Raw genomic sequence first — 72,089 nt, 5'->3', positions numbered from 1 at the left:
AAATTGACAGCAACACAATAGTAGTAGAAGACTTTAATACCCCACTTAGATCAATGGATGGATAATACATGTGTTACATATATATGTTATTTGTTAGTTATATGTACATAACATTTAATCCCAAAGAAGCAGAATACACATTGTTCTCAAGTACACATAGAACATTCTTAAAGATAGACTGTATGTTGAGAAACAAAACAAATATCAATAAATTTAAAAAGATTGAAATAATATCAAGCATCTTTTTTTTTTTTTTTTAAAGATTGGCACCTGGGCTAACAACAGTTGCCAGTCTTTTTTTTTTTTCCTGCTTTATTTCCCCAACCTCCCCCCTCCCCCCCGTACACAGTTGTATATCTTAGTTGCAGGTCCTTCTAGTTGTGGGATATGGGATGCCACCTCAACATGGCCTGATGAGCGGTGCCATGTCTGCACCCAGGATCCAAACCCTGGGCCGCCGTAGTGGAGCATGCGAACTTAACCACTCGGCCACGGAGCCGGCCCCATCAAGCATCTTTTTTGATCACAATGGTATGAAACTAGAGATCAACCACAAGAAGAAAGCTGGAAAAGTCACAAATATGTGGAGACTAAACAACATGCTACCAACAATTATTGGATCAATGAGGAAATCAAAGGAGAAATCAGAAAATACTTGGAGACAAATGAAAATGAAAACACAACATGTCGAAATTTATGGGAAGCAGCAAAAGCAGTACTAAGAGGGAAGTTTATAGCAATACAGACCTATCTCAAGGAACAAAGAAAATCTCAAATAAACAATCTAACGTTACACCTAAAGGAACTGGAAAGAGAATAAACTAAGCTCAAAGTCAGTAGAAGGAAGGATAATAAAAATCGGAACAGAAATAAATGAAATAGAGACCAAAAAGACAATAGAAAAGATGAATGAAACTAAGAGCTGGTTCTTTGAAAAGATAAGCGAACTGACAAACCTTTAGCTAGACTCACTAAGAAAAAAGAGAGAAGGCTCAAATAAATAAAATCGGAAATGAAAGAGAAGAAATTACAATGGACGCCACAGAAATACAAAGGATTGTAAGAGAATACTAAGAAAAGCTATATACAAATTGGATAACCTAGAAGAAATGGATAAATTTCTAGAAATGTACAACCAACCAAGACTGAATCATGAGGAAATAAAAATGTGAACAGACCTATCACAAGTAAGGAGATTGAAACAGTAATCAAAAACCTCCTCTTTTGGAAAAAACTTGTTTTTTCCTTCCTATGTAGGGAAAAACCCAGTTCTTCCCTACAATGTCTTTCTTTCACTTGTGAGTCTCCTTTGTCACTCACACAGAACACTTCACTCCTGACATTTCTGGTCATCAAATGTCTGGAGGTTTTTCCCCACACCAAGTACTTCTCTGTGACACCAGCTGAGTGTCCTACAATTTAACTCAATACTGACACTATATACTCAGAGATAGCATGAGATCCCACAGGTTAAGGGCTCAGTCCTACAAGACTTCCTTCCACAGACATACACTTTAAACACCAGACGCAAGCCCAGGCTATCACTTGTGCTTCTGACCAACAGGCTACAAATCAGAGGTTTCAACAACCTCCTCCTTGGGTTTGACTAATTTACTAGAGTGGCTCACAGAACTCAGGAAACACTTAAGATTATCAGTTTATTAAAGGATATGATAAAGGCTACAGTTTAACAGTCAGATGAAGAGTTACATAGGGTGAGGTCGGGGAGGGCCCTGAGCATGGGAGCTTCTGTCCCCATAGAGTTGGGGTGCGTCATCCTCCTGGTGTGGATGTGTTCACCAGCCTGGAAGCTCTCCGTACTCCAGACTATTGGAATTTTTATGGAGTCCTCATTACACAGGCACAGACTATTAACTGCATTTTCAGCCTCTCTCCCCTCTCTGAAAAGTAGGGAAAGGGCTGAAAACTCCAAGCTTCTAATAATGGCTTGGCTTTTCTGGTGACCAGCCCCAATCCAGGAGCCGTCCAGGAGCCCACCTAGAGACACCTCGATAGAACAAAGGTGCACCTAGTGATCTTATCACTTAGGAATTTACAAGGATTTTAGGAGCTCTGCCCCTGGAATCAGGGACAGAGGCCAATATATATTTTCTATTATCTCTCGCCTTCCAACAAAGAAAAGCCCAGGACCAGATGCCTTCACTGGAGAATTCTACCAACCATTTAAAGAAGAATAAACACCACTCCTCCTGAAACTCTTCCAAAGAATTGAGGAGGAGGAAACACTTCCAGACTCATTCTATGAGGCCAGCATTACTCTGATAACAAAACCAGACAAAGACACAACAAGCGAAGAAAACCAATATCCCTTGTGAATATTGGTGCAAAATCCTCCACACAATCCTACCAAATAGAACTAAATAGCACATTCAAAGGATGATACACCATGACCAAGTGGGACTTCTATCTGTAATGCAAAGATAATTAAACATACAAAAATCAGTCAATATAATACACCACATGAACCAAAGGAAGGACAAAAAATATGATCATCTCAACTGGTGCAGAAAAAGCTCTTGAAAGAATTCAACACCATTTTTTGATAAAAACACTTAATAAATTAGGAATGGGGGAAACTATCTCAACATGGTAAAGGGCAGATATGAAAAGCCCACAGCTAACATCATACTCAACGGCAAAGACTGAAAACTTTCCCTCTAACACCAGGAACGAGACAGGGATGCCCACCCTCACCAGTACTGTTCAACATAGTCCTGGAAACCCTAGTCAGAGCAAGCAGGCAAGATAAAGGAAGAAGAAGCATGCAATTTGAAAAAGAAGTGGTAAAATTATCTCTGTTCATAAAAGACATGATCTTACATGTAGAAAACTCAAGGGAATCCATAAAAGAACTCTTACAACTCCTAAATGATTTCAGCAAATTTTCCGGACACAAAATCAACACACAAAAATCACTTGTATTTCTATACACTAACAAAGATTAATCCAAAAAAGAAATTAAGAAAACAACACCATTTATTATAACACCAAAATGGACAAAATACTTAGGAATAAACCTAACCAAGGAGGTTAAAAACTTGTACACTGCAAAAACAGGCACACGGATCAATGGAACAGAACTGAAAGCCCAGAACTAAAACTGCACATCTACAGACAGCTAATCTTCGACAAAGGTGCCTAGAACATACAATGGGGAAAAGACAGTTTCTTCAACAATAAATGCTGTTGGGAAATCCGGACAACCACTGGCAAAAGAATGAAAGTAGACTGTTATCTCACGCCATACACAAAAATAAACTCAAAATGGATCAAAGACTTGGAGATAAGTCCTTAAACCATAAAACTCCTGGGAGATAATATAGATGGTACACTCTTTGACATCGAACTTAAAAGGATCTTTTCAAATGCCATGTCTTCTCAGACAAGGGAAACAAAAGAAAAAATAAACGTGTGAGTTCATCAGACTAAAGAGCTTCTGCAAGGCAAGAGAAACTGGGATCAAAACAAAAAAGCAATCCAACAACTGGGAGAAAATATTTGCAAATCATATATCTGACAAGGGGTTAATCTCCATAGAAGATACTCACACAACTGAACAACAACAAAAAACAAACAGCCCAATCAAAAGATGGGCAGAGGATATGAACAGACATTTTTCCAAAGAAGACATACAGATGGCCAATAAACACATGAAAAAATGTTCAACATCACTAACCATCAGGGAGATGCAAATCAAAACTATGCTAGGATACCACCTTACGCCTGTTAAAATGGCTATAATCACTAAGGCTGAAAATAACAAATGTTGGAGAGGGTGTGGAGAGAAGGGAACCCTCATACACTGCAGGTGGGAATGCAAACTGGTGCAGCCACATGGAAAACAGTATGGAGATTCCTCAAAAAACTAAAAGTAGAAATACCATATGAGCCAGCTATGCCACTACTTGCTATCTATCCAAACAACTTGAAATCAACAATCCAAAGTGGCATATGCAGCCCTATGTTCATTGCAGTACTATTCACAATAGCTAAGACAGGAAGCAACCCAAGCGCCCATCAACAAATGATTGGATAAAGAAGATGTGGTATATATATACAATGGAAAACTACTCAGCCATAAAAAAGACAAAATCATTCCATTTGCAACAACATGGATGGACCTCAAGGGTATTATGCTAAGTGAAACAAGCCAGACTGAGAAAGACAAACACCACATGATTTCACTCATATGAGGAATATAAACAAACACATGGACAAAGAAAACGGTTCAGTGGTTACCAGGGGAAGGGAGGTGGAAGGTGGGCACAGGGGGTGAAGGGGAGCACTTACATGGTGACAGACAAGAAATAATGTACAACTCAAACTTCACAATGATGTGAACTATTACGAACTCAATTAAAAAAAGTGTACACTGAAAGCTATAAACATTACCAAAAGAAATCATAGAAGATACAAATAAATGGAAAGAAATCCCACGCTCATGGATTGGAAGACTTAATATTGTTAAAATGTCCATATTACTCAAAGAAATCTTAAGATTCAGTGCAATCGCTATTAAAATCCCAATAGCCTTTTTTTTTTGCAGAAATTTAAAAAAATACCCTAAAATTCATATGAAATCTCAAGGGACCATGAAGAGCCAAAACAATCTTGAAACAGAACAGAGTTAGAGGCCTCACACTTCCTGATTTCAAAACATACTATAAGCAACACTAATCAAGACAGTATAGTACTGGCATAAAGAAGACATATAGACCAATGGAACAGAATGGAGAGGCAGAAAGAAACCCTCCCCTGTATGGCTGATGATTTTCGACAAGGGTGCCAAGACTACACAATGAGAAAAGGGTAGTCTCAACAAATAATTTGGGGAAAACTGGATATCAACGTGCAAAAGAATGAAGTTATACCTTACACCATATACAAAAATTAACTCAAAATGGCTTAAAGATCTAGACACAAGATCTAAAACTGTAAAACTACAAGAAGAAAACATGGGGAAACCTTCAGGACATTGGAATTGGCAATGATTTATTGAATATGACACCAAAAGCACAGACAACAAAAGCAAAAATAAACAAACAGGATTACATCAAACTCACAAACTTCTGTCAAAGAAAACAGTCAGAGTGAAAAAGCAACCCATAGAATTGGAGAAATTATGTATCTGATAAAGGTCAATCTCCAAAATTTATAAGTAACTTTTACAACTCAATGACAACATCAACAAAAAAACCCCTCAAATAACCTGATTAAAAAAGGGGCAAAGGACGTGAACAGATGATTCTTCAAAGAAGATATGCCAATGGCCAATAAGCCTAAGCAAAGATGCTCAACATTATTGATGACAAATTGAAATGGCAAGCAATAGGATATATTGGAGTATATGAGGAAGCCATTTGGTGTAAACCTAATTCAGCCTGACTTTGTTTTTTCCAAAAGGGCCTGACTGTGGCCGTTGAGCAGGCATTGTACATCTGCTTTAAATATTTCCTATGGCAAGAACAAATGCTGTTAAGATAAAGGTGCAACTTCCCCCACTTTGGCATTTCCTTAAGGATAAGCATCTTTCCTTAGGCTAGGAACTGATTGCTGCACTCACCTTTGACCACCCAGCTCACCTGTGACCACCCGGCTCAACACAACAGACCAGCCACCGTGCTGTGTCCACCAAGACAGCAGACCCACTACCTGCTGTGTCCATCAATCGCTGTGCCGACAGAGCAGTCTTGTGAATACTGTAAAAGGGACATTTCAATCACATGTGAAACATCCTCTTTGGGAGTATATAACCACTCTGTGCACCCCTTTGGGAAGAAAGGCCCTGGGCCATGGTCCTCACATTTTAGCTCAGAATAAACTCATATATATAAACTATAAATTTTCATTTATAGATTGGTTATGGATTATTTTCATCGACACTAATCATAAGAAGCAAAGATGCTCAACATTACTAATCATAAGAGAAATATAAACCAAATCCATAATGAGATATCACCTCACATCCATTAGAATGGTCAGTACCACAAGAACAGAAAATAACAAGCTTTGGCGAGGATGCAGAGATATTGAAATCCTTGCATACTGTTGGTGTGAATGTAAAGTGGAGCAACCACTATGGAAAACAGTAAGAGGTTCCTCAAAAAATTGAAAATAGAATGATCTTATGATCCGGCAATCCCACTTTTGGGTATATACTCAAAAGAATTCTAAGCAGGATCTCAATCAAAAAGATGTTTGCACACCCATGTTAATTGTTACATTATTCACAGTAGCCAAGATGTGGAAGCAACCCAAATATCCATCAAGAGATGAATGGATAGAGAATGTGGTATATACATACAATGGAAGACCACGCAGCCTTAAAAGAAAGGAAATCCTATCACCTTCTACAGCATGGATGAACTTCAAGGACACTATGCTAAGTGAAAGAAGCCAGTCACAAAAGGACAAATACTGTATGATTCCAGTCACATAGTATCCAAAGTAGTCAAAATAAGAGAAACAAAAAATAGAAAGGTGGCTGCCAAGGGTGGGGCGGGGGAGGAGGAATCAGTGTCTCAAAGGTAAAGAGTTTTAGTTTTGCAAGATGAAAACGTTCTAGAGACCCGAACTATAAGTCAAACAGCAGTGTAAATGGACTCAACAGTGCTGAACTGTATGCCTCAGTGGTTAAGATGGTGAATTTAATGTTATGTGTTTTCCACTGTATGTGTATCTCTGCACACAGACTGAGCGATCACAGCAGCTTTACTCACTGTATTAGTTCGCTAGGCTTCTGTAACAAGGTACCTCAAACTGGGGGGCTTAAGACAACAGAGATTTACTGTCTCTCAGTTTTGGAGGCCAGAAGTCCAAGATCAAGGTGTCGGCAGGGATGGTTCCCTCTGAGGGACGTGAGGGGGAATCTCTTCCGAGCCTCTCTCCTCGCGTCTGGTGCTGTGCTGGCAATCCTTGGCATTTCTTGGCTTGTAAATTCATCACCCCAGTCTCTGCCTTCATCTTTACATGGCATTCTCCCTGTGTCTCTGTGTCTAAATTCCCTGTCATATTGGAGTAGGAGTCCACCCTCCTCCAGTACGACCTCGTCTTAGCTAATTAAACCTGCAACAACCCCATTTCCAAATAAGGTCACATTCTGAGGTGCTGCGAGTTAGGACTCCAGCATATGAATTTGGGGGTGATGCAATTTAACCCAAACACTAATAATAGCCAAACAATGGAAACAACCCAAATGTCCATCAACAGCTGAATGGATAAGTAAATTATTGTAAATTCACACAATGGATTATTACTGAAAAGTGAGAAGGAATGGACTTCTGAGAGTGGTGGTAACATGGATGAACCTCAAAGACGTTATCCTTTGGAAAGAAGTCAGATGTGAAAGACTACGAGCTGTGTGAGTCCAGTTCTGTGACATTCTAGGAAAGGCAGAAATATAGTGAGAGAATGGGAAGTGTTGGCTGCTAGGTGCAGAGAGGGTGGGGGGAGGGGATTACTGCAAAAGGAACTTTTTGGGGTTTTGTAAATGGCCTCCGTCTTGATCATACTAGAGGTTACATAACTACATACATTTGTCAAAACTCATCAATGTGTTCACTTAAAAATAGTGAATTTTATTGCATGTAAATTATACCAAAATAAAGAGGACAAAAAGAAAAAAAAGATAGTTTGTTACTCACAGTTCCCAAAAGGAGGGGTGCATGCCATGCCACACAGGTCCACACAGGAAGCATCAGCGTTGGTCGGGAGGCAGAAGGAGTGAGGAGAAAGTGTGGGCAAAAGCTTTGTTGCAGTTTGCACAGGAAGGAATGGGCGATGTAGCATAAGCAGGCTTAGGATTGGCTAGTGTGAATAATTTCAGCAGGCTCTGGGGTGCAGAGGCTGTCTCTAGTTGCCTGGTACCTGGCGCTGGAATGGTTAGGGTAGAGGACTATTGCCTCCTGGGGTATAAGAGCCAGAGGAGCAGGTGGTTCCCAGTATGGGCTCTGGATTGGTTAGTTTGTATATGAAAGGTAAGCTCCCAGGCAAGTCCTTTGCTGTCTGTAGGAGCTGGCTAACCCTGGGAAGGGCAGTCTCTTCCCAGTCAGTGAGGCCCCAGAAAACAAGGAAAGAAAGTTAATACAACACCATATGTAAAATTAACTCAAGATGATCAGAGACTTAAGTGTGGGAGCTGAAACTATAAAATAATTAGAGGAAGACATGGGGTAAATGTTCATGACCTTGTATTTGACAAAGGACCTTAGATATGACACCACAAGCACTGGCAACAGAAGAAAAAAATAGATAAATTGGACTTCATCAGAATTAAAAACCTTTGTCCTTCAAAGGACTTCATCAAGAAAGTGCAAAGATAACCCAAAGATTGGGAGGAAATATTTGCAAATCATATATCTGATAAGGGATTTGTATCCAGAATATACAAAGAACTCCTATAATTCAACAATAAAAAGACCAAAAAAATTCAAAACTGGGCAAATGATCCAAATAGACATTTCTACAAGGAAGATATACAGTAAACATTAAACAGGCTAAGGATACTCAACGTCATTAATCATCAGGGGCATACAAATGAAAACCATAATGAGATATCACTTAACATCCACTAGGATGACTAAAATAAAAAAGTCAGATAATAAGTTGTTAGTGAGGGTGATGAGGACATGGGGGTGACAGTTAGTGAACAGGGTTGCCTTTTGGGGTACTGAAAATGTTCTAAAATTGACTGTGGTGATATTTGCACATATCTGTGAGTGTAATACAAACCCCTGAATTGTACACTTTAAATGGGTGAATTGTATAGTATGTGATTTATATCTCAATAAAGCTGTTTAAAAAAGAACCAAAGGGATATCATGGAACGGAAAAATATAATCATAAAAAAATTACTGGAAGGGTCCATAGCAGAAGAGAGATGTTAGAGAAAAGAATCAGGGAGCTCAATAAAAATGATCTAATATAAACAATACAGAGAAAAAAGACTGAAAAAAAAGAACAGAGTTTCTGGGATCTGTAGGCCAGTCTAACATTTACATCAGCATAGCCCCATGAGGAGAAGAGGAAGAATGTGGGATAAAAACATATTTGAAGAAATAATATCTGAAATTTTTCTGCTTGTGAAAGGCGTAAAACTACAGATTGAAGAAGCTAAGCAAATTACAAACAGGGTAAACCTAGAGAAATGCGTGCTGAGACACGTCATAATCAAACTTCTAAATGCTAAAGACAAAGAAAAAATCTTAAAGGAGGCTAGAGAGAAATAATGCATTACCAATAGGGGAATACCAATTCAAATTACAGCAAATTTCTCATCTGAAACCATGGAGGCCAGAGGGAAGTGGCACAGCCTTTTTCAAGTGTGTAAAGAAAAAAACTGCCAGCCAGAAAATTTATATCTGACAAAAATATCCTTAAGGAGTGAAAAAGAAATAAGAGCATTCTCAGAATAAGAACTAAAAGAAATTGTCACTAGCAGACCTCCCCTTAAAAAGCAGCTAAAAGAAGTTCTCCAATCAAAAAGGAAATGATAACAAAAGAAGGATTGGAACCTCAGAAAGGAAAGAAGAAAAATGAAATGGAAAAACATAGGGGTAAATGTAATAGTCTATCCTTCTTCTCATGAGTTTATTAAATCATAATTGATGATTGGAGGAAAAAATATAATATCATTTGATGTGGAGTTCAATGCATGTAGAAGAAATATTTAAGAAAATTATATTTAAAAAGAGGTAAAGTAATGGGACCTGTGGAGAAGTTTCAATCCTTCACTTAATGCAGTCAAATATTTTTAATGCTCTAAATACACCAATTAAAAGACATAGATTGGCAGAATGGATAAAAACAGAACTCAACTATATGCTGTTTATTATATATTATGTAAAATATAGCTCACTTCAAACATAGCAACAAAGCAAAAGGATGGAAAAATGTATCAAGCAAACATTAAGAAAACCCAAAAAGCAGAGGGATAGATTAATATTAGATGGAGCAAAGAAAATTACTAGGGACATAAAGGGGCATTACATAATGATAACAGGATCAATGCACCAAAAAGAGTAGCAATCCTAAATGTGTATGCAGCAAACAGAGCTCCAAAAACATGAAGCAAAACTGATAGAGCTGAAAGGAGAAACAGACAAATAGACTATCGTAGTTGAGGACTTCAGTGCCCCATTCTCAGAAATTGGAAGAAATTGAAAGAAAGTCTAAAAATTAGCACAGACACAGAGGAAATGAATAACACGATCAACCACAGACATAAATTACCAATATCAGGAATGAACTCAGGATATTACTGTAGATCCTGCAGGAATAAAAGGATAACAGAATACTAAGAACAAATTTACACTCATAAATTTGACAACGTAGAAGAAATGCACCAACTCTTTGAAAAATAGTAACTACCAAAACAAAATGACTGATGAAATAGATAAGCCGAATAGTCTTATGATCACAAGAAAATTAGAATTGTAACTGCAAAGTTCCTGAAAAAGAAATCTTCATGCCAAGATGATTTCACTGGAAATTCTGGCAAAACATTTAAAGAAAATCTAACACCAACTTTACACAGTCTCGTTCAGAAAATAAAGAGGAAAGATCACTTCCTAACTCAATTTACAAAGCCAGTATTACCCTAATAACAAAGCCAGACAAAAACAGTGCAAATCAGAAAGTACAGCCAATATTTCTCATGAACTTAGAAGCAAAAATCCACACCAAAGTATTAATAATTGAACGGAGCAATGCATATAAGGAATTATACACTATCACCAAGTTGGCCTTATTCCAGGTATTGAAGCCTGGCTCAGCAGTCTAGAAGATGTTAACATAATCCGTCATAAAAACAGGCTAAAGAAGAAAAATAAGATGATCACACCAATTGATGCAGAACACGCATTTGACGAAATTCAATACCCATTCACGATAAACACTCTCAGTATGCTTGGAAAGAGGGCTGTAACCCAATAGGACATTCAGCAAAGTTGCTGTGTTTTAAAGATGGCTGAAAAATTTTTTTTGCTTTAGTGAAGCCCCTAACTTGAAACACAATGAGGTTCATTCTGCCTTCTGTTTTTAGGGAATTAAAAAATTTTTTTATTCATTTATTTCAAAATTACATAAAACATTTTTCATAGTTCTATTGTTAAAACTGAAAAAAAAAAGTCCTTTAGAAAGAAATCTAGAGTCTATCTCTGTCCCCTCTATCCTTTCCCTTCTCTCACCTTATAAATTTTGGTTTTATCCTTTATCCTTTATAATATATATAATATGTATTATCCTTTATATATTATATATTTTTATTTTATACATATTTCTATCCCTTTCTTTCTTTGATAAAATTGCTATACACATTATTCTGCACTTTCCCCCACATAATAATACATTCTAGACATCATTCCACAGTGGAATTTACAGAAATCATCTTCATTCCTTTTTACAACTGCACAGAACTCATACCACAAACACTGACCCTCCCTCTTTCCCATCTTCAGAGCAGTTGTGCTGAAAGAGAGCCCACGTCCTCCAAGAGGCTGTTGGGACCGAATGTGCCGTGTGTTGGACCCCAGCCTCCCTCTATCTGTAAAGGCACGACTGTCCACCTGGATGCTCACGGAGTCAGCCTCTCCCCTCACGTCCCCACCCCTTCCATCCACACGTCCGGCAGGTGTCTTCCCACGGCTGGTCACCACTTAACTCACTGTATCTCTCCCCTAGACTACCATAAGGTTCTCATCCAGTTTGCCCGCTGGCAGTCTTAAACAACCCATTTTCTACAGAGCAGCCCAAAGGATGTTTTAAAATCTGGATTTCGTGTTCTCACTGCCCTGCTTAAAAGCCTCCGATATAATTGTTGAAACTGGGTTACAGAGATTCATTGTTACACGATCTATTTTGTGTGTATGTAGGAAAAATTTCATAAGAAAAACTTCAATAATAAAACATTTTTTCAAAAAGTTAGATGTTTCACTGTCTTCCCTCTGCGCTTAGAGTGAAAACCAAACTCTTTACTTTTGCCTGCAGGCCCTAAATGATACGGCCCTTGACTCCTTCTCCAGGGTCCTCTCCAATATTGTTACCTCCTCTCCACTACATTCTGCCTCCCAGCATAAAAGCATTCCAGTGTGTTCCTGTCTTTTATAAAAATCCTTGCTCATAACTGAGTACCTGTCTGGGGAAAAATGTAGACTACTTCTAACCTCATACTAGAATTCCAAACAGACCAAAGATAATTATATGACTGCATGTGTGTATGTCATATATATATATGAAAATTAAATATAAAGGTGAAATCACAAAACTGTAGAAAACCTTGAAGAAGAATTTTATAACCTCGGATTAAAGATCCTACTGGACACAGTAGGACACAAAGTTCAAAAGCCAGTAATTATCGAAGAACATAATGTCTAAGATTTTTTTTTTTTTAAAAAACATTCCAAATAAAAGTCATCCACATGCCATGTTCAAATCATTGGCTGCAACTCTGTTACAGTCTCCACCTGTGAACATCTCATCAAGTTTTGCTGATTTTTATGAAAGTGTAACCAAAGCTTAACTGCCTTTAAAAGTCTCACAGAGAAAAAGCATGACAGCTAGGAATAGGGAATCAATGCTACTTCAAATGGCACTGGAGTTGTCTATACAGACAAATTCTTTTATAAAGTCTTTTCAGAGTACTTCGAGTTTTTAGGAAAGAAAGTGAAGGCTGGGTTGCATGCAAATAGTGGAATTTGCAGGCTCAGTTCTCTGCCACTGACTCACTCACCCCTCTCCTGCTCATCCAATAAATGCTGACTGAGCCCCTACCTTGTGCCAGGCCCTGTGCTGGGTGGTGGGGGTACAGCAAGTCCTAATAGCCCTCCTGACCACCCTCAGAACTCAGGGTCTCTAATCTAGTTTGATGTTATACATCTTGATACCAAGCTAGTTAGGATTTACAGGAGGAGGGGAAAGAATGTGTTACAAACCCTATTCCATGACCCACGCCACCTAGCAGTGCAAGTCATGGAGGGGGGGGCTGTTCCAAAAGCACTTATGGAATAGATGTTACTTGGACCACTGATTTTGCTCCCGTGGTTTAAATGCATGATTAGAATTTAGGTTACATTTGCTTGCTTCCAAAGAATTTATAGTGTCTCCATCCAGAAGAAATCAAGTAGGAACTAAAATTACAGATGGTCCAATGTTCCATTGACAAGTCTTGGGTTGACAGTCTTAATCTATTTAATTCTGACAATACTGCGGAAATTTTCAAAGGTTTAACGTCATCTTCCCCACTAGATTGTAGGACCCATGACAGTTTATGTGCCTCTTGCTCTCCCCTCATTCCGTGTCCAGCTCTTCTACAGCTGGTGTTCAGAAACACAAGCTGGTTCGTAGCCTCTTAACAACTGAAAATGGTTCTGATATTTCTGGTCCTAGCTCTCCAACTCCTGTCTTTAAATGGTGAGTCCATTCTAAACATATTCTTGTGTGTATCCCACCCTGACATTTTCCCATTGATAAAATCACAGCTGTGCTTGTATATTATGTATTGGCATTTCTGTGCCCATTTTGGAAGGGAACCCTATAGGTTAAAAGAAGCTTGAGGGAGATGTCAACTCCACCGCAACACGTGGACCTTTATTTGGATTCTGACTCACACGGGAAAGATGTAAAAACAAAATGAAACACATTTATGAGACAGTGGAAAATTTGATCATTGACTTGATAATTGAGGAAATGAAGGGCTTACTGTCAATTCCTTTTAGGTGTGACAGGTATTGTGGCTAGGTTTCTTTTCTAGAAGAATCATTATTGTTTAAAATAAATAGTGAAATACTTTAAAAGTTCAAGATTGATAACACTGATAATCTCAGCTGTATAAAAATAAGGTAGCTATGTATAGTTACTACCCATAAGTAAAATCAAAAGACAAATACCAGACCAAGAAAAAATATTTTCTATTCGTTTTTTTAAAAATGGCTAATCTCTCAAATATTAAAGTGTTTTGAAAAAGACCAACAACCTGATAGAAAAATGGACAAAGTTTTGATCATGAAGATGACAAGTACAAATGGCCCTTCAACACCCAAAAAGAAGCTGATAATAATATAAATGCAAATGAACACTACACAGAGAAGGATTCTGGGAAGATGCAGGTGGGGGTGCAGCCTTTGAACCACTTCAATTTCCCACATAAAAACAGAAACCAAAAAGTAAAAGCCAAACCGGCATGGACACCATTCACAATGAAACTAGGTGACAAGGTAACACACAAGTCCCAAAATACAACTGGGTGAGGACAGATCACTAACAACCACAGTACCTGCACAGTGTCCTGGTCTACGCAGGAGAAATCAGAGAGAACCAATGGATTGTCTGGGGGACCTGAGAACAGGAGAAGAGGTCATCCCACAAAGTAGTCACTGGAAAGTGTCATGGAACAATTTGCAAAGAGCTGAAATTGGGAAGAGTTTTGCTGACTCCAATAGCGGGTGAGGGAGGTCAGGGTCCCCAGAAAAGACTGAAGAGACTAAAGCAGTCTACGCCCTGTGAGTTCCAGGCACTGGGCCACCAGGGGAAGAAGAGACATAGTTGTGACATAGATGCCTTATAGTTCTGGATTCGGACTGGAGCTACTTGTATGAACCTATGACATATCTATCATATATGTAGGTGTGTGTAAGTTTGGCTGTATGTTTGCATATAGGCACACACAACATTCAAAAGAATCAACTGAGTAGGGATGAATTCTCCTAGTGAACTTCCTCCATCTGTACTGCAATCATGCGATTATAAGCCTTGCTTTCAATGACACCAGACTCTCCTAATTTTCCTCCTATTTTACAGCTACAACTGTCTTCCCTATGAGTTCATTTCCCTCTATCAGAATTTTCTTTTTGCCTCAGATATCTCAGTCTTGGAGCTAAAGAAGCTGGCAACCCAGAAATGCTAATGGGTGCAGGCCAAAAAAACCCAAAAAACAAAAAAAGCCCCAATGAAGTCTTTCCATTCAAGCCGAAAGATTAGGGGAGGGGCAGCCTATCCAGATAGAAAAAGTTTTACACGATGACTGTTCTACCTAGCCAGATCCACAGAGAAACCGTGTCTGCACCCCACCTATGCCAACAAAGATCAAATGAGAGCCTCGACTTTCATGCTCACCAGAATGTAAGAGGATAAATACAATAGGTCTTCCTCCCTCTTTGAGTTTTCTAAATTACAATGGAAGATTGAAGCAAATATTGTAACCATCTCTGATACACTTCTAAGTGTATGTAGAGGAAATCTTTAGTAAAATTATATTACAAATAGGAGAGAGTAAATGGACGTAAAATGAGATGAGTTTTAACTTGACTCAAACTGGTAAAATGACAACATAGGTAGACTGTGATAAGTCATGCACGTAATGCAATAGCTGGAGCAACCACTAAAAAAGCTAAAGAACTAAATATACTCAAACACTCTAGATAAGTCAAAATGGCATTCTAAAACATGTTCACATTACCCACAGGAAGGTGGTAAAAAGAAAACAGAAATCAAAGAAAGCAGGAGTGGATAGACCAATGTCACATAAAGCAGACTGCAGAACAAAGAAAACGATTTGAGACAGAGGGAAATTACATAATGAAAAAGAGTTAACCTACAAAGAAGACATAGCAATCCTAAATGTCTATGCACCAAAAAGCAGAACTGTAAAATATGGGAAGCCAAAAACTTGTAGAAACTGAAGGGACAAATAGACAATTAGGCAAATACACAATTGTAGTTGGAGATATCAACATCCCTCTCCCAATAATAGAACACAGAATAACTAGGTAGAAAATCTGCAAGGAAATAGAGAAACTCAACAACGCCCTCAACCAATAGGATCTCATCAACATTTATAGAATACTTCAACCAACAACAGCAGAATACACATTCTTTTCAAGTGTGCACAGAACATATACCAAGAGAGACCATCTCCTGGCCACAACACAAACTTCAACACATTTAAAGAACTGAATCTTATGGAGTGTGTTCTTTGATCTCAATGAAATGAAACTAGAAATTGATCACAGAAAGACGACATAAAAATCTCCAACTCTTGGAAACTCAATAACACATTTCTAAATCACCCAGGCATCAAAGAACAATTCTCAAGGAAAATAAAAAATACATTGAACTAAAAGAAAATAAACATACAACATATAAAAATTTGTGGGACACAGCTAGAGCAGTGGTGAAAAGGACATTTATAGCACTAAATTCATTCATTAGAAAAAAGGAAAATTCTCCAAACAATAATCTAATCTACCTTCAAGATCCTACAAGAAGAATAGCAAACTAAACTTAAAGGAAGCAGAAGGAAGGAAATCGTAATGATAGGAGCAGAAATAAAGTTGAAAACAGAAAAATAATAGAGGAAAGTCAATAAAACAAAAACTGATTCTTTGAAATGATCCATAAAATAGACAAACTTGAGCAAAACTGACTAAGAAAAAAGAGACAAGATGAATTATCAATAGCGGGAGTGAAACAAGGGCAATCATTACAGACCCTACAGACATCAGAAAGATGATAAGGGATACTACGAAGATTCTATACACATAAAACCTGGCAACTTTGATGAAATGGACCAATTCCTAAAAAACACGGACTACCACAAATCACCCAATGTGAAATAGATCATTTGAATAGTTTTATACTATTAAAGAAACTGAACTCATAATTTCAAAACTCAAACAAAAAAGAAAGAAATTACCAGGCTCAGATGGTTTCACCGGAGAATTCCATCAAACATTTAAAGAATTAACACCAATTCTACCTAATATCTTCCAGAAAATAAAGGAGGAGGGAACACTTGCCAGTTCATTTTGTGAAGCTTGTATTACCTTGATACCAAAACCAGAGAGAAAGAATATGAGGAAAGAAAATGCAGAACAACATCTGTCTTGAATATTGCTGCAGAAATCATTAACAAAATATTACTAAGTAAAAGTCAGCAACATGTAAAAAGGAGTACATGACAAACAAGTCATGTATTCCAGGGAGGCAAGGCTGGTTCAATATTTGAAAATCAGAGATTAAAGTCAGAAGAATTAGTTTACGGGATTTCATAACTCATTATGCAGATACAGTAATTGAGTCTGTGTGCTATGGCCGCAGTGATAGACATGTGGATCAATAGGACAACAGGGACCACCACTGATAGACCCACACAAATGAGCTCACCTAATTTTTGACAAAAGTACAAGAGAAATGACAATCTCTTCAAAAATGTTGCTGGGGCCACTGACACCCACAGACATACACACAAATGAACCTTGACCTGGATCTTACACCTTAATTAAAATTTAACTCAAATGCATTATGGACTTAAATGTAAAATGTAAAACTAAACCTTAAAGAAAAATACAGGAGGAAAGCCTCAGCATCTAGGGCTAGAGAAAGAGTTCTTATGTTTGACACCAAAAGAACCACTCATTTAAAAAGTGATAAATTGGACCTCACCAAAATTTAAAACTTTTGCTCTGTGAAAGCTCACGTGTCAGGATGAAAAAGGCTACAAAGAGGAAGAAAATACTTGCATGACGCATATCCCAAAGAAGTCTAGTATCTAGAATACCTTAGGTGCTCAGTTCCAGAGAGCGAAAGCAAGCAATCCAATCAGAAAATGGGCAAAAAGCATGAAGAGACCTACCGCTGAAAAGAACATACAGATGGCTAATGAGCACATGAAACAATGTCCAACATCATTAGCCAACAGGGACTGCTAAGCGAAACCACGATGAGATGTCACTCCTTTGTTATGATGCGTAGAGGAAGCTGTGGGCGGAGGCCACACTCATCCTTCTAAGCTCTGCTCAGGGCACACCATGATGGGCTGGGTCAGCCGACGCCACTCACTAAAGGACGATCAGACCTGCTGAAATAAAATAGTGACAACACTGAATGCTGGTGAGGGTGCAGAGAAACTGATTGCTCCTACATTGCTGGTGGGAACGTAAAACGAAACAGCTATCTGGAAAACAGTTGGACGGTTTCTTTAAAAAGCAAATCATTCAATTATCGCACACACAGATGTTGCACTCCTGGTCATCTGGGCCTCGTGAAGACTTGTGTGTACACGAAAACCTGCCCCTGACTGTTTATAGTGGCTCTATTCCTAACAGCCCCAGACCGGAAACAATGCAGCTGTCGTTCAGTGAGTGCACGGTTATGCCATGTGCATCAGCCCACACAGTGGAACACTGTTCAGCAATAAATGAGACACACTACTGATACACTAAAAACCTTGAAGCATCTCGAGATTATGGCGAGCCAGAAAAGCCAGTCCCCAAAGGCTACGTACTGTGCGATTCTGATTATATCACATTCTGGAAACGGCAAACATACAGAAATGGAGAATGTTAGTGGTGGCCAGGAGTTAAGGAAGGAGTGAGTGTGGGAGTGTCGTGTGTGGCCATAAAAGGGCAAAGAGAGGGATCTGGTGGCAATTCGGTGTCTTGACTCTTTCAACCTCGATATCCCAGTTGTGATATTGTGCTTTGGTTTCTGAGATATCACCATTGGGGAAACCTGGATAAAAGGTACGAGGGAGCTCTCTGGGACCTCTCTATTCTTTGTCACAAAACCCGTGAGACTACAATGATCTCAAAATAAAAAGTTTCCTTAAAAAAAAAATGGAACACCAAGAAATGTAGGGAAATAATCTCACATACACAGGATGATGCCATGTGTGTGTGCCTATGTCCTAAAACTGTCTCCTGAAGCAAGAAACATCAGCTTCAGTTGGGATGGGAGGAACCTGAGACTCAGCGACATGCAACGAGAGTTGTGCGGGAACACAGCCGGGAAACGACGAAGGCAGCGTTGAGCACACTTATCTCCAATGTCAGGTTGTCCCTTTGAGTGAAGGAGCCTCCACGCAGGAAGCATGGTGGAGGGAGTAGGGGGGAGGATGTCAGGCCCCAAGGCACAGGAACGCTGAGCCGCCTCCCTGCCCCTCGGCCTCTGTGATTCCGGGTCCCATAGAAGCCTCACCACAAAGCAGAAGCAGATGAGGGTCACAGTCATCTGTCTAATTCGACATTTTATTCTCGTTACATTGGTCTGGGAAAGGAAAGGGTCACGTGTGTACAGAATTGTGCTACTCCGTTGCCTTTCAAATAAAATTGGGATCAAGGTTAAAATTTTCTTTAAGCTTTGGACCTGAATCAGTGTGAGAGGAGGCCAACCACTGCTCCTGGGGGCCGGGAGCAAGGCAGGAAACACGCATGAACTTGACCACGGAGGTTCACCCCGGTCCGGCACCTGAGGATCCTCTATGTAGATCACAGGTCGGGGACCACCGCAGCTCCTCTCAGGGACTGGGGATGGCACAGGCTTGAGGCTGGCACTCAGGAGGTGGGAGGTCAGCCCCGTGCGCACAGGGAGGATCTGAGAGAGGAAGGCACGCGAGAGCTCCTGCGGACATCACCCACACTCCCCGCGTCTTTGTCCCGGGCCCAGCGCAGCCCAGCAGCCACGTCTGCTCTAAACAAATCCAGGAGGAAAGTCCCTCAGGCCACCGCTTTGGGCACCTTGTTGAGGAGCAAAGAGGAGAGAGAAGCAAGGATGCTTGGAGCATCAAGTCCTTCATCCTACGTGCAGAGGGAACCTGTGGGCAGGGGCCGGTCCCATCGTTCTCTGTCCTGCTCAGGGGAGAATGATGGCTGGGCCAGCTGTTGCTACTCAGTAAGGGACCCTGAAGATGAACATAGAAGAGACAAACCTGAGAGGTACTCTCTGTGAGGATACGACAAAGGTTCACTCCTTGGACTCGGGCTGGCCTCACGAACAGTTCTAACAGTCCAACATTAATCCTACAGATTTAGGAGCATCTGGAGACACTGTCGCCAGCTCTTCTTTACGCCCTTCTGCTTGAGATGCTGGGCAATTGCTTTTTTTTTTTTTTTTTGAGGAAGTTTAGCCCTGAGCTGACTACTGCCAATTCTGCTCTTTTTGCTGAGGAAGACTGGCCCTGAGCTAACATCCATGCCCATCTTCCTCTACTTTATACGTGGGATGCCTACCACAGCATGGCTTTTGCCAAGCAGTGCCATGTCCGCACCCGGGATCCGAACCAGCGAACCCTAGGCCGCTGAGAAGCAGAACGTGCGAACTTAACTGCTGCGCCACCAGGCCGGCCCCTGGGAAATTGCTTTTGATGCTATGTGATTCTTCCCCCTCAACTCTTCACATTCAAGGAATTCTCATTCTCGTGGGAAACTCTGAACCTCATGGCCACTCCAAGGTGTAACACGCCGGCCTGGAAAGGAGAGAGGGACGTGGATGAGCCTTGGCATAACTCACACGCACTGATGAGGGTTCCTCAGAGGCTCTCCCTCTGCACCGACAGGCCCAAATACGACTTTCTCAGTTAGGGAGAGAGAAGAAAACCTGAAACAGCAGGTTCAGGGATGCAGCATTGCCTGAGTCCTAACATCCTAGCCACAGTCACAGGGACAGGTCAGGAAGTAAGTGAGAGTCTGGATGTCATTTTGGTTCCATAAATCCCATTTCAGAGAACACTGACAGCGCTTTGACGGTTGACTGACTGCCTGGGAGGGCTCTGCTCATGTGCCGCCTACATCCCGCCCACAGGCGGGGCCTTTCGCCGCCTCAGGTCACCAGGGCTGTGGGCAGGGGCAGAAGCTGCCAGGACACTGAGGACACCTTGCCATTCCTGGAGCTGCTCCATCTGGGGCCTGGGGTGAATGCCTCAGAAGCAGGAACAGGATGGAGGTGGGACAGAAAGTTCCTCTAACAGAAATACGACTGAGAACCCATACCTGAGGGCCTTTCTGCTCCTGGGGTTTCTTTCCCCGCCTTTACTTCCTGGTGGTTTTTAGTAATTCCAGTCTGAAGTGTGACTTACTAATTGAAAATAAGATAAAAGATGAATATTTACATAGTAGGTAATCTCTTACGACTTACCTGTGACTGATGAAATAATTAGCCAATCACAGACTTGAAAATAAAAATCAAACATTCTCAACTCTTAAGAACTGATCTAGAAAATACACATTCTACGATAATGGAGAATCTCAGTTGCAATTAACCAAGGAATGATTTCCAAACAAAGCAGCCGCTCCTTCCCGTCGCCCTTGCATTGAACAAGTAAAAAGCCAGAGAAAGTAGTGAGCTGATGGTTCTCAGACGCTGGACAACAGGAGCACAGGACAGTGGGCTGAAGGCAGAAGACAAGGCTGGGGGGGGGGGGGAGGGAGGGTGGTCTACAGGTGCCCATCTCAGAGCCTGCAGTTTCCAGGCCTCAGGGCAAGACAGGGAATCCAGACAGAGTCAGGGAGGCCTCCTGAGTTGAGAACTTGGACGGAAGGTGCTGGATATCATGGGGTGAGTGCAGGACAAGGAAGCTGCACAGGGAGAGAAGGAGCAAGGGAGCAAGGGAAAGAGAGGGAGAGAGAGGGAGGGAGAGAGGGAGAAAGAGGGAGAGAGAAGAAGAGAGAGGGAGAGAGAGGGAGGGAGCGGCGGGAGAAAGAGGGAGAGAGAAGAAGAGAGAGGGAGAGAGAGGGAGGGAGAGGCGGGAGAAAGAGGGAGAGAGAAGAAGAGAGAGGGAGAGAGGGGGAGGGAGCGGCGGGAGAAAGAGGGAGAGAGAAGAAGAGAGAGAGAGAGAGGGAGAGAGAGAGGGAGAGGGAGGGAGAGGGAGAGAGAGGAAGAGAGAGAGAGAGAGGGAGAGAGGGAGAGGGAGAGAGAGGGAGGGAGCGGCGGGAGAAAGAGGGAGAGAGAAGAAGAGAGAGGGAGAGAGGGGGAGAGAGCGGCGGGAGAAAGAGGGAGAGAGAAGAAGAGAGAGGGAGAGAGGGAGGGAGAGAGGGAGAGGGAGGGAGGGGGAGAGAGATGGAGTGAGAGGGAGAGTGGTGGGCTCTGGAGATCTCCAGGGAGGTCCCCCTCCAAGCAGAGATGAGCCCAGGCCTGGGCGGGCACTGCCTGGACTGGGTCAGAACCGCAGAAAGGAGCAGGCTGGGAAACCCCTGCGGTCATTCAGGGCCTGAAGAACCTGTGTCCCCAGCAGCAGAGTGGAAAGACCCCTAATCCAAGGGGCTTCCAATAGAGTGCTCAGCAGTGGGGCCAAATTATCCACAGATGGAAGCCCGGGCTGGTCCCAGCTAACGCAGATTCAAAACAATCCTTCACCCATCTGGGTTTCCAGGTAACTGCACCACAGCACAGCGCCCAGCTTCATTAAAGGAACACGCCTCTCCAGCAGCCAAGGATGCACAGCGCTGGTCTCCTACATAGAATTACCTGGCATGCAACAAAACAGAAGTTCAATTCACCACTAGTAGAAAATCCATCAGCAGGCCAGAAACACACAGAGGGCAGAACTGGTGGAGAAGGACTTTGAAACGGGCATGAGAAATGGCCTCACGGTAGCCAAGCATGGAGAGGAGGCAGGAGCACGAGGACATAACAGGAAGATGCAAACAACCAACATGGAGCGTGTAGAGGTGAAAAATACAGACTAAGAAGAAATATCAAAGCGGACATGCAATCCGGTTAAAATCAGGAATTTGTGAGGGACGCACCATCAAGCAGTTGAGAGGCAGCATAGATAGCTGTTAGGGGCATGGACTTGGGGGCCACAGTGCCGGGTTCTCCTTCCCAGCTCTGACATTACAGCTGTGGGTCCCTGTTTAAGGCAGTTACCGTGCAGTGCCTCAGTTTCCTCCCTGTCAAATGAGTACAGTCAGAACACCTTCCATCAGGCTTGTGTGAGAGTAAAATGAACCAAGACGTGTAAGGACAGAGAAGCCTGCAGGGCCCACAGGTTAATGGCTGTAAAAGTGCTTATCAAATACATGAAAGATGCAAAATAAAAGATGGATAACGCAGCCAGCCTCCCACAAACACACAGGAAGCAGGTCCCCTCCAACTTCCCTCCATTTTTGTTCTTGAATTTTCTCTGCAGCCACAGGGTCTAGTCCAGGGCCTGCAAGGAGCTGGCTCTTTCTCTGCCCTCTGGAGTGCAGGAGATCAGGGGGTGGAAATGACTGGAACTGTGTCCGCCTCTCTCGCTTCCGGCAGCCTCTGTAGCCCATGGGAGGTCCAGGGCTGACAAAGGTCTTGGAAGTGATTGATTCAAACCCACCCAACATAAAGTCTCTGGATTAAGTGAGATAAACTAATTCAGTGCTTTCACTATAGCGGCATAATCCCTTCCAAGCGGCACCTAGAAGAGAGTCTGATGGCATAAGTGGGACAGGATTAACCAGAGACCAGCTCCAGTATTGGCTCCAAGGGTCTCCAGGCCCAGGTGCCCAAGTGCGAAACAAACCCTGCCTCCCCTCCACGAATGAGAGTTAAAGGGTCGGGAAGCCCTTGGCTTTGCAGAGGAGGCGTCTGAGTGAAGGGTCGGGCAGAGGTCAGGCTTCAGCGGTGGGGGCAGTCAGGAACGCAGAGCTGGGGCCCCTGGGAAAGGTTTAGCTTGAAAGAAGAGGTGAGAGAGGGGAGGAGAGAGGGAGAACAGAGCTGTGCTCTCTGCAAGAGGAGGCATTTGAGACGTGATTATGCTGACAGAGGGACGAGGCGGGCATAATCGAGGGAACGACTATGGTGGGAGAGAAGGCAGGTGTGGGACTCTGTGATCAAGAACGTAGGTGACACAATGTTTAACTTGCTTTTTTGGCCTCAGAATCTCAGATGCAGTCCAGGCTGTGATCACGGATCTTAGAATAAATTTCCAATCTTGGAAACCATCCAAGAATCATCCATAAATCGACCGGGTCCCTCAGATGTGTGTTGTTTACATCCCGACAGGACGGGAGCGGACATACAGTGAGTGGGACCATCTTAAGTCAGCTCAAGCTCAGTGTGTACGGGCTCCAGAGTCTTCCTGGAGGCTCCACGTCACCTAAAAAGATTCCATTCTCTTCCTTTCCAGAGACAGCTTCCACCCTCCATTTCCAGGTGCCCAGACGGTCTGGAAACCCCCAGCCGGACACTGGGCTTCCCACAGGAAACCTGTGCACACCCCCACACTGATGGCCCAAGGGGGCAGCCTAAGGCAGGATCTGACCGCAATGCCCTCCCGCAACGCTGGTAAACCTAACCTTTCTCCCCAGCGGAGAGCCCTTCGCGTTGACGCGGGCAGGTATACGCTTCAGGACCCGCCCCTCAGTTCCACACCCAGCATCACCCCCAATTCGACACCTTTTCGGGGCTTCTCCCTTTCTGTACATGGCCACCGCATCCAGGCTGTTTCCAGTGCAGAAATGCAGAAACAACTGCTGAATTCTTTTTCTTCCCCATTGGCTTCTCCTGATCAAGCAGAAGTTCTCAACACCTTAACTTCTAAATATTTGTGGCACTAACTGGCTTTTGATTCATGCTGGTATTGAAACAGTGCAGACAGTAAGGTCACTTCCATGGACAACAGTCATTGCTTCTAATTGGGGACCCTGCTTACACGTCCAATATGTAGCCAAACTATTTCTCTGACGTTTCAGGCTGACATTCATTCCATGTCTGCTTTGACAGCTTCAGATCAAGATGCTTCTCCTCTCAATATCCAGGCTCTGGCCACACACACCTTCTCTCATTCCCCGAATCCAGGGTGCAATTTCGTCTTGGGGCCTTTGCTCCTTCTGGGCTAGTTGCTCCTCTCCCATCTCGCACCAGTGCTGTTCCTCAAGCTGGCTCGTAGGCCTCGCTCGGGGCTCAGTGAGTCACTCGGTGCACAGAGGTCTTCCCAGGCAGTGACAGCCCTCCGAAGTGCTGCCCTGTTATGCTGCCCCCGACCTTGACTCACACTTGGTACAGTTCAACTCATCTCCCAGGGCAGGTGTAGCTCTCCCACCAGTCTAAACACTCAGCAAAGTCCAGGCCCCGTCTGCAGCGAACTCTGCCGTAGGCCAGGCTCCCGGCCCTGACTCTCCAGCGTAGTCGCCTGCTGGGCTTTCTCAAAGGCCAATCTCAGTGGCTTAGACTTAACGGTTTGGGGCTGGGACCCAGGGCTCTGTGTTTGTGAAAAGCTGGCTGAGTTATTCTCACGTGGGGCCTGAGCTGAGCTCTGCTCCCTTAGAGGAAGACCATGCGCTCCGCCACGAGCTGCACCTGAGTGCAGGGTTGGGGGGGTAGGGGTGGGGGGCGCCTCCTGGTCCATTCCCAGCTCACTGTGCTCCAGGGAGGTGGGACATTAGTGACCGTGACTCATGCCCGGGCTGCAGATTAGAAGTAGCTGGAGAGGGTGGACCTATCCTGATGAGGGTCCCTTCCCAGAGATTCTCACTTAATGACCCAGACTGGCGCCTGAGCATCAATGGCTGTAAGGGGCCCAGCCGGTTCTAAAGAAACCTAAGGACCGAGAATGTCAGGAGTCAAGAGGGTCCAAATGGCTAGGGTTTTTGTTTGTTTTCCCCCTGAAATCTGAAACAGCTCTATGGGAGTCCCTCGGATTGGGCAGAGGACTAGGAAATGACCTGGACTCTCTTCTCAGGATCACTCTGGAGGGTCAGGTGGACCTGATAACGTGTTTTTCAAATGATTTTGGGGCCAGGTGTCTTGAGCATTTGTGAGGAAACACGTGTTCAACTTTACAGTTTAGGGAAATCATGAGTGTAAGGGAAATTGTTTCTGTATTTCAGCGTGAAACAACATATTCAGTAACCATGTAACTGTTATTTCAACTACAAACGCTTCCTGAGTAAACACGTCGAAGATTCTCGGCGGGGTCCAGCGCCAGGACGAGCACAGTGCTCCGGTGCAGCCGCTGCGCGTGGAGGGAACCGACTGCCGGGTTCTCCTCCGGGGGAAGGTCTGCCCGGGTCAGAGCTACGGGCGACGGGTGAGCCAGTGACACTTCTGATGTGCCCTGGGAATGACTGGGAAGCATTTTATCTGCTTAGACAGTCATTGCAGCTTCCTGAGGGACATCATGAAAACTACGTTGTAAGAGAGACTGTCGGGGGGAAGAGCCTGGAGCAGAGAGAAGTGCTTGAGGGAATCCATGGCCATTTTATCCTAATTGTGAGGACAGGCTGATGGGAGGAAAGACTGAGGCTGCGGAGAGCGGGCTCGCGACACACAGTGACCACCTCTGTGCTCAGGGGACCCCTCCCCCCGACTCTCCCACCGCAGGCATCCTCGCCTCCCCCATCACAGACGCTCCAGCCCTTTGGCGTCCCTGGTGCCCCCTGGTGGCGGCTGGCACCTCCTGCAGGCCTGCGGAAAGAGTGGGGAAGAGGAGGCTGTGACCGCTGGGTCATCGAGGTCCCAGCCCGGGGCAGAGCAGCTTCCCTTCAGTCCTGACTCGGATGCTCCATGAAACTGAGCGCAGCGAGTTGCCTCTGGAGGCCTGTGGATGGATGGAGCGGGGTGGGGGCCTGGGGGTGGGTATCCAGCCTGCAGGCTCAGTATAAAACTCTCCGGTCAGCAAGAGGGGGGAACCCAGGCCCTGGCACACCTGGGGCCGCCGATTCCTTTCTGTGCCCCCGACCCCTTTCTGTGCCCCGAAGGAGACTCTTTGAAAGGCCGGGCAGGGCGAGAACCTGGAGCCCAGGCCAAGCCGGCCTCAGGCACCAACGCCTCCATCTGCACAGGGATGCCCCCAGGGGAAGGGCCTCCGAGCGGCGGCTGGGCTCCAGCAGATGCACCTGCGCCCATGCCTGTCTCTGACCAAACTGTGGGTGGACTGTCCTCCCCAGCGGGTCCTAGCAGAGTCCCTCTGCCTGGGCTTGACGCTCGAGACAGGGGGTCCAGACGGTCGCAAAGATGCACTTCTGGAGCCGCGGCCACTCCCGCGCGCCCTCTAGCGACCAGGGAGCCACCCCAGTTCTCATGAGGCTCACGTGGTCCACGGAAACGCGGATTCGTCGCAGGACCGCGGTGCTAGTTATTTTGGCTGTTCTATTAGTAACGGTTGGGAGAGTGACCAATATGATCGTGTGTGTGGAGTAGTGAGAGAAATTCTTCAAGAGAAAGACTGGAGTCAGTTGATCTGCAAAGGGGAGTTATTCACTTTGATAAACTTCTCCCGGGAAATGGGGAGAAGCGGGTGTAAGAGACAGCGAGTCCGCCGTGTAAAGTACACGTCTCCGCCTAAGTGTAAAGCCAACATTCTCCCCAAACCGACCGCTGAAGTCGGAAACCGGCAGTTCAAGTTTACCGCCCGGTGAGGCCCAGTCCGTTAAAGGACGACGACAGCCTCCTAGAAAGCGCTGAAGGCAGGACTGAAAGCTTGTCATCCCTGAAGCCACAAGCTGTCCCATGGTCGCCGGTGACGCAGAGCACCAGCAACGCATGAGAGCAGGGAGGAGGGCAGCAGCCCCCAGGCCCCTCCCGCCCCTCGGCCTCTCTCCGTCGTTCTCTCTAGTTCTGGGTCCCATCCAAGCCCTGCCACCAGGATGAAAGAGATCAGGGTCATCTCCTTCAATTTCACGCTTTATTTTCGTGCCATTGGGTTTGGGGAAGGAAAGGAGTCATGAGTCTTTGGAACCGCGATATCCTGCGGTCTCAAGTGCGTTAGGGATGCGCGCAAATCGTCTTTAAGTTCAAGACTCGGCTCAGACTCAGCAGAGGTCCGCTTCTTCCGCTGGGGTCTAAGGCCTGCCAGCAAAAGCACAGGAAACGGGCACAGAGGTGACGGTGCAGGACGCAGGGTCCACGGCACCTATCCTAGTACTTGGGTATTCTCAGTAGAGTTCCCTTGTGGGGACAACCAGAGCTGACCCTCGGGAACACGAATGGGCAAGGCCTGGAGCTGGTCCTAGGAAGTGGGAGGTAGCTGTTTGCACAGGGAAGAGCTGACTGGAACAGACGCCTTCCGGGCTGAGCGAGGTGGCCCAGACCCTTTCCCCAGATCTCTGCCTCTGGACTTCCTTCCCGCGGAGGCCGTGGCCACTCTGACCCAGGCCGGCAGCAGAGCCCATCAGGGTCATTGCTTTGGCGGGGAGCCACTAGGAGAGGAGAGCAGGGCAAGTTCAGAGCGTAAGCCCTTTCCAGTGTGTGAAGACGGGGTGTGGCAGAGGCCGGTGTGGTAATTCTCCACCCTGCTCAGGGCAGTGGGGTGGGCGGGGCCAGCCACGTTGGTCCTGGGAGGACGTGAGTGCAAGACAGAAGAGACATCCGTGAGGAGACTTGTCCTCCGGTTCTGGGCCATGGTCTGCTGCAGGGCCTCTCTGCAAGGATGAGCCAGGCCTCACCCGTTGGCCTCGTGAATATTCTGGTGTAAGTCCTGGAAACCTGTCAGCATCTGGGGACACTGTTGCCAGCTCTTGCTTGAGACTCTAGGCAGTCGTCTTTGACAGCAAGAGATTCTTCCTCTTTGACTCAAGATGAGACTCACTTCCAAGGATTCCTCATTCTTGGAGGAAACTGGCTTTCCTGGTCTCTCTGAGGACTGGCCTGGAAGGAACAGAGAAATGTGGATGTATGTTGGCATGACTCCCGTTGTATGTTTGAGAGGTTTTCAGAGAGCCCTCCTTCCCTGACAAGGCCCAAGTGTGCCTTATGTGTGTTGGTGGAGATGATCAAACCTTAGGTGAGAAGGCCAGGAACCAGCCTCCCTGGGAGATGTCCGACCCCTATACTCATGGACACGTCGGGGAGCAGCTGTGCGTCTGGAGCTTGTTCAAGTTCAATAAAGAAAACTGACAGAACAAAAGGACTTTGACTAAGTATATTCTGGCCTGGGAGGGCTCTTCCTTTGTTTTGGGAACATGCTCTGCCCTCAGAAGGGGCCTTGGTCACCTTCCGGCCACCAGGACTCGTGTGCAAAGACAGAGCTCCAGGTACACAGAGCCACAGGCCCTGTCATGCACGGAGCTGCCCCCAAGGGCCCAAGAGGGGCCTTAGGCCTGGCGAAGGTCCTGAGGCTGTGGCAGAAAGCTGAGAGGAAGGGAAAAGTGGCTGTTGGGACGTTGTGACCAGAGGCCTCTCTTGTCCCCGAGGTTTTCTTCCTTTTCTGCCTTAAAATGTTTATATTTCAGCTGAGCCACCAAATTCAAAATGATATTTCAACATGAGGTAATCTCTTTATTAATGAGTCCCTTTGTTCTGTCAGTTTTCCTTACTGAACTTGAACAAGCTCCAGACGCACAGCTGCTCCCCGACGCGTCCACGACCATAGGGGTCGGACTCTCCCGGGGAGGTGGTTCCCGGCCGTCTCACTTAAGGCTTTATCATCTCCACCAACACACATACAGGGGGATCTGTTAAGATATGGGTAATCACAGTATTGAGAGTAACAGTCTAACATCCTTAACACTACGAACTAAGCTAGAAATGTGTCATTTTAAACTAATAGCAAAGGCCAGCCCGACGTCACTCACCAAGAATTTACTTCAATCCCTTTCAGAGCTGCCCCTTCTGCCTGCGATGGGATAACCGGCTCCAGACTTCCCTCCAGCCTCAGACGAGGAAAAAGCCAGACGCCCATCATGCAAGCGCTCCAGATGCTGGACCGCAAGATGCAGGGCTGCCTGGAGGCAGGAGCCGTGCGAGGGGTCCCCACGGCTGCCCGGCTCGGGCCTGCAGAGAGCTTCTGGGGTGCAGTGAGGAGGAGGCCCAGGCAGAGCGGGGGTCCCCTGAGTTAAGGAAAGGGGGTGAGAGCGGAGGAGGGGAGGGCAGCTGGAAATCACGGGGCTGAGACCAGAGAGGAGCGGGGAGTGGCTGAGTAGGGGGGAGGCAGAGGGCAGAGGGGGCATCGAATATCTTCAGGTGTAAGATAAGGGCAAATAGAAAAGGAAAAAAAAAATAATTTCCTGGTGTCGAAAGGGAGAGAGGCTCACCCTCCTTTTTCTTTCAGAGCCTTTCCAAAGGAAAACTCGTATCTGTAAAGTCTTTCTCTGTCCCTTTGATATATACCTAAACCGTTTTAGAAGCTAAAGAACCCTCTCGCCAACTTTTCATAGATGTAGAATATCCTTCTCTGGGACCCAGGAGCCATCTCTGTAAAATTAAATTATGTGTCACACAGAGTGCCCTTCTAATGTCAAATCTTCAGCTGAGAAATTTCACAAATTATTCACAGGGGAAACCTTTTTACCTGCAGTCTGGGAGGCGGAGCCCCTCCCCCAGGCCCGACAGGCGTCTGGGAAGCTGCCTTCAGCAGGTGTGGCTCGCAGTTACAAACCTCCCTCTTGTCGTAAAAGGCCAGACAGCCTTTCTCCTTTGGGTAAAGGCACTTAGGAGACATGGACGGCGGCCCTGACCGCTGGGTGGATTTAGATGATCTGTGCATGACACAGGTGCCGCCAGCCTGCTCCTGAGGACTAGTTGCGGTTTATCTTGAACGTGTGATGCCCGGGTTGTCGCCAGGCTACACGAAATGGTGGGATTTCCTTCTGTGTGCATGCCCTTTCATAGATTGTCTGTGATGGGTGTCACAATCTGGGACTAATGCTTATTCAGTAATAGTCATAAACCCCTGTTCTCTGGCTCTCCTGCCTTTGCGGAGAGATTTCTGCAGCGGCAGGAGGCTTTGTTTTTAATTGTATGCCCCACAGGCAGTGAGCTTCGCTGTGCTGGAGGGAGCCCACGACCTTCGTGGCTGCAGCCTTGGCCACCCCGGGCAGCAGCCGAGGCCCAGTGCCCCGGAGAGGAGGCCCCACCTGCAGTGGAGTCTGGGAGGGAGCAGGGACGCCGGGCGGGAGCCTGGAGCAGCCCCATCCTTCTCTTTCTCTTCCTGCAGTTCTGGGGCGGCCGCGGAATGTCAGTGTGCTCCCCTTGATTCTTATGATGGCGAGGTCTCTGTTTCTGTTGTTTGTCACTTAATAGCACATAAATACCACTGTGTGAAGGTGTGGAGAAGCAGAAAATGAAGGAGGATGTACAAATTTAAAGAATAGTTATATGCATATTTTATAATATGTATCACAACATAAAGTTTTTTTTTGTTTTTTTGTTTTTTTGTTTTTTGAGGAAGATTAGCCCTTAGCTAACTACTGCCAGTCCTCCTCTTTTTGCTGAGGAAGCCTGGCTCTGAGCTAACATCCGTGCCCATCCTCCTCTAGTTTATACGTGGGATGCCTACCACAGCATGGCTGCCAAGCAGTGCCATGTCCGCACCCGGGATCCGAACCAGCGAACCCTGGGCCGCCAAGAAGCAGAACGTGCGAACTTAACCGCTGCGCCACCGGGCTGGCCCCCATAAAGTTCATTTTGACCAATCAACCAACTTGTTGAAAATTTACTTTAAGATACAAAGATAATTGCAAGGCTGTTAATAGGATACAGATTGTGGAAAAATAAGTAACCACCTAGACGAGGGAAAGCTCTGCAATCATTTGAGAAGAACAAGGTGGACCTACACATTGACAGGGAGAACGTTTCCACGGCAAATTCTGGTTAGGTGTTTCCTTTTCCGTAAGTTTCATCTTCTAAATTAAATACATGATAATAAAATATATTACAAAGGAGAACTGGGTTTTGTTTGGAGTCTGAGGTATGTGCTAAGTGCCAAGGATTTTTCTAGGCACACTGCATACTTTAACTCATTAAACTCTAAAGAGGGTACTGTTATTATTCCACTGGCAGAAGGGAGAAGAATCAGAGAGAGATTAAGTAACGTGAAAAAAATCACCCAGTGATTTATTCCTGGTTTTTAATCACAGCTTCATGTTTCATGTCTTATTGTAAGAATGATGGTCACTGCACAACCAAGTCTATTTCCTGGGCTCTCATTCGCTGAATGTGTCTCTTCTTCACACTCATCTATTCACTCAGCTCAGTTGTGCAACTTTTACTTGTTTCCATGGACCATGTGCGATTTTCCCACCAGCACATCCACTGGGAAGAGCAAGTCACTCAGTTGGATCCCACGCACATGAAGCATCTGTCATCGTTGAGTTCATAGTGTTGAATGTACCTGTGTTTTCTGTGAATCAACCTAAATGGATCACCGTAGCAGTCAGGACTGAATTCAGATGTCCTCGGCATTCAAGACCCTTCTTCATGTGGCCCAGGTGCCACCAGCAAGCTTCAGCCCTGCCCGTCTCCACTTCTGTTACTGGCTCTCCTCTTCACCCTGAAAAGTCTGCTCTGCTAGGAAACCTTCCCTGAGACGTTTGGTAGAAGCAGGTGTCCTCTTCTGGGTCCCCAGGCTTCTGTGCCCCACCTACAAAAGAACAAGCATAATTCTTGAAGTGGTTACATATCTTGTCTTTGGCGCATGTGAAAAATGTGATATCCTTAAGGTATGCTCTGTGCCTCTTGCACAGTCACTCAATGGGATTCTGTTGCTCTCCTCTCGTGGGCAGGGCCTCGTGCTGGGCAGTGGAACGAGGGAGGCAGGCATGGCCTCCGCCCTCAGTTTATGGTCTAGGTGGGAGATGGCCGTGGACAACGTTGCCCACCAAAGCACTTGGCTGGATTGTAGAAACCGTTGAGGGGGGTATCAGTTGCTTCTGTGTGTGTATGAAGAAAATTTGGAACAGAGGAGATTCACGTGGAAAATCTCCATCCAGGAAATGCGGAGAATGAGATGTAAGAGCAGAGTCTACATTCCATGTTTACTTTATATCCTTCCAAGTGGTTTGTGAAGTAATATTAGCTCCAATGTCAACGGGAGGGAAACATTTCTGTAGATGAATCAAATTAGAGTAAGTTCTCTTGTATTCATCATTTTCTAAGAGGCATTTTTTAATTAATCATGAATGGGTATTGAAAATTACTAGATTATTTTACTTGTTCTATTGAGTTGATCACATGTGTTTTTTTCCTATTCATCTGGTGAATTACACTGATTTTCTTTGCCTGATAAGCCACTTTGTGTTTATGGAATACGCTGCACTTGGATCCGCGATATTAGCCTTTGACATAGCGGTGGATTTGAATGCTGATATTTTGCTGAGTATGTTTGAATCTAGGTTCATAAGAGCTATTGGTCTCTTGTTTTCCATTCGTTAATCAAGGTTTGCTGCTTTTGAAAATCATGTTGGAAAGTGTTCCTTTTTCAACTATTCCTGGGAATAGTCTGTGTAAGATTGGCATTCTTTTATTTTTTTTCCAAGAAAGATTAGCTCCGAGCTAACATCTGCTAATCCTCCTCTTTTTGCTGAGGAAGACTGGCCCTGAGCTCACATCCGTGCCCATCTTCCTCTACTTTATACATGGGCCGCCTACCACGGCATGACTTGCCAAGTGGTGCCATGTCCGCACCCGGGATCCGAACTGGCGAACCCCGGGCCCCCGAAGCGGAATGTGAGCACTTAACCGCTGTGCCACTGGGCCGGCCACAGATTGGCATTCTTTCTTTTCAAAATATTTGAAATAGTTCATCAAAGAAAGATTCTGGATCTGGAATCTTCTTTGTTGGAAAGTTTTAATAATGAATTAAATTTCCTTTATAGATATAGGAGCATTTAGATTTTCTTATGTCACTTTTGGAAAATTGTGTTTTTTGACGAATCTGTCCATTTCCTCTAAATTATGAAACGTACTGTTGAGAGTTGTTATAATTGTCAAGAACTATAAAAGGTCTAGGATTTTACCCTTCTTGCAAGCTAGTAAGTCATCCTGTTACTGTTTCATGGATGCTGGCCAAAGCTATGAGACAGCTTGGTCAGAGGCGAAGGACAGTATTAGTCACAGGAAACCGTGGGCTTCCTGTTGGCTTCTGTCGGTTCCCCAGGGGCGATGCAGGCTCCTGATGGCTGGCTGGAGATGCCGTGGGCTGTGCTACATGAGTGGAGGCCTGACTTGAAGGATTCACTGCTTTCGTAGTGAAGAGGAGCAAACGTGCTCATCCCTCCCCGTCCAGTGCTCCTTAGAATCATACTCTGAGAAATGGCCTGGGGAAGGTCGTCAGGGCCTTGCATTCTGTGCACCTGCAGTAAGAGCATGCAGGACACACAGGGCCCATGGCAGTTGCCTCTTCCAACTTCTCAGTCTAACATATTCAGGAATTTTCACATGAATGTATCACTCTGACTGATCTGACCCCCAGAGGCTGGCATTAAATCTGTTCAATTTGTCTCATACGGCATTAAATTAAGGCTACTATCAACAGGACTCTAAGCAGAAGAATGAGGCCCAACTGCAGTATGGCCTTCAACTATGGCCTTAGGTCCTAGACTCAGCCAATTGTGAATACGTCCTAGTGGGTGGGAGGGGGCACGATATGAGCAATAAGTCCCATTTTAGGTAGCCGGGATGTATTCTAAGGCTAGGCTATTATATAATATGACTCTACGACTCCCCCAAGGAGTTTAGACTAAACTGCTAATCCCAAATGGAGAGACATTTCATGACCTGCTTGCCTCCACATGTAGGTATATATCCTGAAGAGGCTCCAGCCATACCAATTTCAGATTTATCGTTACGCGTTATTTGGATCACCGTTATATCAGTTTAGTTAAGTCACACGGACAGTGTCATCTCAGTGGCAGCTGTGATTGTCATACATGGCATAGTGCTAGGCCACTTAGGTATATGTCCACATGAGTTTTCTGTCTCCATAGCACGTGAACTGGGTTCGCTCAGGTGGAGGCGTGGTGGACCTAGGGCACAAAATGAGCAGTAATTGTCTGAGGTCTATGGTGTTTCCTCCCTAGGTGCCGGGGTTGTTGCTCACCCTCCACCATCACAAAAATCAGTGTGCTCCCTCCAAGTACCTACAACTTTATTTCCAGTCACACCCGGACCTTTCATCCGTAAGGTGGGATCCTATAATTCAAAATGAGCATCCATAATCCCATATAAACCCTTTGTCTTGATCATTAGTCAGGAAGTGGCCATGAGGACATGATCCCTTTCTGGAGACGGCCACATTCACTGGCCAAACTGGCTTGCTGACTGGTGAGGACCAGGAGGAGGTGAGGAATGTAGAGTCAGTGACGCCTTTGGATGATAGGGAATGTAGAATGTCATCAGATACCTGACTGTTGGCCCATTGTTGGGAAGCCTTTGTGACAAAATGCCCACAATTTTCAGACTGTAGATGGTCCAGAAAGCCAAAATCATGGTGTAGCTTATTTTCATAGGCTACAATGATGTGGCCAGAATTAGCAGATTAGACAGGAACAGCAACAATATAACTAGAAAAATGTGTCACCAAGAGTGAAGCATCAACAGTCACCCTGAGAGGAGGCTCTCAATCCAGAGTGGTCAATCTGTTAGCAGCGGGCAGGGTCAGTGCCCAATACGAGGTGGCCTCCTTCACCACGAGACCAACTGGCCAACTTTTGGCAGAAGTCACAAGGGTGGCGTGTCCTGAGGATCTTCTCTCACTCTGGCCAGTCTGTTGTGCGAATGTGTTGCTATGTGCGATGACAGGCTGGGCAGTGCACCTTCCTCAGCAGCTTGATCCCAGTCGGTCTTGTCAGAGAGTGGACCTTACCACGGGCATGTACTTAGACAGTCCATCAACTATGGTTTGTTTCCTCAGTTTGTGGCACCAAAGAGGGGCGTCTTTAATGTACTAGTCTGTAGTCCTTCAATTGGCAAGGGCCCGGGAGCTCAAAAATACAACACGGTTCATCGGGTTAGATGATGTTAGAGCTATGGGAACAGCCTTGGGTTTTCCCACCGTGGGGAACAGCCTTGCCCGCCTTTGGTTCAGCATGGCCGTGCTGAAGTTGAAGAGCAGTAGGTGTGAGTGGGCATCAGGTTTTACCTTCACCAAACCACCAGCGGATCAGGCCTGCACATATGGAGGAGCCTCTGTGAGCTCAGGGACCTAATGAGGCAAGGGGTGGATGGAATAAAGCTTCCTAGGAAACAGGTTAGTGCCACCCGTTCATCAGGAAAACCTGAGATGACATAGAGCTAGCTGCTCCCCTGACCACATTTTTTCCATTTGGCCGGCGAAGCCTGTCCTGTGAGTCGTATCTCAGAGCTGATCCTTCCCCCAGTATGGACGTTAGGCTGGAGAGTCCTGGGCCCTCCACGGGTAGGCGTTCCATTTCAACAAACCTCAGTAATGAGTTTAGATCTGCTTTTTAAAATGTTTGTGCCTGGTAGACATTTCAGGGAAGTGACAAGTCCAGAAACTCAAGGGGCATCCATGCCCTTTTTTAACCACAGCCTCCGATCAGCAAAATCATCAGTCACAAAGATTTGTAGCTCAAAGGGGTCATAGGATTGTGGGCACTAAGGTGGGGGGATGCCACAGCTTCCTGAACGGCTCTCAGCACAGCCTGGTGGCTTTGGCCCTGCTGAAGGGTGCTGAGAGAGGACAAGGTAAATGCTCAAGAGAGGCAGATGCTGCCTCCCAGACTCAGAGTCCCAGCAGGTGCTGAGCCTCCGTCTTGGCGGTGGAGCTGAAGGAGCAGCAGTCTTTCCTTGACTGCTGGAGGCGCATTGTGGACCCACCCGTATTGTCCCAAGAAATTTTGCTTGATAAGCGGGGCCCCAAATGGTGTCAGCATTCTCAGCCACTCCTGCTGGCTGAAGTGTGACAACATCACAGTCTGGACCGTGGGGACTGAGGCTTCCGATTTGCCAGCCAACAGGACATCGTCTACATAGTGACAGCTTTGGTCATCAGGAGGCAGAGGCGCCCGCACTGGGGGTGAAGGGCAGGAGCTGTCCCACGAGCACTTCTCTACGTCTCCGTGCCTGAGCAGGAGAATGTCCCCTGACACTCCCTGAGCATTTACAGTGCAAGCACGCAACACGCGAGTTTCCTTATGCATTCAGCAGTGCCAGCTGTACCTACAAGATGTGGGATTGGCTCGGAGTCCTGACCTATTAGTTTACTTTAACTTTTCATTTTTTTTCCCTCTACAAGTTGTGCTCAAATCCTATCAGCTGAATTTGTTGTTCGGAACAGAGACCAAGGGGTTGAACACATGCTGGTCAGGAGGTTCTGAGAGTTCAGGGCAATCGGGAAGGGCGGGGTTTGGGGCGTTGAGCCTGGGGGCACAGAATAAGTCAGGGAGGCTTTCCTTCCTCTTTTGGCTCCTCACTCCAGGGTCAGCGCTACCTCCTCCCCTGTGGGCCTCCAGCACCCAGATGGAGCCCAGGCTCAGAGACTCTTTCTCTCTATGCCTCACCTTCCACCCTGGCTCCATCTCTTCTCCTGGGTACCATAGGCCACCCCTGTACTCAGCACTCTCTCCCACTTGGGACAAGGGAGAATGGTGACTGGGACACCTGTTTCCAACTGAGCTAGGAAAGCTTGAGTCACGCCTTTCCCTGAAGTTCCCCAGTAACCTTGGCTTGTTTCCTTAAAGCAGCGAAGGTCAGGCACAGAGGAGGGAGCCTCCCGGAGGGATGAGAGCAGCTCCATACCAGCAAGCAAGGCCGTGCAATGACTTTCCCTTTTGGTGGCATTTGCTTGGGCTCAACAAATGAACTTGTTTTCAGTCTCCCTAAAGCTATATTCATACTGCTGACACTACTTTTCTCAGCTCTGATCATCGGCCACAGCCACCCTGCCTTTTGGCTGAGGCCACAGACTTGCTGCCCACGGTCGTGATAACATTGCTTCCTCCTCCCTCTTAGAGGGAGCACATTTGGGTGGCTTGTTTCAATCTTACTTCTTGCCACTCAGCCTCTACACAGTCTTTGAGGAGTAGGATGCTGAGGAACCCTTATTGCTCCCCTTGCCTGTGACTTGGGTGAGAGCATTCTCTACTGGATCCCAGAGAATCCTCTGATACCCCCTCACCTGGCTCTCAGAGGCCCCTTGTCCTTTCTCTTCCAGAAATCCATTTCTCTGTTAGATTCCTGTCCTCATCACCAATACTGTCAAAAACTACAAAGTGCCTAGGCTGTTATCCTACTTGCAAGATAATGGGGAAGACAATTACTATTTATGCTGACATAAGACACAAGCCTCCTGGGTCAGAGACAAATGATTTGATTACTCACAGCAGCAGCAGGTGCCAGCGTGTCAGCATGGTGCTTTCAGGGCATCCCCATACACCCTGCCCCATCATCATCGTGGGGTGATACAAAGTGTCCATGCGAATATCTGCACACAGTGAATTATGTTACAGGAGAAGAACCCTGAATTTGAAGGATTCACTGCTTTTATATTGAGCAGAGATAAGCCTTTTCTGTGTGCAGTGGTGGATGTCACCTCAGCCACCAAGGATCCTCCCTGTAAACACGCCTGTGGGAAATGGCATATGTAAAGAGCAACTTCACCTCTGCATTCCTGGCACACCCAGCAAGAACATGCACGGGCTCCCAGGGACCACAGGGGTGCCTCTCCCGTGAGTAAATTCTCTTCCTACTTATTTAATGTCTTGAGGTCTCTGGCATCTTTTCCCTTCCTGATATTGGTAATTTGTATCTTCTCTCTTATCTGGATTAGCTTTGCTGGATGTTATTCAATTTAATTAAACTTTTCGTGACATTACATTTCACTTTGATGACTTTATTGAACATTGGTTTTTGTATTTTATGGATTTCTTCTCTTCATTCCCTTTTTCTTTTTCTCTTATTGGCTGTATTTGAACTGTGCTAACCTTTTTCTGGTGTGTCTCAAGATGAATCTCAAATCGTTTATTTTCCACTTGTCTCCTTTTCTGCTATATGAAACTAAAGGTACAGATTTCTCTCTAAGAAATAGTTAGTTGATATATCTCTAATGTAATTCAGTTCAGAGGATTTTCTAATTTCTATTGTAATAACTTCTTTAACCCAAGTTAAACTATATTGCTCAGTTTAGAAATGTATTTAAAGGTATATTGCTCAATACCCAAGCAGTTCAATATTTGCTTATTATTGATTTCTATCTTTCACAGGGCATATACTGAATGATTTTAAGCCTGTGAAATATTTTGAAGCTTGCCATGTGACCTAGCATGGGGTCAATATGAGTAAATAAAATTTGACGTACAAAATAATGTGAAATCTTCTGCTGATGGGTAAGCTGTTCTGTATTTGTCAAATAGGTCAAGTTTATTAATCACGTGTTTCAGATGTTCTACGTCCTGACTTTTTTCTATCAGTGATTGAAAGAGGCGTGTTCAACTTTTTCAATGTATTTTTTTGTATTTCCTTCTAATGTTATCAAATGCTGTTTTGCATATTTTACGGTGTATTTTTGAGGATATATGTATGTATATATTACTTTAGTGATTAATCCTAGAGACGAAAACATACATTCTTGGCTTATTGTAATGATGCTACGCCTTAACCTGTTAACTTAGTTTATTATTGTCCTGCATTTTGTACTATTTTTCTCACGTATTTCACTTCTCCCTCATATATATGTGATATATGTGATATATATGTCATATGTCATATATGTCACATGTATCATATGTATCATACATATATGAAATTCCAGGAAGATTAGCCCTGAGCTAACATCGTGCCCATCTTCCTCTACTTTATATGTGGGACGCCTAACACCACATGGCATGCCAAGCGGTGCCGTGTCTGCACCCGGGATCCGAACTGGCGAACCCCGGGCTGCCAAGAAGCGGAACGTGCGAACTTAACCGCTGAGCCACTGGGCCGGCCCCAATATCTGGTTTATTTTAAAACATATTCCAAAGAGTATAGATTCTTAGGACCATTATTTACTTTCAGTATTGCAGTGATGTCTTTTCAATGCATTTTTGGCCTCCATTTCTCCTTCCAGGATTTCCCCTCTTCAAAATTGGACCCCTGTTGTCCTTCTTCATTCAATTATTCTCTAATTCCTTTAAACATTGTTTTTAAATTTTATCAAAATTTATTTTAAATTTTGTAGTTGATTTTGGTAGGAATGTTGGTCTGCCTTCAGTTTTCCATCCTTTCTAGACATGAAACCCTCGTTCTCGAAGGATGTTTTGCTGAGAAGAGAATTCTGAGTCGGCACTTTCTTTCTGGCAGCGCTGTGCACACGTGGCCAGCGCTCCCCTGGTCCCCATTCTGACTGTCAGACAGTTGGTTGTCAGTTTTCCTGTTGCACCTTTGATGATAATCTCTCTTTTATCCCCTGGTTACTTTTAGGATTTACTCTCTGTCTTTAGTTTTCTGGATCATCACTACAATGTTTACTGGTATGGATTTCCTCATATTTATCCTGTTTGGGGTTTGGGAGTCTTGGCTCTGTGGAGGAGTGCATTTCATCAGCACTGGATAATTTGTAGCCATTATCTCTTCAAATATTGCCTCTGGCCAACTATGATATTTCATTATCTGATGTCTTTGTGGGTCTGTTTCTTTTTTTCCAAGCAAGTTCTCACAATTTTTTTTTTACCTGGTATCCCTGGATATCTTTTTTAATTTTATTTTTTGAATTATATACTAATATGACCTTTTTCTCAGTTGTGAAAAGTTGTGTATTTTAATACATGTGTAGATCCATATAACAATCACCACAATCAAGACACAGAACAGTTCCATCACTGCAAAAGAAGACCTCCTTTATGCTACTTTTGAAATTGTCATATCCTCCCTCTACCCACACCCCCAGCAATCAGCGATCTATCCTCCACCGCTATAACTTTGTCATTTCAAGAATGCCACACAAGTGAAGTCATATAATATCTCACATTTTGAGACTGGCTTTTTTCACATGGTGTAGCTTTGAGATTCATCTGAGTTGTGTGTATTATTAAGCTGTTCTTTACCTCTGAGTAACATTTTATGGCATGGACTTACCACAATTTGCTTATCTATTCACCTGCTGAAGGATATTTGGTTGACTCCAATTTTTGACAATTATGATTAGAGGTGCTATGAACATTCTTGAACAGGTTTCTGTGGAAACATAAGTTTTCATTTCTCCAGGGTGAAAATTCAGGCGCGGGATTGCTGGGTTATATGGTAAGTGTGTGTTTAATTGTATGAGAAACTGCAAACTCACCTTCCAAAGTAGCCGTGTCGTCTTGCACTCCCACCAGCAATGTGCGAGTGATCTAGCTTCTCGCATCCTCACCCAACTTTGATATTGTCAGTGTCTCAGTTTAGTTTCTAACAGTGTGTCGTGGTACAGCATCATTGTGTTAACTTGCATTTCTTTAATGACTAATAATGTTATTTGTGCTTATTTACCATCCTTATATCCTGTATGGGGAAGTGTGTGATAAAACTCTTTGCCTATTTTTTTAGAAAAACTGGATTGTTTGCCTTCTTTATATTGAGTTTTGAAGGATTTTTTTCTTTTAACATTCTTGACACATCTTATTTGGATATGTGATTTGGAAAGATTTTTCCTGTTCTGTGGCTTGACTTTTTATTGCCTTAACAATGTTTTCTTTAGAGTAGATTTTTTCTTTTCTTTTTTTTTTGCTGAGGAAGATTAGCCCTGAGCTAACATCTATTGCCAAACTTCCTCTTTTTTTTTTCCTTGAGGAAGATTAGCCCTAAGCTAACATCTGTGCCAATCTTCCTCCACTTTATATGTGGGTCACTGCCACAGCATGGTTGACAAGTGGTGTAGGTCCATGTCCCAGATCTGAACCCATGAACCTGGGCCGCTGAAGCTGAGTGCACCGAACTTAACCACTATGACACGGGGCCAGCCCCTAGGGCAGAATTTCTAATTTTGATGAATTCCAACTTACCAATTCGTTTTCATATGGATTATGCTTTTGGTGTTGAATTTAAGAAATCTTTTCGCAATCCAAGGTCTCAAAGATATTTTCCCCTCTATTTTCTTCTAGAAGTTTTATAGTTTTACATTTTACATTTAGATCTATGATCCATTTCGAGTTGATTTTTGTATACGATATGTTACATGGGTCAAACTTCATATTTTCACATATGAATATACGTTATAGCACTATTTGTTGAAAAGACTGTTCTCTTCCACTATAGAGACTTTGTACTTTCTCAAAGTCATTTGTCTGTGTAGGTGGAGGTCTGCTTCTAGACTTGCCATTCTGCTAGACTGATCCCCTCTTTATGCTCCTGCCATGCTGTTTAGTTTACTGTGGCTTCATAATAAGTCTTGAAATCAGATAGTGATGTCTCTCCAATTTTGATCTTAGTTTTGAGTTTTTTTGCTACTTTGCGTTCTTTGCATTTCAGTGTGAATCTCACAACCAGTTTGTCAAATTCTGTTAAAAAAAAAAAAAGAAGCCTGCTGGAATTTTGATTGGGATTGTGTCAAATCTATAGATCAAGTGGAGGAGAAAGAGCATCTTAACAATCCTGAGTCTTCAGGCCCATAAACGAGTTGTATCTCTACCATTATTTAAGTCTCCTTTAATTTCTCTCGGTGATATTTTATAATTTTTAGTGTATAGATATTTCATATCTTTTTTCAGATTCATTCCTAAGCATTCTATATTTTTGATACTAATGTAAGAGGCATTGTATTTTATATTGCAATTCCTGTATTGCTAATATATAGAAATACAATTAATTTTGAGGGATATAGTCAACTAGAGTTTTGGCCAAAGGAAGATCAAGGAAAAAGCTGTTCCCACAAATAAAAAGACGGCAGAAGTGGTCAGATCCAGCGATGCTTGACAGTTGATGAAAACCAAGGCTAAAACTTGGGAACGGTGGTGCCCTCAAGAGTTATGCTGGAGAGATGGTGCTGCTGAGAGAATATTACTAGAAATCAAGAATAAATGAGGCATGCCATCATGGTTGGGATTTTTTCCAAGAAGCAGCTCATATTTTATGAAAACTTTAAAGCAAAGATTCAGAATTAGCTTTGGTACCTAAATCTCCCTCCCTCTTTATCCATAACTGGGGGCTCCTATCTGGTCTCAGAGGATTATGGAGGATTATGAGGCACTCTGGAGCCAATGTGCCTCCCAGTAACTGCAGGCTGGAGGCCGTATGGAGAAGGTCTTCACGGCCACCATGGCCTTCCCCTTGGTGCTCTGGCAGGTGGGCAGGAAGGACACTCAGGCGCTGCAGCACACCAGCATGAACGTGAGGAACTCGGCTTCATCGAAGGTGTCAGGGAGGCTCCTGGGGGCAGAAGCAGTAGAGGAGCTGACCAAGGCCAGGAGGCCCGGGTAGCCCAGGACCCAACAGAAGGTGGTGGCCGAGCCCTCATTACACTATGTGATGCTGAGTCCAGGCTCAGAGTGTGGGTCTGTGTCTGGAAAGTGGGGAGAGCTCACCAGACACGCCCCACAGGACATCACTTGGGCCAGAGAGCAGGCGAGAATGAAGGAGTTAGAAGCTCTGGGCCCCACGCAGAGCCTGGCTCTACCCCCTGGTCCTGTGGCCTTGAAGGCCAGAACCACAGTGATGGTCTCTGACAAAGTGGTGGAAAGAGCTACTGTGAACACATCCCAAAGGTTGTTTGTGGGAGAAGCCAGGTCACTGTGGTAGGACGACCAACGAAGAGCAAGGAGCGGAGGAAGCAGAGGATCAGGGAGAAGAGAATACCGCCGAGAGACGGCTTGTGGGCTTGGACGATGGGAGTGTCCCGATGCCTCACAAAGACCCCCGGAACCAGCACTGTGGGGAGAGGGAAGGGAAGAGCTGCACAGGCCAAGGCCGTTCCCAGGGTCCTTCTACGGCCAGGAGGGTGGTGGCCTTGGGGAGGCAGCGATCTCTCTCCCTGTTTGGGTACTGGTCCTCTGGGCACTTCTCACACGGGCCCAGGCCTGAAAGGGAAGGAGGGGCACAGCAGGGATGAATAGCATCATGTTCCAATTCCAGCTAAGGAAGCCCAGCTCTAACACCTCATATTTGTGTAGATTCTCTCTAGCTACTATTTTCTTTCACACGTGTATCCACATTTTGTTTTGTTTTTAATTATACATTTATCTTGAGATATTTGTATATTCACATGCAGTTGTATGAAATAATACAGAGGGATCCTGTGTACCCTTTGTCCACTTGCACCCAGTGGCAACATTTTGCAAAACTATAGCACAAGATCACAGCCAGGAGACTGACGTTGACAGTCAAGAGACAGCACATCTCCCTCACAAGGATTCCTTGTCTTGCCCTTTAATATTCATACCCACTTCCTCCTGCCCCCACTTCTTCTAAACCCCGTCTTCTACTAATCTGTTCTCCATTTCTATAGGCTGGTCATTTCAAGAATATTATACAAGTGCAATCATATATCATTAGACCTTTGGCTTTGACATTTTCCACTCAGAATCACTCTCTGGAGTTTCATCGGGGGTTTTGTGTGTATCAGTAGTTCATTTCTTTCCATTGATGAGTAGCATTTCATGACACGATGTCCCACAGTTTGGCTAACTATTCACCCTTTGAAGTACATTTGGGCTGTTTCCAGTTTTAGGTTATGAAACTAAAGCTACTTTAAACATCCATGTTCATGTTTTTTTTTTTTTTTTTTAAAGATTTTATTTTTTCCTTTTTCTCCCCAAAGCCCCCCGGTAGGTACATAGTTGTGTATTCTTCGTTGTGGGTTCCTCTAGTTGTGGCATGTGGGACGCTGCCTCAGCGTGGTCTGACGAGCAGTGCCATGTCCGCACCCAGGATTCGAACCGACGAAACACTGGGCCGCCTGCAGCGGAGCGCGCAAACGTAACCACTCGGCCACGGGGCCAGCCCCCATGTTCATCTTTTTGAGTGAACATACGTGTTCTCATCTCTGGGATAAATGCCCAAGAGTATAATTGCTGGGTCATGTGGTCGTTGCACGTTTAGTGTCTTAAGTAGCTGCCAATTTTCCGGAGTGGCTGTACCATTTTACATTGCCATGAGCACGCGTGAGTCATCAAGTGTCTCCACATCCTCACCAGTCCTTGGTGTGCTCATTTGTCTTTATTTTAGCTCTTGTGATAGGGGTGTAGAGATATCTCACGGTGGTCTTGATTTGCATTGCCCTGATGGTTACCCGTGTTGAATATCTTTTCACATGCTTATTCATCATCTGTATATCATTTTTGGTGAAATGTCTTTTCATATCTTTCCCCCTTTTAAAATTGGGTTATTTTATTACTATTGACATTTGCAATTTCTTCTCCTTTGTTGGGTGTGTGGTTTGCAAGTATTTTCTCCCAGTACGTAGCAGGTCTTTTCTTCCTCCTCACATAGGCTTCGTTAGAGCAAAAGTTTTAATTTTAATGAGGTCCAATTTATCCACATTTCATTTTCCGGATCATGCTTTTGGTGATAAATCTAAGAACGTTTTACCTGGCCTAGATTCCAAAGACTATCCACTGTTGTTTTTCTAAACATTTCACTTTTTACATTTTACATTTAAGTCCCGGATTCCTTAATTTTTGTATAAGATGTGAAGTTTTTTTTTTGACTATGGCTGTCTAGTTACTTCAACACTTTTGTTGAAGTCTACCCTTCCTCCAGTGAATTACTGTGCACCTTTGCACTAGTAGGGAATTCTTGTGTGGTTCTATTTCTGGGTCCTTTATTCCATCATTTATCTAGGAGGCCCTCTCTCTGTTGCACCAAACTGTCCAGGTTACTATTATTACATAGCAAGACTTCCTACTGGGGACGATGACTCCTCCCACCGTTCCTACTTTATTCATCTTTCAAGACTTATAGAACTATTCCAAGCCTTTGGCTTTCCAAATAAAATTTAGATTAATCTTGTCTCCATCTACACATAAAACTTTGCTGGGATTTTGACAGGAATTGCATTAAGCCTATAGATAAATTTGAGGAGAACTGACATCTTTATCATTTTGGGACTTCTAATCCATGAACACAGAAAGCGTCTCCATTTATCTCCATCTTCTTGGATTTTTTTCAATAGAATTTTGTAATTTTGACCATACAGATTCTGTACATTAAAGTTTTACCTAAGTAGTTGATTTTCTTTGTAGTGATTGTATTGTATAGTATATTTAATCTGTTTCCTCATGTTCATTGTTAATATACAGATAGTTGATTTTTTTATGTGTTGATCTTGCATCCAGCAACTTTGGTGAAATCATTTAATAGTTCTAGGAGGTTTCCGTAGATTTCTTGGGGTATTTGTACATAGACAATCATGTCATCTGAAAATAGAGACAGTTTTATTTTTTCCTTTACACCTCGTAGGTCTCTTATTTCTTTTTCTTTTTTCTTTTTTTTTTGCCTTACTGCAGTTGCTAGCATTTTTGGTCCTATGTTGAATAAGAGTGGTGAGAGTGGATGTCCTTGCTTTACTCCTCATCTTGGGGGGAAAGCATTCAGTCTTTACTATGTTTAAACTTTTTTTTTTTAAGATTGGCACCTGAGCTAACAACTGTTGCCGATTTTTTTTTTTTCTGCTTTATCTCCCCAACTCCGCCCTGGTATATAGTTGTATATCTTAGTTGCAGGTCCTTCTAGTTGTGGGATGTGGGACGCCGCCTCAATGTGGTGCCATGTCCGCGCCTGGGCCGCCACAGTGGAGTGCGCGAACTTAACCACTCGGCCACGGAGCCAGCACCTGTTTAAACTTTTTTACATGGTGTCATTGCCTTAAATTTGTTTTTTTTTTTTTTTTAAGATTGGCACCTGAGCTAACAACCGTTGCCAATCTTTTTTTTTTCTTTCTGCCCCTTCTCCCCAAATCCCCCCAGTACATAGCCATATATATTTTAGCTGTGGGTCCTTCTAGTTGTGGCACGTGGGACGCAGTGCCATGTCCGTGCCCAGGATTCGAACCACTGAAACCCTCGGCTGCCGCAGCGGAGCGCGCAAACTTAACCACTCAGCCACGGGCCGGTCCCTAAATTTGGGTTTTTCTAAAGCCCTTTTAGAGGAAGTTCCTTGATCTGTTACATCTTGTGAGATACGAAAAGGGACATCTCTTCCTTTCACACGTATCATGTGTCCCAATCCATGCTGCCCCCAGCCTCTCTCGTTGTGTCTGACATGCTCTGGTCTGTTCCATGAATTCTCCCTGAGCCCTGTGAGTCAGGGTCTGCACACTGAGAGCTGGCCCTGCAAGATGTAGACAACTCTCGGCCCATTCATCTTACAAAATTTCACATTTTATTTTCACAACGCTGGGTTTAGGGATGGGGAGGAGTGGTGAGTACACGGACTGCAAAATGTCTTTGTCTCTCAAACAGAATCACGGCCAGGTTTCCAACTGTCTGTAAGTTCTGGTTCAGAGGTCATGGAGGAAGCCCCAGGTTGGTAAAGGAATTTCAGTGCAGGGAGAATACGGGAGAGGTGATGAGTAGGATGACAGGTCCCAAGTCCCCCAGGAAGCTGAGCATACTCTCTGCCCCTTGCCCTCTCTGTATTTGAAGATCCCATCCAAGCCCCAGCCACAAGGCAGAACTAAAGAGTCATCTAGTTCCATTTCACATTTTATTGGTTTTGGGGAAGAGAAGGAGTCAGGAAATCTCCTCTCTCTCAAGTGGAATTGGGATCCAGGTTCTGACTTTCTTTCAGTTTAGGATCTGGATTATACGGTCAGAGGCGGTGCACCACTGCTGCTGGGGGTTGGAGACTGTGGGGAGAAAGGTAAGAAATGTGCATGGAGATGACCATGGGATTGAGACCCACAAGCGTTTAATAATAAGAATCTGATCACAAAGGCAGAAAATTCTGATGCCAGGATTCCAACTCATTGATTCCTAACCCATAAGTGCCTCTTGGGGTTAGGATGCTCCATGCAGCAAGAATGATGGGGAGGGGAGAGTGAGAAAGATGACAGACCGCAGACCCCCAAAAGCTGACTCCCCTCACTGCCCCTTGGGCTTTTAGTAGTATTCTGGGCTCCCTCTAACCATGGCCAAGGGAAGAAAGAGAGGAGGGTCATCTTTTTCAATTTCCAATTTTATTTTCATGACACTTGGTTTAGGGAAGGAGAAGGGCCTTTCAATACGTGGAACTGTGATATTCCTTTGTCTCTCAAAGGAATTGGGACACAATTTCCAATTGTCTTAAGTCCTGAAGCCAGTTCGTAGACAGCAGAGGTCCAGCCCTGCTGCTAGGAGTGACTGGGGACATGCTCTGGGTGAAACACAGGAAACAGGCATGGCAATGACCACGGAGGCCTCAGGGTCCAGGACTCCCATCTGGGCACCTGAGGATCCTCCATGTAGATCACATGTGGGGGGTCCTACTGCAGGCCCCTAACTGGAACCGGAATGATCCAATCCTGCAGCAGACACTTGGCAGCGGGAGGTTGGCCACATCTCCACAGGGAGGACCCAAAGGAAAAAGGCACATGGAGAGCTCAGGAGGACATCACCCTTCTACTCTGAATCCTTGCCTATGACTTCGGCTAGTCCAGGGGCCAAGTCCACTCTGAATAAATCTAGGGAAAAAGCCCTAAAGGCCACTGCTTTTTAGGAAGTTTTATGAATTTTAATGGAACTGAGTATACAACAAAATTTTATACACGATTCAAAAAAGGACATACAGCTTTCTGGGAATCGTAGAAAATGCAGTGGGGGAACACATGCCTTGGAGATTCTTTTTGGAGTTGGAACTGGAGATTCATATTTTTGTCTTTTGACTTCAACCCCATTAGCTTCGATCATCCTCCTTTTCTTGATGACTGCCTACTCGTCTCCCACTTTCCACCAAGCTCCGCCTTGTCCTTGCTTTCTTCGAAGCCCCTGGGTCTCTGCCTTTCAGACCTATGGATGCCATACTGGAATGCAGCCTTGGGCAAAGCTCTTTGTTCTTATACTCCCTGTATTCCTCCTGGGTAATGAAATCCCAGCAGCCTCAGGGTCCCTTCCTGGTCCTCTGGTCCACTCTGCTATAATCCACCTCTTCATCACTGACAACAGCCATGTCATCCAAGTAAGCAAGCACTCCACATACACTTTTGGACAAGCCAACCAATCTCCTAGCTGTTTCCTGTCCTATGGCTTCTTCAGAGATTCAGTGCCGTTCCAGCCAGAAAACCCAGCAAACTTCTCTACGATGGACTTGGAATTCCTTGGCAGACCCAGGCCCTTTGTCTGCGTCCATGGACTCATCATCCACTTTGGGCTTCTCAAAGTAGCTGTGCTGCTCTTCTCTCTGCTTCTGTCTCTGTCTCTTCCCTTTCTCTCTGTCTCTATCCCTCTCTGTCTTTGTCTTTTTCCCTCTCTTTGTTTCTCTGTCACTCTGTTTCTGTCTCAGTTTCACTCTCCATTTTACTCTATTTCCTGCTCTCTGACAAGTTCTGGGAGTCACTCTGGTTTCCCACATCTCTCCCCCGCAGTCCCAGGTGTTTTGGTCACTGGGGACACATACTCTCCAATGCCTTCAAAAGTATTCATGTCAGCCTCAGGAGGTTTCTTCTCTTCCAGCTGCCCTTTACCCTTCATCTTAAGCTTCCTGTTGCAGGTAGGCTGCCTCAGGGAGGAAAGGATGTGGGTGAGCTTGCTGATAACAGTGTCACCTGTGCTCAGTGTGGTCTGGGCCTTGATGGTGGGACAATCAGGCTTGCTGCAGATCAGAGTGGCGGAGAAGGCCCTGTGAGCACCTCACGCTGTAGTCCCGCCACAAAGGCCATGAGCCCGGCAGGACCAGCTCATTCCAGTCGAATGCTTGGCTTCGGAAGAGGATGTGGAAAACTTTCTGGCCCAGATCTATTTTAAATTCCATCTTATTCTCAGGATCCTCATCATTCTGGGTTTCCTCCTGGGCATTTCCATCAGTTCTTCCTCCTCTTTCTCTCTGCTGGAAATCACGACTAGGATGTTCTGAAGCAAAGCGAAATACAAGCTTTTCCCAATATTGTCAAATCTGTTTCCTGGCTACCTAAATGCATCACAGAATGAATCCCCACATTACTTAAAGGAGATAAAATATTCAGCACCCAACAACATAAAGCATTTACATGTCCGCTAACAGTGGACAGAGTTCCCTCTCTCCACACCCTAGCTAACACTTGTAATGTTTCCTTTTTGATAAGATCCATTCAAACAAGTGTGGAGTCATATGTCCTTGTGGTTTCCTTTGCATTTCCCTAATGACTAGCGATGTTGAGCACCTTTTCACATGCCTCTCCGACATCTGTATGTATTCTTTGAGAAATGTTTCCTAGGTCCTTTGTCCATTTTTTAATTGGGTTATTTGGGGGTTTTGCCGATGAGTTATATAAATTTCTTATGTATTTTGGATATTAATCTCATCAGATATATGGTTTACAAATATTTTCTCTCATTCCGTTGATTGTTTCCTTTGCTGTGCAGAAGATTTTTAGTTTGATGCAATCCCATTAGTCAATTTTCACTTTTGTTGTCTGTGCTCGTGGTGTCATATTGAAAAATTATTGCCCAGACCCATGTCAAGAAGCTTTTCCCCTGTGTTTTCTTTTAGTAGTTTTATGGTGTCAGTTCTTATGTTTAAGTCTTTAATGCATTTTGAATTGATTTTTGTATTTGGTGTGAAATAAGGGTTCAGTTTCATTCTTTTACACCGGATTACCCAGTTTCCCCAATACCATTTATTGAAGAGACTGTCCTTTCCACAGTGTGCATTCTTGGCACCCTTGTGGAAGATCAGTTGGCTGTGGATGTGCAGATTTGTTTCTAGGCTCTCTCTTCTGTCACATTGGTATATATGTCTATTTTTATGCATTAACATACAGCTTTGATTACTGGAGTTTTGTAATATATTTTGAAATGAGGAAGTGAGATGTCTCCAGCTTCGGCCTTCCGGCTAAGACTGCATTGGTGATTCCGGATCTTTGTGGTTCCAAATGAATTTTAACCATTACTAATTTTCCAATCCTAACCATCAGATGTCTTTCCATTTATTTGTGTTTAATTTTCCTCACCAAAGTTTTATACTTTTCAGTGTGTATGTCTTTCAGCTCTTTGGTTAAGTTTATTACTAAATGCTTAATTCCTTTTGTTACTGTTGCAAATGCAATTGTTTTCTAAATTCACTTTTCAGATAGTTCATTGTTTGTGTATAGGAAGGCAGCAGATTTTTTTTGTTTTGCTTTTTGGGTTTTTTTTGCTGAGGAAGATTGGCCCTGAGCTAACATCCATCTTCCTCTATTTTGTATGTGCGACGCCTACCACAGCCTGGCTTGATAAGTAGTGTGTAGGTCCGCACCCGGATCCGAACTGTGAACCCCGGGCCACCAAAGCAGAGTGCGTGAACTTAACCACTATGCCACCTGGCCAGACCCGAGGAAGGCAGCAGATTTTTGTATGTTAATTTTGGATCCTGCACAAAGGTCCAAGGCAGCAGCAACCCAAAAGTGCTGGTTTCTTTTTTTTCTTGAGGAAATTAGCCCTGAGCTAACTACTGCCAATTCTGCTCTTTTTGCTGAGGAAGACTGGCCCTGAGCTAACATCCATGCCCATCTTCCTCTACTTTATACGTGGGACGCCTACCACAGCATGGCTTTCGCCAAGCGGTGCCATGTCCGCACCTGGGATCTGAACCAGTGAACCCTAGGCCACTGAGAAGCGGACCGTCTGCACTTAACCGCTGCGCCACTGGGCGGCCCCACGTGCTGGTTTCTGGATGAAATCAGAAACTAAGTGGCTGTCGGTCCCATGACAACCTGAATGGGAGCCCATCCCTGAATACCGGGCACTGTGGTTTCTGCACCCCTCCCACCCTGATGGAGGCCACGCTCCTCTGCTCCACTTGCCTCAGACCAGTGGAGGGATCCAAACACCGCCAGCCCCTGTGTCCTCACAAACCAGAACCCTCCCCCTGTCACCTGCTCAGTGCCTTGGGCAGCCAAGGAAGCAGGGCATCCCAGTCTGCCTACTCCCGGGCCTGTATGTATCCAGGACCCACGGGGCTTGGAAGGACTCCTGCCCTGACACCCGGGTGAAAGATGCCCTGAATCTCCGCCTGTAAGTGCCGCTAGGAGGGGCAGGGAGGGACGCCCTTAGGGCCAGAGGGATTTCAGATGGCAGTGGAAGGGGACCAAATAAGCTGCTACAACACTTCCCTGTGCAGACTCTATCTTGCCAGCCAAACAGTCATCAGACTAGATGCACCTCGGAGGACTGCCTGCCAGAAGCCCCATGTCCCTGGAACACGGATGGGGCAGTAAGGAGCTGGCTCACACTACCTGTCTAGAAAGCTCTGTTAAGTTTTTGCAGGGGTGAGGTTTTGCAGAAGTGAGGTAGCCACAGGCAGAGGACCAGGTGCTGATGCTGGCTGTGCTCCTACAGGCCGTAGCTACCTGCCCCCGTGTCCACGCAAACCACGGGCCCTTCCCGCCTCAGCTGCCCAGGGCCTCCCAAGGCCAAGGAGGGTTGGGCATCCCAGTCTGCCTCCTCCAGGGCCCATACCTATGCAAGTGTGACTAGGGAGCCAGGCAAAGAAGGGGTGACTGAGGATCTGATTAATAACTAACATGGTCTGTCAAATGTTTTCCAGATAAGAAGAAAGTCTGTGCTGCTTTGCACAAGTTGATGTCCCCGTTTTGCAGTTGCTGTCTTGCAGAGAAACTCCTATGTTTGCAGCAAGACCCTCTGAAAAATGTTCCAGCACCAAGCATCCTAAAGTTACCTTTAGCTCATTAGCATCTTAAATTCTCCTCTGGGAGGGTCCTAGCAGCCATTGTCAGATCATGCCATGTTATGCAGCAGCATGTTTACCTGCTAAGCATGAGCCCTGAATAAGCATGGTTGTTAGAAATAAACCTGTTACCCTCTCTCCTGTAGAAAGCCTCCGTCGGCACTGAGCTCAGGGAGACACTGCTTCTGGGGGCGATCCCTGGTGTTCTCCACGGCGTGTCAAGCAAGAAAACTTTTCTTCACCTGCTTCTGCTTTGGTTGTTCCTTTCGGTTCTACGCTCACCAAGAGACGAACCCTCTGAGTTCAGTTACACAAGGGCCCACAGGAGATTGTGTGCACTCCGCCCTCCCCTCCTTGGTGAAAAGCTCCCGCAGTCTGGGCCTCTCTGTGCCATGGTGGAGGCCCTGGTGTTTCTAGACACACATAACCACAGTTCAACAGTTTGGAATATTTTTTTTTCCACTCAAGGGACCTAGGAGGGAGTGAATTAAAATTGTAAATGGCTGTAGATTCTAGATTCCTTAATTAAACATTAAGGGAGGGAGGATTTTAGCTTTTAAAAGTATACCCTGCTTACCTCGGTCAGCATTTTCAGTCTAAGTGAGTAGAATTTAGAAGCTTACCAGCTTCTCCTTTCCTGGGGGTGGCAGCGCTTAGCAACATGGCAGAGCATCTGAGGCTTTGCCAAGTGTTCCTTCCGTAAGTGCCCAGGTGGACTGTGTGAACTCAATGACGTATAGAATGACTTTGGTATGAAAAGAATGTTTCGATGTATCTGCATTTAGTAGGGTAAACTGTTTTATCCTTGCTATTTAAAAATCTCACAAGATACTGTGCTCTGTGGCAGCATATATATGCAAATCAAGCCTCCTTTTAAAATATTTTCTAAAGTGACAGATGAACAGAGCCCCTCCCCACGGCCTGCTTCCTTTATGGCCCAAATATGTCCATCTGTGTAGCCAGCCAGTGGGGAAGGAGCCCTGACCTGGCTTCGTGCCCTTCAGCGTATGCTAACATGGCTGTGCGATTCTGCTTCTCCGTGGGCCTGGGAGGCTCAGCCTGTCTTGGCTCAGACATGAGCAGTTCATTTTATGATACCATCAAGGCAAAAGAGATCCATTTCCACTTACTTCCACCCATTAAGGTTTGTGAGAAATATGGCTTTGAAACATTCTAAATAAATTACTTTGTCTTTCCTGTTGGAAAACCCAACATGATGCTGTTAATTTTATTGATTTTTCGGCAAGCCTTTGAGTAATAACCAGTAGCTATAAGGAGGGGCGTATTATCCATCACACATGTGCACTGCCGAGCATGAGATCTATACCACCTTTAGGCATACAGTTTGGCATCTGAATTCTTTTCCAAAGAAAAACAAGAAATGCTCACAGGGACGTGTTACTGCTGTGAGAATTTGCAAACACTTTCCACGGTGTTTCAATGGTGATTCTACTTTTATCATCAGAGATTATATTGAAAAACACAGGTGTTATTAAAAAAAAAAGGAAAGAAAGCAAGGAAGGAAAGACAGGAGAAAGGTTAAAATGGTATATTTTATGGGATACGTATTTGACCACACTTCTAAAAAAAAATTCTATCGTGGTGAAAAAACGCCGTCCTATGCATTTAGCATCTTAACCATTTCTTACTACACAGTTCAGTAATGTTGAGGACATTCACATTGTCGTGCAGCCAATCTCCAGAACTCTTCCTCTGACAAAACTGAAACTCTGTACCCATTGAACAAGTCTCCACTTCTCCCTTCCCCAAGCCCCTGACAACCACTGTTCTACTTTCCATTCCGATGAATCTGATGACTCTAGACACCTGGTATAAGTGGAATCCTATGGTATTTGTCCCTTTGCGTCTGGCTTATTTCACTTAGCATAATGTCTTCAAGGTTCATCCATGTTTGTAGCATGTGTCAGAATTTCCTTTCGTTTTAAGGCTATTTTACCACAAGCTAAAATTAAAAAAAAAAAAAGACTTGGTAGCATGCAGAAGTCAATCAATCTCTCACTCAATCTTACGGCTCACAGCGGAAAATCACTGAGCCATGGAAAGGAATGGAAAACTGACACATGCAAACTCATGCGAGCCTCAGAACATTCTAAGTGTAAAAAGCCAGACACAAAGGCCACATGTTGTATTATTTCATTTACATGAAATAGCCAGAATAGGCAAATCCTAGAGACAGATAGCAGGTTGGGGAATTGGAGGGAGGGCGGAATGGGAGAGACTGTTTAATGGGTACAGAGCGTTCTTTTTGAGGTGATGGAAATGTTCTGGAATTAGATGGTTGTAATGGTTGCACAACTTTGTGAATAGACTTTTTAAAAATCCACTGAATTGTACACTTTTAAAAGGGTGAATCTTATGTGAATTATACCTCAGTTTTTAAAAAGCATGATGATAAAATGCACACATACAGGAAAGAGAGAGTTAACATGGGCGTGGGCGGCTCTGAGCGCCTCAAGGACTCCCAGCACTACCAACCCATGGAGATGGAGGAAGATGCCCCACGAGGACCAGTACACTTATTGACACTTCATTGTATGCAGCAAGAGGGTCAGCTGCCACCACCACTTGATCTGGCAGAGCCTCAAAGGCAGGTGGAGGAGTGGGAGAGCTTTCTGCTGGAGAAACGGGAAGGTCTGCTCTGATGGGATGTTGTTGGGATGGGGAAGCTGGAGGCAGGATGAAGCAGGAAGCTCCTCCCCAGGGCTCTGCCTCCGAGGTCCCTGACGGGCAAGGGCCAGAGCAGGGCTGCCCCCAGTAGCCAAAAGGGGTCTTGGAAACGTTTTTCTTGCAGGGCCCTGGGCCAGGGACATGTGCTGAGTAGGGGACAGACGCCCACCATGTGCCCCCCGGGTCACGCTGGGCCAGTTCCAGCCCCAGAGTGGACCTGGAAATTCAATCAGAGGTGCCCTGCAAGAGCCCCCCTGGCTAGAGAGGTTTTCTGACAGATTTATAAATTTTCACACCCCAAAACCCTTCCCTCCTTCATCATTTTCAGCTGGAAACCTTTTGTGGCTAGAGAAACTTTACTCAGGGTTTTTATTGTTGCTGCTGCTGCTGCTACAACAACAAATAATAGTAATAATAATAATGACAATAAATACAATGATGATGAAAAACAATGATAAATATAATTGTCTACATGTTTGTTGACTTTTTATATATATTTATAATTCATGATACTCTATAATTTATATTTAACATTAAATAAATATGATTTATATTTATGGGTAAAAGTTGATAATAATCATAATTATAATAATTATTATTGCATAAACCTCAGGACCCTACCCCTCCCCACGCCATCCCAAAAGAGCAATGAATCTCGGCTTTAGCTTCCCACTTGGCTGTTCAGCCCCTGTATCACCTTGCCACAGTTTCCGCTCCTCCATATCCGTCTCCATATATGGTCAACCTTTTGAACTGATATCAAAGTGACGTTCCTCCAAATGTGCTAATAAGACAATCGGTCAACCTAGCATCCCAGTAACAGAGGTGAAGTCTATGCCTCCCCTGCAGCCCCCAGACATCTGGTTTGACCATGCCTCTCAGAAATAGAGGCTGAGTCCACTCTGATGCATCCTGCTCAACAGAGAACCCTGGCCTCAGGTAGCCCAGTGGCAATTCATCCTCAAGTCCCCATGGCCTGCTGGTTGACTGCAGCCACTCAGAGAAGAGGCCAACATTGGCAGACTACTGGTCCACTTGGACTTTGGAGTGAGGATCTCAAGGGCAGTGTCTGGCCTGGCACTACCCCACATAGCTGAGGACCAGGATACAGACAGTAGGGGCCCCATGCACCACTGCCAGTCCTCAGCACCTTTGGAAAAGGAGCCTGAGGCTGCCCTCAGATGCCCTTCTTAGGCTCCCTCACCACTCCCTGACTGTTCCAGCATGGAGTGAGTCCCTTTGGGGTGGGGAGGAGGCAGGGCATTGTGGTAGGACACTGCCCTCTTCCCTCCTCCACTGTGGCTTGCTGCTCTGCCCAGAGCCCCAGGGGGCTGGACAGTTGCTTCCTGACCAGTGCAGACAGTCATGCCACAAACCCTGCCACTGAAGACAATACCTATGGAAGAGGGGGAAAGGAAGGAAGGAAGAAATGATGGGAGCCACTGCTCTGGCGGACAAACCCTTGTGTTGAGGGTTGACTTTCAATAGACTACAGAATAGACCAGAGCTGCTCTACCACATACAAAACCCAAATTAAGAAGCAGGTGATCTACAGAATGGTTCAGCACCAGGTACTTTACCAATCTGTGTGGTATGATGGCATTGGAGGTGGCCCTCTTTCTGGCCACACCTATTTCCCAAGATGAAGGGCTCTCAGAGTGGGACCCCAATAACTGACCAAACCACCAAGCAGACCATCAAGCTGATCTACGTATGTGTTGTGAGAATTCCAGAAGGAGAAAAGAGAGAGAAAGGGGCAATGAGACTATTTGGAGAAATAATGGCTGAAAATTTCCCCAAATTGATGAAGGACATGAATAGAAACATCCAAGAGGTTTAACAAATTCCAAGTAGGATGAACTCAGAGATTCACACTGAGACACATTACAACCAACCTGTCCAAAGCTAAAGACAAAGAGAGAATCCTGAAAGCAGAAAGAAAAGAGTGAATTGGCACATACAAGGGACCCTCAATAAGATTATCGGCAGATTTGTCATCAAAAATTTGGAAATGGTAAGGCAGTGGGCTGATATATTTAAAATGGTAAAAGAAAAAAACTGTCAACCAAGAAGCCTATCTCTGCCAAAACAGTCCTTCAAAAGTGAGGGAGAATTAAGAAATTCCCAGATAAACAAAAGCTGAGGAAGTTTATTACCATTAGACTTTCCCTCTAAGAAAAGCTAAAGGGAGTCCTGCAGACTGAAATGAAAGGACACAGGACAGTGACTCGAAGCCGAAGGAAGAAATAAAGACCTTAGTAAAGGTAAATACATGGGCAATTATAAAAGCTAGTATGATTATAAATTTGGTTTATAACTCCACATTTGGTTTACTACACAATTTTAGAGACTAATGTATTAAAACACAATTATTAATTATGTTTTTGGACAGACAATGAATAAAGATGTAGTTTTGTGATATCAACAACTGAATGGGGTGGGGACAGAGCTGTCAAGGAGCAGAGATCTTGTATGTCATTGAAGCTAAGACAGTATCAATTCAAATTAGAGTGTTACAACTTTAGGATGTTAAATGTAATCCCCATGGTAATCACAAAGAAAATAGCTATAAAATATACACAAAAGAAAATGAGAAGGGAACTAAAACATTTCACTATAAAAAATCAACTAAATACAAAGGAAGACAGTGATGCAGGAAACGAGGGACAAAAAGAGCTATAAGGAATAGAGAAAACAAACAGCACAAAGATGGAAGCAATTCCCTCCTTATCAGTAATTCTTTTAAAAGTAAATGGATTAAACTGTCCAATCAAAAGACAGAGATTGGCAGAAAGGATTAAAAAAAAAAATCCAGGGGCCAGCCCTGTGGCCTAGGGGTTAAGTTCAGTGCACTCTGCTTTGGTGGCCTGGGTTTGCGGTTTTGGATCCTGGGTGCAGACCTATGGCACTCATCAGCCATGCTGTGGTGGTCACCCACATATAAAAAAATAAAGGTAAATTGGCACAAATGTTAGCTCAGGGCTAATCTTCCTCAGCAAAAAATTAAATAAATAAAAAATTTAAAAAATCCAACTATATGCTATCTACAAGAAACTCACTTTTCTTTAGATCCAAAGACACAAATAGGTTGAAGGTAAAAGGACAGAAGAAGATATTCCATGCAAATAGTAGCCCTAAGAGAGCAGGGGCGGTTATGCTAATATAAGACAAAACAGACAAACGGGTGAACCTTAAGGACATCATGCTAAGTGAAATAAGCCAATCACAAAAAGACAACTACTGCATGATTCCACTTATATTAAGTACTTAGTGTATTCAAAGCCCTACACAGGAAGTAGAAGGGTTGCTTCCAGGAGTCGGGAGGAGAGGGGAATGGGAGTTACTGTTTAATAGGTATAGTTTCAGTTGTTGAACTGGGAGTTCAAAGTATATGACTTTTCATTGGCTGAGTTACGGTAGCCTCTCATTAGCTGAGCTGTTGCCGGGAAAGGAGAAATCCCTTCCTTCCTTCTGCTGAGGGGGTACGTAGTATCATTGTCTGTCAGAGATGCAAGGTACCTCTCTTCCTGTTGGGGTCTGTGGTGTGTGCTGAGTGGCCCATGTGTGACGGTCCTCCCTTCTGATCTCTGGACTCCGTTTTAAATGAAGTTTCTGTTTACTAATTTTCACTAGTTTTGCAGCATGAAAACAGTTCTGGAGATGATTGTAATGGTTTCACAACAATATGAAGGTACTTAATACCACAAACTATACACTTAAAAATTGTTAAGATGGTAAATTTTATGTGTATCTTACCAAAATTTAAGAACTTGGAGAGGGGCCGGCCCAGTGGCTCAGTGATTAAGTTCGCATGTTCTGCTTCGGAGGCCCAGGGTTCACCGGTTCAGATCCCCAGTGCAGACATGGCACTGCTTGGCAAGTCATACTGTGGTAGGCGTCCCACATATAAAGTAGAGGAAGATGGGCATGGATGTTAGCTCAGGGCCAGTCTTCCTCAGCAAAAAGAGGAGGATTGGCAGCAGATGTTAGCTTAGGGCTAATCTTCCTCAAAAACAACAAAAAGATGGTCGTGTGTGTGTGTATACATATTTTTGCCTTCATTGTACCAATGCAGTGTATTATACTGATTGATTTTCATATGTTGTGAAAACCTTTGATTTCTGGGATAAATCCCACTTGGTCATGGTGTATTATCCTTTTAATATGCTGCTAGATTTATGTTAACCTGGCTAGGAGTTGGGAAACCATAGCTGCCAGAGGCTTTAAACTCCTCTAGCATCCTTGTTTTTGTCTCTACTCCTGACTTTGAGCTTCCCTAACCACTCCTCCTCAAGGAGAGTCTGTGTCTTATAACCCTTTCCGCTGTAATCCAATGTTATTGTACTGGAGCCCTGTTGGTGTGGTGGCAAACTTGGGGAGATTCTATAATTTTCCAATTAAAATCTCAGTCTTAGTGGGCCTATGTCTAGGGCCTGGGAGCCCCTCAAGTGCTTCTCCAGTTTCTTTTTTGGCTCCTGGCCCTGTCCTCCTTCCCTTGGTTGTAGCATTCCCAGTCTATTTCCCTGAAGCCATCACCCCTGTTGACCATGTTTTCTCCTCCTTAGTGACACAGGAGGGTTAGAGGGGCCTAAAGTGGGAGGACTGTCCTTAGCCCAGCTAGCACAGACCTCTGGTAAACTCTTTTCCCCTGGAGAGTAGGCCTTTTTGGTGGAGAAGACTCTGGATATGTTTCACAATGGTTACCTGTCCCATCAGAGCCCTCAGGGGAGATTTCTCAGGGCCGTCATGTAAATCCAAAGGAGTTTCTGGAGCTAATGGTACCTCTTGAGACTGTGGCCCCCAGGAGTTTCTCACTCTAAAGCTAGTCCACATTCAACCTCCAGCAATTCATCAAAACTATCATTTAAATGGTCCTGCCAGTTTATGGCTCCAGCAGCTTCTGGTCAGGTAAGCAGATCTTGGCTGTGTCTCTCTGGATATGCCTATCTCTTCAGATTTCAGTATTGCAATTTACCCAGCAACCTCAGTTCTCAGGAAGATAAAAGGTACTAATTTTCAGCTTGTCCAGCTTTTTCTTGTTTTAAGGATCGGAGTGATGACTTCCAAGCTGTTTATACATTGTAGCTGAAGTCCAAACAAGTTTTTGAATGCTAGAGAACTGAAGATAACTGAATGCAAACAAAATCACAGAAATCCTTTAACTGCTCACATGGTTAAATACTGAAGTAATGCAACAGTTTCATAAGAACTACTTCAGGGTCAACAGAAAGGATATCAGATGCTGTCTGTGCAACATATGCGGAAATGCAGAATATGGGCAGGACAGCCGACACCTTCCACAGAATCCTCTATATTTTGTTTCAACTTGCAATAAATTGTATGCACTTCTCCACATCCACCAAAATTTGCACTTGTATTATCTCTACCCAAAGCAGTGCACTATTCCTCATTAACTCACTGAGTTTCTGCAAAAACTTTATATTGTTTCTGAAGTCTCATCTAGAATGGATTATACTTGCAATAGCCTTCTAAGAGTTTTTCATGAGAAAATCATTGCATAAGCAAAGGGAAAATTTTTTCTGCATTGTGATTACTTGCATCATGGGTTATGTTGTAAAAGGATGAGGCATTTTAGATCTTTAATACTTTACGATAGTAAAATTTTTTCTGCATTGTGATTACTTGCATCCTGGGCTATGTTGTAAAAAGATGAGGCATTTTAGATCTTTAATACTTTACGATAGTAAATGGAGCTATTGCATTTTTTGTTACAGCAGTATTTTATCCTGGCACTTGAAAATTTGTTTGCAATTTGAGAATTGGAAAATACTCCTGGCACATTTGATCGGTCATTTGTGCTGAAAAAACTGATGATGATGATGCAGTGTGGCCATAACAACTTCCACTATGATTATTTTATTTTCATCCAAATGTCTTTTAATCAGAAAATTTGTTACTTTATCCTTTTATAGTTGAGGTAATCATATATCTCTTAGGTTTAGCTGTTTGTATATGCTGGTTTATATTTAACTTTCTATCATTTTTGATATTGAATGAAAGTTTCATAATGCAGAAAGTTTGAAAAAGACTTTTTCCTCATTTAATAGCCAGCCAATGTTCTAAAAATTAGTCATGAAATTTACATTTGTATTTGGGATTTAAATACACAAAAAGTAGATGATAGCAATCACCACATGAATTGAAAACATTCAATTTGATAGTCTCATGGCCTCACTAGTGCACTGTCACTCACAGGGCTGAGGTGCTAACAGTAAAGTGGGGTTGAACTGTTGAAATGGTGCACACTAATAACAGATTGAACTTGATATGTGATGCAGGGAAGGTGAACTTCATGTATGCCTGTACGGGAGAGCTGTATTTGCAAGGAACAGGCTCCCTGAAGAAAGCCAGAGCTGATCTAAGACCAGGTTTGGGGAAGCTCGGTCTGGGGATCGGTGGATTTTCAGAAGCAGAAGTGTTTATGGATTGACAGACTTTCAATGTGTTAGTGTCATGACTGGAATAAGGCAGTGTTTGACGGGTGTACTTTCCAAAGCATGGTCACTGTGGTGAGGCATCTGCTGACTGTTGTCTCGAGGTCTGGGACTGTCACTGACTGCACTCTCAGAAGCTGGAGTGCCCTTAATGTGCTAACTTTCAGAGGCACAGCCGCTCCTGCCGAATTCCAGAGTATGTGCACTGATCCAAAGTTCTAATTAATGGTGATTATTTGTTTACAACTTGAGACTTTGGCAAAAAGAAGTCTTTTCTTTAATATGGAAAACAAGACTCAATTCTCCATTCCAAGTTTTGTTCTTTCCTCAGCCAAAAACACAGGAGACTATAAAGGATTGTTCAGATCTTTATTTGTGGAGGTATGATTTTCCGCTAGTGTTGCCATTTAAGTAATTTTTCTTTTTTTGGTTGAGGAAGATTTTCCCTGAGCTAACATTGTGCCACTCTTCCTATTTTGTATGTGGGATGCCACAACACGGCAGCTGATGAGCGCTGCAGGTATGCACCTAGGAACTGAACCTGGGCTGCTGAAGCAGAGTGCACTGAACTTAACCACTAGGCCATGGGGCCGGCCCCACATTTAAGTAATTTAAGTGCCAATTACTAAAGCAGAAAAATAGTTCTGACTGCTGAACTTCTGTTATTGGGAAAAAAAACACAACTGACTACATTACAGGCAACCTGATGGAATTGATACAGGATGCAGAACAAAAATCATTAAATACAGGACATCCTCTGTATACAGGTTACCTGGCAACCCTACCCGTGAGTCAGTTCAGCCACCTTCTTACTCACCAACCTCGTCTACTTGCTGTGAACACCACGTCTCATTTATCCTAATACAGTATCTGTCTCGTGTTCCCCACCTGTGCTGTTGCTGCTTGAGCTGGACTCTCTTTCATCTATCACCTGAATTACTCCCGCCCAGATTTCTAGGCATCAGTCTGGACAGTTTTCTTCAACCATCTAAGTTCATCCTCTATGCATTGTTGCCAGAACAATTTCTCTTGCTTAAAATCTTTAATTCCATTGATTTTCAGAAAAAACCCAAACTTCTTAGCATGGCAAATAGGACTTTTATCATCTAGCCTCTGCCTTCTTCTCAAACTTTAAGATCTGTCATTCTCCTTCTCATCAGTTCTATATTTGAGTTTCCACAAAGGTGTCCTAACATTGCCCACCTGTACCTTTATCATGCAGTTTTTTATTTGGAATATGTCTCTCACCCTCTGGAGAGTTCCTATTATTCTTTGAAAATCTAGCTCAGCAATCACTGTCTCTGGAAAGCTTTCTTTGATGTCTCTAGGTTTCCTTGGTTGGGTTCAATCTCCTCTTCATCCTGTGCAAGTCCCCACAACATCCTTGCCCTCTATACACACTATCATACCTACCTGCCTGTTAAATCCACCATACTGACATACTGTGACATGATCTGCTTACTCTTCTGCTAGTCCCTCAACTCCATCCCCTTTCCCCCAAGTCATGGCTTCTTGAAGGCCTGTGTCTCTCTTCCTAAAACTCCCAGTATGCAGTATACTATCTGCCCCAAAGCTGGAATTAAAAAAAATTACCAAGTTGTGGATAATTACTCCTTTTGCTTTCCTGAAGTTGACACTAGAGAACACCAAGTAAGGAAAACATACTTTTTATGTTCTGAAATGACTGATGTACGTTTTGATATTTTGGCACAGGTGTTAGATTCATTAAACTTGTTTGGTAGCTCCTTCTTTTCTGAACTTAAATATATATATATATTTAATAGTTTTAAGTGTGAAATAATTGCTTATTTTTCCATTAATATACTTAAGGTGACAGCTCACAGTACACAGCAGGCATACTTCAGAGCAAAAAAAAAAATTCTGAGAACAGAATTAGAAATTTGGTAGAAAATTTCCAGTTCACAGCAATTATTGGAAGTGCAAAGGAAGAGAACAGACTTTTATTTTTAGACGAAATCCATGCACAAAATTTGACATCAGGTCAGGAAAAGGACAAACCCCATAAACTGAGAGGTAGTTTATAGTTCATTTTTCTTTTATTTGGTCCTTTCCTCTAAAAACGTATAATTTCTTTGATTGCATGTTTTATATGCTATTAAAATGTTATAAAAAAGTATTACGTTTATAGTTTTTTAAAATGAGAAATCCAGTGCACACCCCCCCACCAGATGTTTATGAAAATCACATATGCTATCTAGTGTACACTGCTGTAGAGAGAAAACAATTCTTTTATTTTACAAATATGCAATGTCTCCAGTTGTGAATTCATTTCAGGTTACTTAAAAACGTGTCTGACAGGCACAAACACTTTATACTTTCCTCATTATCTATTACATAGTCAAGGTTTATCCTTGTAATTTACTATCTGATGAGGACTAAATTACAAGAAGGGTTTTCATATCCATAGCATTTATCACATCACTCTCATGTACTCTAATCAGCTTTGGTTTAAGGCTCTCACACATGCAAATCTACGTTCTAGGGCTTATCTTCAATGTGGACTTTATAATGATTGGTAAGGGAGGACCTGTGGTTGAAGAGTTTCCCACAGGTATTACATTCATAGGGTTTCTCTCCAGTATGAATTCTCTGATGGGCAATACGTGATGAGCTTTGTCTAAAAGTTTTCCCACACGTATTACATTTAAAGGGTTTCTCTCCCGTATGAATCCTCCGATGTTGAATAAGAGCTGAACTTTGGCCAAAAGATATCCCACATTCCTCACATCGATATGGTTTCTCTCCAGTATGAATTCTCTGATGATTACTAAGGGAGGAGTTACACCTGAATGTCTTCCCACACTCATTGCATTTATAGGGTCTTTCTCCGGTATGCATTCTCTGATGTTGAATGAGAGCTGAACTCTGTCTGAAGGCTTTCCCACACACTTTACATTTACATGGTTTCTCTCCAGTATGAATCCTCTCATGAATAATAAGTGTCGAGTGGGAACTTAGGGCTTTACCACATTCATTACAGTTATAAAACTTCTCACCAGTATGAATTATTCGGTGTCTATTAAGTCGTGAAACAGAAGTGAAGCCTTTCCCACATTGATTACATCTGTACGGCTTTTCTCCAGTGTGAATTCTTTCATGTTGAATGAGAGAGGCACTCTGACTGAAGGCTCTCCCACATTCACTACATTTAAAAGGTTTCTCTCCAGTGTGAATTCTCTGATGATAACGAAGGGATGAGCTCGACTTAAAGGTGTTGCCACATTCGTTACATAAATAGGACTTCTTTCTGGAATGATGTCTCTGACACCCAGAAAGGGACGTGCTGCAACTAGATGCCTTCCTACCTGGATTATACTTATGGGGATTTTCTCGAGCATGGATTTTTTGATGTATAAAAAGGCCAGACCTTCTGCTGAAGGATTTGCCACATTCTTTACATCGATAGGATTTTTCCACAGTATGTGTTCTCAGGTGCTTATAAAGGGATGTACTAAGAGTGAAGGCTTTCCCACATTCTTTACACACATAGGGTTTCTCTCCAGTATGAGTTATTTGATGTTGAATAAGAGCTGAACTTTGGTTAAAGGCTTTTGAACATTCCTTACATTTAAACAACTTCTCTCCACTATGGTTTTTCTCGTGTTTACGGAGGGATGATGTGTTAATGAAGGTTTTCTCACATTTACTACACTGATAGCGTTTGTCTGCTGTGATGATTTTTGGTTGATTAAGTAAATTTGAATTCTGTTTGAAGTTGTTTCCTCGTATTTCACATTTTGGTGGTGTTTTTTCTCTGGGAACCATCTGTTGCCTAACAAGGACTGACTTTGGGCTGAAGTTTTGGCCAAATTCAGTATTTTTATGTCTTCTTTCTGCAGTGAGGGTTTTTGTGTGGGTGACCGAAACTATCTGCACACTGTCCTTTTTCTCCTGGTTTTTCTCGAATCTGTTTTCATACATGCAGGGACTTTCTGATTTGAAGTCCCAGGGCCCATTCTTTTTGGATCTTTTCATTATTTGCTCCTGAAATGAAGACTCTTGTGTTTGAGTCGACTTTGTGGTTTTATGACTGCTCTTCCATCCTGGAGGGAGGAAAAAAATTAAAGATGTTTCATGTGATACAGCATTTGGCTACTGAATCTACACGTACAGAATGAATAAATATTGGAGATATTCAAATGAGGTCTCGGTATCTGGCTAAAAAAATAGTAGGAAGAAAAACTTAAGAGATTTAGGCAATGTAGAAAAACAATCAATGGGAGCCGAAGCACATGGGTGGAAAAAAGAATAAAACAAACCCATGAAGAGGGTGAGTCTGAGTGACCAGGAGAAGTGGCTAATGGAGAATGGAGAAGAGGGATGACAAGGGGAGTGCAAACTGGGAAAGGCAGGCTGGGAGCAGGGTCCAAGCCCACGACAGACTCCTAAATCATCTTCTTTGTGTAATCATGCTTAATCTGGAAAGCCTTCCCCCATTTCCTTCATACCAAATTCCTTTGTATCTGTCAGATTCACTTCAAAAGTTAACTCTTTCTGAGTCCTGTCTTAACTCTGAGTTTTCATAGTCCATTTCCCTCATTATAGCACCTACCACAGTGTTAAAAAATCTATACGTAATACCTTTACATTAAATATAATTATATTTCTCTATCTATATCTACATATATTTCACCTTCCTTCTGTACCCTAAGTGTCCTCTGCAAGCAGATCAGCATGCCCTATTAACCTATAGATCCTCCTGATGGCATCTGAATTAGATACAACGTGTCTGTTTTGTTAATCTCCCTCAATTATTTATATACTCCTAATTCTCAGTTTGAACAATGTCAGATAGTCTCAGTTACTTATTATTAATTTCACACACACACACACACCATTCAAACACCTGTAGAAGAAGTAGCCTTCCAGAACAGTACACAACATGGGCGACGGGAGAGTCTCAGGGCCAGTTCAAACAGGAAGGCTTTACTGAATTAATCTACAGAAGTGCCACAGCTAGGCACAAAGCCAAAAGTCGCAAGCTAGGAAGGCAGCCTTGCTCATGTATCAAGCAAGAGAGCCTATGGCGGCAGGGTACAAAAGAGTCAAAGATCAACAGTAAAGCAGGCATAAACATAAAAAGGTAGAAAAGGCTAATGTGATAAAGTGGTAGAGAACAGAACTAAAATCAATAAATATTAAAACTGGGTAAAGACACAATTCACTGGATATTATATTTTGCCAGGGGAATGGTTGTGCGTAGAGTTTGGCATTTTCTCCTGGGCTACAGGTAACTGTGCACAGTGCACCTTGCATCTCACTCTATTTGGGATTCCTATCTGACATTCACTTTCTCATCTGGGTACATATTTCCTCTGCTTGCTGAACATAAAATACTCTGCTTCTCTTTTTCTTCTACCAGTATTCACTTCTCAGTTTCCTTCATAGATGACTTTTTCTGCTCCCTTTTTAAAAACTGGTATTTCCTAGGGTTTGGGATTTTTTTTTTCACTACATACCCTCTTTGACTAATTTTATATGCACCTATATCTTTACTATTTATTATAAGAGAAAGAGAAGTTTTTAACTTTCTGCCCAACACCTTCCTAGTTCCTTCTCCATCTAAGTCTTGCCAAATTAAATGATCAAATTTCAATACATTATTTGGGCAAAAGTACGGGAGGCAGTCACAAAGATTGAGTACTTTCCCCTGTGCATCTCAGTCATTGGTTCTGGGTTAGTACATGTGCTGGGAAGAAGATACCAGGATTCCACAATTTGGAATCTGGCTAATGAGGTAAAGCTAGAGACCCTGCCTTAAGTCTGTATGTAAAGACCGCAGTTTTGTGACCAAAACCTTTACTAGAGCCCTGAGCGTCAGGCTCCAGTACCTAAATGGTACTTTGTTTCTTATGCTTCACTGCTTCTACCACGGTTTCCTAACTAATCTCCCTACTTCAAGTCTTACTCTCTGCCAGTTTAGTCTCCACACTGCAGCCAGACTCATTTTCCTAAAATCCACATCCTATCATGTTGCAAACTTCCTTAAGATCCTCAAGCTTATCTTCAATGATTCACTTATAAAGTCCAGGGTACTTAACATGGTGAACAAGGTATTTCGTGTTCTGACCTTTGTCCACCTCTGTCCTCATCTCCCTCCCCTGGCTTCTTGCCAGGCATGCAGAACTTCACGGAGTTTCTGGAGCACTCCATGCTTTTTCCTGTCTGTCTTCATCTTTGCATATGCTGGAGACATCCTTTCCATTCAAATATGATTTAAGTGCCTACTGTGGGTCAGGTAATGTCCTAGGGAAAGCAGGCACTGTGATGATCAAGACAGAGCTCCAGCCTCTAAGGAGCTTATAATTTAGAGAGAGAAGAGTGTGTGTGTGTATGTGTATGTGTGTGGTGTGTGAGTGCTGGGGGGGAGGGAGTGACAAATAATAAGTAAATAAAGAAAATCCATGTGGATATGTGAAGAAAGAGCTTCCCAGTCAAAGGAAACAGCAGACATGCAAGCGCGGTAACTTTTGAGGAAAGGAAAGAGGCTGCGTGGCTAGAGCGCAGAGAGCAGGGGGAAACTGGTAGGTAAACTGGAGCAGCAGGTAGAGCAAGTCACATAAGGCCTCACGGGTCAGGGAAGGACTTGGAATTTTATTCTCAGCATGATGGGGAGCCCTGGGGAGTTACACGCTCACTCGAGTTGTGTACTGTGTAGAGAACAGACTGGCTAGGGCACAGTGGAAGCAGCGAGGGGAGAGATCACGTAGGAAGCTACCACAGTCATGTACGTGAGAAGGGGGTGGAGGCACCGATGTCTGCATCAGGATACACTATTAAGGAAGTACCAACAGGACTGGACTTGCTGACAGACTGTACGCGGGGTGCTGAAAGGGAGTAACAAAGGTAGGGATCACTCCTAGGTTCCAGCCTGAAAATGACGAATGCCGGCCCAGGTTCCTGAGAAGGGCAAGACTAGGCAGAGGCCAGTCTGATGGTGTAGCCTGCTTCAGGTGTGTTTGCTATGGCTGAGAGGCCTTAACAGACGCTGGAGGGAGACACTAAACTGTCAGTCATATTTGTTATTTTGGAGATCTGGGAGAAGGTCAGGGCTACCGTTCGGTATTTGGGAGTCATCAGTAGTTAGGTTTTATTTAAAGCTGAGGAACTGAAAGAAATCACTTCGGCACTGCAATATCAGAGGTCAAGAAAAGGAAGGAACCAGAAGAGTATGGTGTGCCAGGGGCCAAAGGAAGAAAGTACTTCAGGGAGGGGTGAATGATCAACTTTGACAAACAATCTGAGAACTAAACACTGAGCCCTGACTGTGCCCGATGGAGACTGGGAATTAACGGCCACGGTGTCCATGGAATGGCACGAAGAAAGCCCTGCTGGAGTGCACAGAAGAAACGATGGCAGGTGAGAAAACAGAAACATCAAGTATAGTAATGCTTTTGAAAAGTTTTTCTTAAAGGAGAATAAGAGAAAGAGGACATGGGGAGTTTCTGTTTTTTTATGGAAGTGATTACAGCTTCAAGGGAAACTCACTTCGGCTCTACGTAAAGTGCCAGCATCTTAGTCCTGAATTCTTGTTTCCCACTGAGATGGATATGAGTCCTGGATTGTGGGCATCCTAACTGTTCCCTATGATCTGCTTAAGAGTTCTCTACAGGCCTACAGATCTGTCTCCTGAAGTGCAGCTCAATCTTTGCTCCCTCCCAGAGTCAAGCCTGGACCAGAGCTACCTCATGAACAAAGTCAAGACTTAGGTCAGAAGTGTAGACACCAGAATGATCTTGCCAATGGCCACCACCCAAAGTGCTTCCAGATTCTCCTCCCTCGGCTCTTATGACACTCTGCCAGTCTCTCTTCAACGTTCTCTTCCTAGATGTCTTCATCCGCTCCCACACCTCCCATGTGAATGACAATCCTGACTGCTCAAAATACTTTACAGAGGTATCTCCCACTGCCTGCAGGACTTTCCATTTGAGTACCTTTCTTTTCAAATTCGGCCTGTCCAAATCTGAACCCAGAGCATTCCTTTTCAAGGCTTTTTTCTATGTTTCCCAGTTCAAAGTTCATCATAACCTTTTTAGTGACTTTGCCATAAATTCTTAGTTTCATCTCAGAATCTTCACTCCCCTGTAGTCCAAGTCTAGTCAGTTATTAAATTCTCTTAAATCTCATCAGTAAGGTGTCTCTAACAACCATCATTAATACATCCAAGTTCAGGCTCTCCTTACGCTATAGTGACTACTGCTACTGACCCTCGATTTGACCCTTTCACCCATCTCTCACCTTTCCCGTATTATTTCCCACTGGATTTACCCCTCTTACTACAAAGAACTCCTCTTACTACTTCAAAAAGCATTGACTGCTCCTTATTAAACTCATTTGTCAAATATTTAAAAAGCACTACAATATGTCAGGCTTTATCCTAGGCACTGGTGATTCACAAGACATTTCGGATTCAACAATGAAAAGAAAGTTAATTTCTTCAAGGAGTTGACAGTTTGGCATTAGAGACAAAGAAGGAATAAGTAATCACATCACAAAGTGATAATTTCTACAACAAAAAGATGAGGCAGAAATGGATGCGAATGTGAGCTCAGCACCCAAAATACCCTTAGACAGTGGAGGGTGAAAACAGGGAAGGCGTACAGGTGGTGGTCAGAATTTTTTGGAAGAAACGTCTAAGACGGGATTTTAAAGAACTAGATGTCGGCCAGCTGGAGGCGGGGCAGCACGAGGGCTGGAGGCAGCATCGAAATCTCTGAACCCAAGCTGGCTTTCCAGACTTACTTCCTAAAGTATCCCTCCCCACCATATCCTATAGCTGGTCAGATTAAAAGTTATTCCTATAAAAAGATCATATGCATTTGCAGTCTATCAAGATTTTCTAGAGAGTGAGAGAAGTGAGGGTGGTAATATGCTGGGAATTATATACAACACCATGATAGAGGGAGAACTACACATCTGTAAACATCCTCCATAATGCGTGTGTTGGCGAAAAAGATGCCACTTTAGAAATTTTGTTATTGGTAATTCTAATTTTTAAAGCTTTTTCTTATGGAAGATGTTCATCATATACAAAAGCAGAGCAAACTGTACAATGAATTTCCTGCCGGCTTCAACAGTCACAATGTTGTTCCATCTATTGCCTTGGTAAGGGTTGAACTCTGTCACCCAAAAAAGACATGTTCAAGTCCTAACTTCCAGTACTCAGAATGGGACCTTATTTGGAAATAGTGTCTTTGCAGATTTAATCAAGTTAAGATGAGGTCATTAGGGTGAGTCCTACTCCAATGACTGGTGTCCTCATAAAAAGGGGAAATCTGGAGACAAGCGTGCAGAGGGAAGACCATGTGAAGACACGGCGAGGATACCACGCGATAAGAGAAGCAGACACTGGAGTACTGCAGCTGCAAGCCAAGCAACAAGGATGCTGGCCACCAGAAGCTAGGAAGAAGCCAGGAAGGCTTCTACCCAAAGTCTCAGAAAAGCAGGGCCCTGCCAACACCTTGAAGTTGGACTTCTAGCTTCCAGAACGGTGCGACAACAAATTTCTGTCATGTTAAGCCATCCAATTTGCGGTACCTCGCTGGGGCAGGCTTAGCGCTCGAACATAAACCTCTACTTCTCTTCCACGACCATATGCTTGAGTAACTCCCAGATGTTGTACCATTTCCTCCATAACATTTCAGAACATGTTTCTCAAAGATAAGAACTCTATTTCTAAACATAACCACATACTTTTATTTATACCAATCCAAATCAACACTATTGTTTGAAATTATCTTTGCCCTTAAGATATTAAAAGTTCTGTACCCAATTCCAGAGTGTGGGGTCGGGGGTAGTTCCCACACCAACAGTAAGTAATTCTCGGACATCAACTGGGCGTGCTAGAATTCAACTCAATTCTGACACTATCCACCTGAAGATGCTATCAGATCTCACAGGTTAAGGATTCAGTCTCACAAGACTGCCCCCAACTTCAGATGCCAGTGGCAAGCCCAGGCTGTCACTTGTGCTTCTGACCAACTGGCTATAAACCAGAGGTTCCAATGACTCCCTCCTTAGGCTTGATTAATTTGCTAGAGTGGCTCACAGAACTCAAAAAACCATTTTATTTACTAGATCACGAATGTATTATAAAGGATATTAACTCCGGAGTAGCCAGATGGAAGAGATGCATAGGGCAGGATGTATGGAAAGGGCATGAGAAGCGTCCTCTTGGAGTGTACCACTCTCCCCAAATCTCCACATGTTCACCAAACGGAAAGTTCTCCAACTCTGTCCTTTTGGGTTTTTGTGGAGGCCTCCTCACATAGGCATGATTGATTAAATCAATGGCTAATGGTGACTGACTCAACCTCCATCCCCTCTCCCCTCCCCAGAGGTCAGGGGGTGGGAATGAAAGTTCCAACTCTCTAAACGCACGGTTGGTTTCCCTGGCAACCACTCTCTTTTATTAGGCGCAATGCAAGTCACTTCATTAACATAACAAAAGATACCTAGGTCGCTCTCTTGGCTTGGGAAATTCCAAAGTCTTAGGAGCTCTGTGCCAGAAACACGCTGAAGACCAAATATATATTTCTTATTATAAATCACAACATCACAGATATAAACCACTAAGGATGTTTATTCATACTGCTGTGATGTACAGGAATTTGAAATAATTCTTCTCTATGTGACTGAGCCACAAACCTTAAATGCCCTTAGGGTCACTTGTGTCATTTTCCTTTCAATATTTATGGAACATTTTTTCATTTCGATTTCATCTTGTTTTATAATGATATTAAATATTTTTATAGCTCC

At 44.0% G+C, this 72,089-nt stretch overlaps 1 protein-coding gene and 1 pseudogene across 1 annotated transcript; both read right to left on the bottom strand.

The window, feature by feature from the left end:
* Positions 1-47,799: 47,799 nt before the first annotated feature.
* LOC124242598 (protein Red-like) lies at positions 47,800-52,756 on the bottom strand (annotated as a pseudogene).
* A 10,785-nt stretch (positions 52,757-63,541) lies between these two features.
* On the bottom strand, positions 63,542-65,456 carry LOC124242926 (zinc finger protein 354A). The gene has a single exon (XM_046668355.1). It carries the CDS (start codon positions 65,304-65,306, stop codon positions 63,810-63,812), a length of 1,497 nt encoding a protein of 498 aa, XP_046524311.1. The 5' UTR covers positions 65,307-65,456; the 3' UTR covers positions 63,542-63,809.
* Positions 65,457-72,089: the final 6,633 nt, after the last annotated feature.

The sequence above is a fragment of the Equus quagga genome, chromosome 7, assembly GCF_021613505.1.
Source record: "Equus quagga isolate Etosha38 chromosome 7, UCLA_HA_Equagga_1.0, whole genome shotgun sequence".
Taxonomy (NCBI): domain Eukaryota; kingdom Metazoa; phylum Chordata; class Mammalia; order Perissodactyla; family Equidae; genus Equus; species Equus quagga.
The sequence above is the reverse complement of the archived record's forward strand: the minus strand, read 5'-3'. Positions and strand labels throughout refer to the sequence as shown.

What these genes read in the sequence shown, in the direction of transcription:
- LOC124242926 (XM_046668355.1), bottom strand. Translation starts at nt 65,306, where the DNA reads ATGAAAAGATCCAAAAAGAATGGGCCCTGGGACTTCAAATCAGAAAGT.